Genomic DNA, 72,089 nt, shown 5'->3' with positions numbered 1-72,089 from the left:
GATCAGGTGTGGATTAATATCTGGGTCTTCTCTTCGATTTCATTGGTCCTCCTTTCTGTTCTTATGCAAAAACCAGGCTGTTTTCAGTACTGTAACTCTGTAGTAGAGTTTGAAGTCAGGGATTATGATGCCTCCAGAAGTTATTTTTTATTGTATAGGACTGTTTTGGCTATCATGGATTTTTTGCTTTTCCATATGAAGTTGAGTACCATTCTTTCAAGGTCTGTGAAAAATTTTGCTGGAAATTTGCTGGGAATTGAATTGAACTGTAGATTACTTTTGGTAAGATTGCCATTTTTACTATGTTAATTCTACCTACCCAAGATCATGGGAGATCTTTTCACTTTCTGGTGTCTTTTCCAAGTTCTTTCTTCAAAGATTTAAAGATTTTGTCATACAAGTCTTCCACTTGTTTGGTTAGAGTTACTCTGAGATATTTTTTGCTATTTGTGGCTATTGTGAATGGTGGTGTTTCTCTGATTTCTTTCCCAGCCCATTTATCATCTGTGTAGAGGAGAGCTACTGATTTCTTTGAATTAATCTTGTATCCTGCTACATTACTATAAGTGTTTATGAGCTGTAGAAGTTTCTTGGTAGAATTTTTGGGGTTGCTTATGTTAACTATCATATCACCAGCAAACAGTGAGAGTTTGACTTCTTCTTTTCAAATTTGTATCCTCTTGATCTCCTTTTAGTGTCTTATTGCTCTAGCTAGGACCTCAAGGACTATATTGAATAGGTATGGAGAGAGTGAACAACCTTGTCTTGTTCCTGATTTCAATGGGATCGCTGGGATTTTCTCTCCATTTAGTTTGATGTTGGATGTCAGAATTGGGTCCTAAGGTTCACTGTGGTTGAAGTCTTAAATCTCAGAGCTGAGTGCAAGCTTTGGAGATAGGGAAATACTTAGTAACTCCATAGAGTCAATTAAAAGGTAAGACAGAACTTTACAGAAGGAGAAGAGCTTACACATAAGATGACATAACCATCAGTGCACCAACTAGCAGATCTTGGTGTTTAGACATCTGATGCCATAATATAGAAGCATTCATATTTTGTAAGAAGAACAGGAACCCATGAGGACTGTGGAATTTTAGTGAATTTATTTTATTCATGTTCAGTGTTCTCAAGAGGATCACATAGATGCTTAGTTTTGAAATCCATTTGAAAGTACAGGATTGTATATTGTCACTAAACACCCTTACATGGTATACTATTCTGGGTTGTCTAGTGGAACAGAATATATACATATATTCTATCTCTATCTATCCATCTAACATCTGTCTGTCTTCTGCCTTTTAATACAGCCATTGGCCAAATAGATGAATGGCTCTAAAATAAAGAGACACAAAAGAACTTATGAGAGACAAGGGGAGATCAATGAGATTTGGACCATAAGATTCACTGCAAGGGATTTATTACTGTAGGTACCGATGAAATATATGATTTATTAGAAGGACTCACAAGCTGTGGTCTACTTAATTCAACAATGGCTGTCTACCAATGAAAGTCCAATAATACAATAGTTCAGTCCAAGAGGCTGGATGTCTCATTTGGTTTTCAGTAAATACTAGAATCCTGAAGAAGTAGGCTCTAATGTCAGTGAAGGAATGAGCTTATCAAGGAGAGTGAGAGCCAGCATGAAGAGAGCAGAAGATTCCTTCTTCCACTCCTTTATATAGGCTGCCACCAGAAGATGGGGCCTAAATTAAGGGTGGATCTACCTACTTCAAAAGATCTGACCTAAAGGTGGGTCTTCCCATTTCAAACAATTTAACTAAGAAAAATGGATCACAGGTACCCAGCTGCCTGGAATTTAATTGTAGATGTTGTCAAGTTGATGCCAAGAATAGCCATCACAGATGATCATACTGAAAGCTTTTGTGAAGAATTGCGTGCTTCCTGTGGATGCTTTATATACATGAATATTGATAAAAACTTTCCATACTGACTGGTAAATTTTGGAAAATTGTCTTATATACTTATTGAAAAATTTATTTGCAGCCTTAGACATTAAAATTCAATGTATTAGACACAATATAATTTAAAACTATAAATTTTTGTTAATTTTGAGAATTCATCGTTATATATGATCTACTTTTACCACTTTTTCTCCCCTGACTCTTACCATTGATTCCTTGATTTTGCTGTGGGTTTTGGATGCTGTGTGTATGTATGTGTGTGTGTGTGTGTGTGTGTGTGTGTGTGTCTTTTCTGTTTTCTATTATGGCCTCTTGTAGCTCCGGCTGGCCTCAAAATCACCATGTAGCTAAATATGTTCCTGAACTGAACTCCTGATCTTCCTGCCTCTTCCTCTCAAGTGTTGCTATTCCAGGCATGCACCACCATGCCCAGATGCTGGTTAGATGTTTGAAACTGAGTTATTGGCTTGCCATCCAATTTCTGAGATGAACAATCAATCAATTTTCTAGTGCTTAAATAGGTAGGGCATGGATATTTTTGCAAATGAACAATTCATGAATAAATAATAAATCAGGGATATTTGATAAGGGGATATTAGAATCATCTTTTGAATACCTTCTTTTCATTACAGGTGAAATATCTTAAGCATGTAAAATTTATATTTCTAGAGCTTGGACTCAAATACAAAAGGTTGAATAACCTGTTTGTTAATGACAGTGTGTTGTTGTTTAGTCTTTTCCAGAATCTGGATCTCTCCCTTCTCCCCCAGTTTTCCCTCACTCTGTATTCATGAATCATGTCTTGTAATAAAAGTATAAATGAACTGAACAATGAAGGCCTGTGCTAGTGTGGCTGTGACTTCACTATACATGCAAATTAATTGGAGATATCACAAAATGAAAATTATTACTCCTTATCTAAAATGGGAGAAGTTTCCATAGCTTTATAAACCAGTTAATTCTAATCCTAAGATCCAGGTTTGTTCCTTTGGACCTTCTCTCCAACAATTGTTCTGTGTGTTGGAACTGCCAAGCGTCTCAGAATACTGTATCTTTTTGGCTTGTTATTTTCCTAGTTAGCGCTCTCATATCACTACCTCTTTTCTCTGTGTGATCCTTGCCAAGCAAAATATGCTAAATTACACACGATTTTCAGGGAAAGTAGACAATAAATTGCTACAGTGAAAGGGTTCAGGTTAAATATGTTAATCTTGTGAGCCCTCAAAATGCAAACCACATGAGCCTGTTCATGATTTGTTCATAGATAGAAATTAGTTCGGATAAGTTTCTGGGGAACTCTTAAGTCGTTTTGCAGCTAATACTAATAATACTAAGTGACGTTCCAGGAATAGACATTTTAGAATATAACTGCAAGCGTTCCACAAGGTGGCAGTAAGGCCTTATGTTTAGCATTTTTCCTAACCTTCCCCTTACCAAATACACATCTCAGTAGTTTTAGAACTTTGAATTATACAATAATTTGCAAAGTAAAAGTGAGTCAAACTATAGTAAAGTTATATTTTTCTAACACAAGTTATGTTTATCTTGTCATCAGTTTTCACGTAAGTGTGACATCCTAGAGCCAAAATTGAAAAGCGTATGTTTTTAGGTTTCTCAGTCCGAGTAAATAGAACATCTTTTCATTGAAATATTTTAAAATTGGAATATTTTAAATATTTAAACATTGAAATATTTAAAAACATGACTGTAGTTAAGAATCTTAAACACATTGTCTAAGTCGATCTTGATCATTTGCTTTCACTTAGAAACATTTGAAAAGTCTTACCCTTTTACTAAGAGAAAATATATGTGAATCCATTATTGGATATTTTCCAAACTTAGGACAAATGGTGATGACACCAATACATGCTGTGTTACAAAACTGCAAACACTGAAGAAACTGCATTTCTAAAACATGTTTCCATGCATTTCCTTCTGAGTGAGTCTTAGTGTATCATATAGGCAAGGATTAAGGAAGTTAAAATACATTCACTGGATGACGTTGGATGATTTTATGTAAATATAACAATAATAGGTAGGTCTCCGGCCTCCACGTATGCACTGCAGGTGTACATAGACATCTTGCTTCATAACACACAAGCAGGGACAAAACTGAGACTTGTTTTTATAACATTGCCTTGTGTTATTCACTTAATGGCTTTGGGACGTAGTTTCTTCTGAGAAAAAAAAATATATATATACTATTACACATATATCTTCTATTGTATATTATATCTATATTTATATCTATACAATATAAGATATGTCTTCACATGGTGGCTCGCAAACATCTGTAACTGTACTTTTGCAAGTTCTAACAAATCCTCAGTGGCTATGAGACTCTGTGGGCACCAGGAAAGTCTGTGATGCAGGTAATCTCCCATATAATGTAAGAAAAAATAAAAAAATCATGAGTATACATCTACACCCCAACACATACACACACACACACACACACACACACACACACACACACACACACACTGATTTAACTTCTAACTGCTTCACATTCTCGAGAAAAATTCAATTAAGTGAACGTGAAATGTGAAGGAAGTTCATGATAAACAGAAGTCACAATTATCTATCGTAGGTGACAATATCTTCATACCTTTTAAGGTTTCTTTTGCCCTAAGACGGTCATAGAAAGAATTCATGAGCTGTATTTGCTTTGAAGTGACTTAATGAGTGAGTGGCAAGGTGACTTGCCACATGAACAGTTAGAGTGAGTGGCTGCTTTTTGTACTCTTGAAAAAATGTCATGGGAGTCCTTGCCCTGTAATTACTGTTTCATTGGGCCCTCAAAATAATGAAAGGAAGAGATGACCAAAAGAAAATGATTCTGTTTAACAGACGGTGTGGGTATCTTAGAGTAAGAAGAAGTGTGGATGGAGGTAGTTAATTACTGGTTGTTCCAGTCCATGGCAGTGCCAATGCCCACCCCCCACCGCCACTCAACCTCATTTGTCTTATGTGTCTCCTTTTCTATTTTCTTTTTGCCATACCTTTTCCTTCACCATCCTGGCCTTCATGCCTATGCTGTATAGGATGCTCTACTTCCACACATGCCCCATCAGACCCCCATCCTCCTGTTTCCCTGGGCATACAGAATACTTAGATGTGCATTACTCTATTCTCATCCTTGTGACCATGGGACTGAGGAGGCATTTTACTTTACACATTTCATTCTATCTTCTAGATTCCTGTGGAAGGGAACATTTTGAGATTTAGCTCTTCTCCTGCTTTCTGGTAAATATTTTGACTGGATAAAAACAACCTGGCTTTAGATGACATCACATAAAATCACTATATTGCAAATATTCAGTTGGTAAGTGATATAAATGTTGACTATTTGGGCTTTGCTGCAACAATCAGACTTTGTTCATACACCCTTCACAGACAGTTTCATTTGTGACTCTAGGTTGTTATATCAGAGACAGATATTGTGTGTTTTATTTTATTTGTTGTTATAGAGATTATATAGATCTGTAAAGATGTATCCCTATATTGGACATGAAAGCAGAACTGTGACTTGGGCTAAAAAAGAAGACTAGAAGGATGGAAGAGAAATGGGAAGACTCATGGGATGAGCAAAGAAAATGTGCAGGATGAACTTAAAGCAGCTATCTTTATGAAGTCCAGCCCTATGCACAACGAATATATGCCCGTTAAAAATCACCTTGGGCATATTTTATAGGAAAACTAATACCTTTTTTTTTTCTGAGAATTTGGATTTTTATATTGTTAATCACTAGCAGGTGTGGGCCCAGTCTCAAAACTCCTTGGTTTGTCTTTCAAACTGATACTTATTTAAAAAGGTACCTAGCTTCCTTGCTCATGTTCTCCCTCCTTCTGCTCCTCATTTGGACCTTGGGAGCTCAGTCCAGTGCTCCAATGTTGTCTCTGTCTCTATCTCCATCCATCACCAGATGAGGGTTCTATGGTGATATGCAAGATATTCATTAGTGTAGCTATAGGATAGGGCCAGTTCAGGCACCCTCTCCTCAGCTGCCCAAGGAACAAGCTGGGGACATCTCCTTGGACACCTGGGAACCCCTCTAGAGTCAAGTCTCTTGCCAACACTAATATGGTTCCCTTAATTGAGATATCTACTTTCCTGCTCCCATAACCATCCTTCCTCCATCCAAGCCATCCCATTGCCCCCAAGCTTTCCCCATCCTCCCCTTCTCCCTTATCTCTCCCCCTTTTCCCTTACCCCCACCCCACCCCTACCCCCAAGTTCCCAATTTTTGCCTGGCAATCTTGTCTCCTTCCAATATCCAGGAGGATAACTATATGTTTTTCTTTGGGTTCACCTTCTTATTTAGCGAGGGGCGCGCCCACCTACTGAGATGGTAGGGCTGATCTAATGGGAACTCACCAAGGCCAGCTGGACTGGGACAGATAGAGCATGTGATCAAACCAGTCTCTCTGAATGTCTGAATGACAATGAGGGCTGACTGAGAAGCCAAGAACAATGGCACTGGGTTTTGATTCTACTGCATGTACTGGCTTTGTGGGAACCTAGTCTGTTTGGATGCTCACCTTCCTAGACCAGGATGGAGGGGTGAAGACCTTGGACTTCCCACAGGGCAGGGAACCCTGACTGCTCTTTGGACTGGAGAGAGAGGGAGAGGAGCTGTGGGGGGAGGGGGAGGGAAATGGGAGGAGGAAAGAAGGTGGAAATTTTTAATAAAAAGGAAAAAAATAAAAATAAAAAAATAAAAAGGTACAAGTGAGAATTATCAGGGTCATATCATGGTAGGTCACAAACAACTGTTATTCGGCAACTTAAATCTCTATCAACTGAAGGCATTCCTTAGAGACATGTGCAACAATAAAAATTGCATTTAAACTTGTAAGTTGATCTAGACTTTAGGCAAAATGAAATAAGAAAAAATTTTCCCAAGAATTATGCTGTCTTGTCCTGATAGTTGCTGTGGTCACTTGGCTACCAAGTGTCCTACTTTCAAAGCAGCCTAGCAACTACTTCAACTCTTTTTCTTAGCCCAGTAAAGATTGTCCTTTTCTCTAAACTTTTAAACAGTTGGGCCTAAGAAAGAGCTGTAAAGCAGAAGAAAATGTAGAGATATTATAATCCGACAGAACATTCTCTCATTACATATTGGGGGTAAATCTTTCTAATTCAGTTCTCTTAGAATATTTTCACAATAATGGATTAGAGCTATTTTTGGCAATGTCATGTAGGAACCAAATGGCCTAAGTGTTTGGATCTCAAGATTTATGTCCAATTAGTTCGGTAATTTAAAAAACTGGGTCAGATAAAATATTCAAACAACTATGCTAGGCGACAATTTCCCAAGTATCTTTTAAGGTTGTCTATATAGAAGCATTGCCTGTCTTTGGAAGCTGAGAGCATTTGGGGGTCGTTGGCTTTTACTGTTGCAGCAGCTGGGTTACAGCTCTGGGAGAAAATTGTGTTCAGAGTCGATGGCAAGGGTGAGGTAAGACAGGAAGGAAAGGGAGGCTAGGGAAGCTTGAGGGATAGCACACGAAATAAACCAGCAGTGGAGGAAGAGAATGGAAAACAATTCACGTGCTGCAAAATACAGACATCTCCGGAAGTAGGATGTGCCCAGCAACAGCAAAGGTAGATATTAGATCACAAACCCAGGACAAATAACTGAGGTGCCTAGTCACATAACAAAGTGGAGTCTGCGCACCAGGTTTTTCCCAAATCCCTCAATGCCTACTATTACAGGGTCCTCCTGCCTAGCATACTTTGACCCCAACTCTGAACTCTCCACCCCAGGGACTGGGGTGTCCTTCCCCCAGCTGCTCTTCCCTATACGATATCAGTCATTTTGGCTACTAGTCCTTTTGGTTTGCTGGTCTCCTGGACTCTTATCTCCTGGCCCTCCCCCCTTTTTTCCCACCTCCTCTCATATATCCTGATACTATTTGCCAACTGTGTTGACTTTGAACTCTTCTAGATGCCTCTGTCTCTGCTTTTGCGATTCCTTATATCTAAAATGAAAACCTCAACCCCTTTGAGCAGTTGTGACTTCCTTCCTTCCTTCCTTCCTTCCTTCCTTCCTTCCTTCCTTCCTTCCTTCCTTCCTTCCTTTCTTCCTTCTTCCCTTTCTCTTTTTTCTTTCCTTGCTTCCTTCCTCCCTCCCTCCCTCCCTCCCTCCCTTCTTTCCTTCTTTCCTTTTTTCATTTAGAAGGTAAATTATACATAATAGACTCATACACTTTGTGGGCCTATGGTCATTGAGCCTTAGCCCTTTCTCTGGTTCTAGCTTTCCTATACACTTGGAAGTGCCTTTCTTCCACCACAAAAGATCTTGCCTCTGTTACCATTTTTTTTTGTCTGAGTACAAATCCTTGTTTAGGGATGTATGAACCAGCAAGCACCTTCCATACTCCAATCTCCAACTACAACCCTTGTTATAGTTGCAGTATTGATTGGATTTTGGAAAAAATAGACATATTTGCTCTATTTAGACAAATTTGTAAAACTTATTCATAAATGTCAGGGGTGAACATAAACAATTTGATTCCTGATGATTTTACCATCAATTATAAAGATATATTCTATATAACTTAAGATTTTTTTCAATTATTAATTTGGTAAAGAATAAGTTCATTCACTAACTTAATGCTTCTTGGGAGTTTAACAGTTTCAAGGCATAATTTCCTTCTTGGCAATTCAAAACATTTAATGTGTTTAACTAATGAATAAAAATGAAAAAAAGCAAAAGTAACATTTTTATTAGCACAAATGTCCTATATTTTGTGTGATTTTAATCCAATTTCCTTATTTTATAGGCTCTTAATCTATGGGTTAAATTATTTGCCCAGAAAAGCCTTGTTGTTTTGTCTTAACCAAACATTTAAAACATGCTTATCCCTGCTCTGTTTCTGGCACAGTTTTCTTATTTCATATTGCTGCTAAACCCATGCTGATCCTCGAGACAACTTTACAGTAAGATTTTAAACCCCAGGCTCCAACTGAGACTCCTTATATGAGGCCTCCTTGAATTCTTAAAATAAAATGCATATACACTCATGCACACATACACAAAAATAAAACAAAATATGAAAAAGAAATTGAAGAATTGACCTATTTGACCATTTATTCAGTTTTCAATGATTTCTATTCCAATAAGGACATTTGTGCTTAGTTCAAATCAGTATGTTTACTATTTATTCTATCCTAAAGAAATGATTGATTTTCACTGAAATCCAAAGATCTTCTAGTATAACAACTAAATCTTACATACTATTGATTGTAGCAGAAGGTATTTAACATTCTACAACAGTCTTAACATTACTATATCAGTATTTCTCTACAAATTTGTCTTATATTATAAAGTTTCAAAACCATATAAAGATTTTGAAATTTAACTCAAATCCCATTCCTTAAAATAATTGAGACACATTACCTGCAATATTTCACAGAAAATCTTTCTTCTTTTGAAATAAACTTACAAGATGATTAATTCTTAAGTTAGGATTTCTTTTGAGGGTATTTTTAGAACAATCTTCAAAATACAATATACCGTTCTGCAATAGAATTAGTAGCTAATGGAATATTTTTTGCTCAAAATTACTTAATGTAGGATGTGACTACTGTCTGGAAATGAATGAATTCCAGAGTAATTCTTCTGTTTCTTCTTTCAAAAATTTGCATATAATTCTAAAAACATATTGGAGATCAAAAAAGCTTAGTCAACAAGCAGCCTGTAGCTTAACAATGGTGCATAATGAAACCACTAGATGTTGAAGCAGAAATTGATTAAGCAGCAAAATCACAACTCTTAGAAATTCAGCTAAGTAAATATCCATAGTATATACTAATGGACAAGCAGAAAAATCTGATTTTGTGGTCCACATCATAGTCAGCAGCCAGCCTGTTCCTCATTAAATAGATAAGCATGCCTCTAAGCTTAAATGTCAAGGTTTCACCAACATCCAATACTCTCAACTCAGTACCAGAATTCATTTATGTTTCTCAGGGCTCATTATTTTTATAGTGATATATCTACTCATTTTCTAAGCTCAGTACATGAAAGTGTAAGCTTTCTTATCTGAAACTCCTCAAAGAAGGGGGAGGGAGCCTGTGTCATTCTGATGAGCAACAGTGGGTGTCTTCTTGCATTCTTACGTGACAGAGAATGTGGACACAATTCATCTTCTGCCACTTTACGGCTTTAGAGAATTATTCCTTTGTTTCCTGAGGCATAATTACTTATGTAAAAAGGGATGTAATTTGAGGAATTTAACATAAATACTGGCCAGGCTTTTGCTGCCGGCATTTAGTGTCCTTTTTATTTTTTTTTCAGACATTCTTTTTGATGCTGTCAATATTTACAATGGAACATCACAAGCCTAATTTCAGTTCTGGAAATCATTTTCATGTAAATGTCATTCCCTTGTGCTGCTTGCTGGTGCTTGCAGGCCTGAAAAGCCCCCTCCTTGCCTATTATTCTGAATTCCTCTGAAGTTTAATATCTGTGCTTTCAACCACACACAGTCACTTGGAAGAGTGAGGAGAAGAATGATCTAGTTTTCCAATTGGTCTCAGAAAATCTCTTCTTTGAGACTACTTATATGTGCCAGACATTACCATATTTGTGAGATTACTAACATAGATTGAGTTTTCCACTGCTGACCTTGTAATGTCATACAAAGTTCAAGACTGTTTAAGCTTATGAGACTTTATTCTTTTACTTAATCATTTCATTCCATTCGATATTTATATATGGTCCAGTCCTAGCTCCTTCTACTTATTCTGAGACATGTGACTTAGGCTACTTTGTCCTCCCTTCTTTGCCTTTTCGGTTCCTCTCTAATTTAAGTTTTCTTTCTTGAAAATCAGCTTTAATAATATCCATTCTTAAATAGCTAGCTCTCTGCTTTATTCTGTGTGAAACTTTCCTATAAGACTAAATAATATTGACCTCTTATACAATACAGGTACATAGCTACTTTTCAATAAATATGAAATTCCAGATCCTACTATCTGTAAAGGTTGCTTTAGAACATAAAACACTTGGATAGGGTGCCAAGTTTGGAGGAATGCCATCAAATGTAGAAGGAGCGGCAGGCTGCGTTCCCACCTGGCTCCCGCATGCCTGGCTAGCTTATGCCCCGAAATAATTACATGGAAACTGTATTCTTTTAAGCACTGCCTGGCCCATTAGTTTCAGCCTCTTCTTGGCTAATTCTCACATCTTGCTTTATCTCATATTTAGTAATCTGTGTAGCACCACGAGGTGATCGCTTACCAGGAGAGATCTTAACCTGTGTCTATCTTGGAGAGGAGAGGCATGGAGAATGCCTCACTCCCTTCTTCCTCTCAGAATTCAGTTCTGTCTACTCCACCCATCTGAAGGCTGGCTTATCAAAGGCCAAGGCAGTTTCTTTATTAACCAATGAAAGTAACACATAGACAGATGACCCTCTTCCATCAATCAAAGGATAGATAAAACAAGAAAAACAAGTAGCAAAAGGTTTTATTTAGGAGAAAAAAGAAAGAAAGAAAAAAAGGAAGGAAGGAAGACAGAAAGATGAAAGAAAGAAAGGAAGAAAGAAAGAAAGAAAGAGAGAAAGAAAGAAAGAAAGAAAGAAAGGAAGGAAGAAAAGGCTTATATCTTGCAAGTGAACAGGGGTCTCAAGAAACATGACTCTTGATAGCTCTTTTTTAGTGTTTTTCATCAGTTTATGTAGGGGTAGAAGTGCAGGAACTGGGCAGATTTTATCCTAATTCCTGATTACCCTTGACTCTTGTTATGTAGGTTAGGATGTTTTACAAGCAGAATTTAGAGTTAGGGGTGCTCATTTGGGAGGAAATACAGGACTACATCTTCTTTCTGGCATTTCTGGCTCAAGAACCAAGACATGCTGGAAGTGCAGCTTTGGGAGTTTCTCACATTAACTGCTTGCTAAGATTTTACCTCCTGTTGTCCTCATGGGCGAGTACTATGGGCCACATATTAACCACAGTTGCAGTCTTGTGGCATGGGACCTCCTTATACCTTTGTGTCAAAACTCAACACTGTCAGATATATACTGCTAAATAGAGAATTTCATCCGTGTTATCAGTTTGGGGATAAAATAAACAGAGACAGGAACTAAAGAGTAGAGACAAGCAATCTAATTTCTTTGTACTGTCTTATGATGGGTTGGTAATTCTCCCCTCTTCTCTGTGGTATTTTCATGTCTTTCAGTTATATCTTTATGGAGAGTGTGCTTGTGAATGCAATTGCACCATCATGCCAAGGTGTACATGTGGCGGTGAGAACCCAACACTGTGGAATTGGTTTACTCCATCTACTTTTGGACTGAGATCATGTCAATGGACTTTTGCAGCAAGTGACTTTTACCCATCAAGCCATCTTTCTGGCCCCTTAACGATTATATTAAAATTAACAGTAGGTCCATGATTCTCATATTCCTCATACTGGATTTTAGAAATTCTTTTACTCTAATAACTCACAACTGGCTGTAACTCCAGTTCCAGGGGATCTGCTGCCCTCTTCTGGTCTCCACAGGTACCACACGTACATGATCCACAGAATATGATGTAGGTAAAACACACACATGTTCATAAAGATATGAGTAAATAAATCTTTTAAAACGTCAGTGACTACTTTCAGCTGGATATTCATGTTCTAATGTAAATTATTTATTATATATCAATTGTTTTACACTAAGTGTTTTGAAAACCAAAAAGACAACTCTAGCTTCAGTAGCTAAGAAAAATGTCCTTGAATCAGATACATCCTAAAATAATTTCATTTAGGTGGTGCCAATATAAGTGGGTATACTTCTAAGTTTGCCTTCATACACCATGCTCTTTTCAGTTCTTATAGTAGATTCATGTAGAATCCTTGTGCATTACCTTTAGTGATAGGGATTTATGCTGCAGGATGCAGTACATGTCATGGCAACCAGCATTCAAAGTGGGATGGGGAAGAACTGTTACTCTCCTGCTTGATTTGCAGGCTTGCTTCCTCACAGAACTGCATTGACCTATCTGTCATTATACCTTTCTCTAAGGATCAACTGCAGGACTGGTCTTTTGTTCACTATTGTTTGCACTAGAGACCTATTTGCTGGGAAAATACCTATGCTTGAATTTTACATATTTATAGACATAATTACAAATATTCCTATTTCTCAGAGCTGTTGCCTCAGTTTCTACAGATAGGAATACAAGATGACAGGAGCTTGGCTTGTTATTAATCAGCTCTTACAGTAGTAGAAGAGTGTGTTGTGCTATCCTTCAAGCTTCCATTTCTCTGAAATTTTAAATTGGGCTTTGCCTTACTGATTTACAGATACAAAATGGCAGGTGGTAGCTACAGACTGGCCTGTCTTAACTATTATGCTCTTACAGAAAGCAGAATCCGATGCTATCTATACACACACCAATTTTAAGAAATCTACAAGTCAACAATATTACTGAGAACCACTATCTTATCTTTCAGAAAAGAAGGAATACGTATTTTTCCCTCTAAACTGAATGATTAGTGCTTTGGTACAACATCAACCTTAATTACTGTTTCAATATTGATTTATATGAGACAGACATTCCTTATTATTTCTAGAGTCCAAATGAACTTTATGCTCATTGTTCCTATTTTATGCCAATCAACAACAATCCAATCAACCAACAAAACAAACAAACAAAATCCTCCCAAAGAACAATAAATTGTCTGAATCATGTAATATATAATTTAGCTGATTTGTAAGCTACATATACTTTATTGCTTTCCTGCTCTAGGAATTATAATTTTATGAATTATTCTTAATTTAAGAACTGGAAATTTTTATCTAAGATGATGCCATCTAAAAATACAGTGGATATTAGTTCATTAACAGAGAGCAGAGAACTATAATATATAGAGTCTATTACACAATATGCATTAATACAATATTTAACCCTTAATACACAGGCAACCGATACATTTAGATTAAAGATTTGATTGTGCAATATCCTATTCAAGTCAGAACAAGTAGACCTTGATATGGTGGCAAAACTTTTGCTCCAGACTCTGAAGCCGTGTGTGTGTGTGTGTGTGTGTGTGTGTGTGTGTATGTAATGGGGAAGGATGGACTTTTTTAGAGTGGACCAAACAGACGATAAATCTGCCTCCTAAGAACTCCACAGAGCCATATATCTTTGTTTAAAATTTAGATATTTTGAAACAGAGTTTTTCTTTCTGGATATAAACAAATTTAGTTACTAACTACTAAAGAGAGGACCTCTCCTCTTCAGTAGATCTCCATTGTCTATTGACACAAATTTTCAACTCTATTCTAAAACAAGACTGTAAACATATTTAACAAGGTGATGTAATTTAGAGACTAGATGACTAGCCATTATATCTTAAAGACTTTAGCTTTACACTTACCTTTTCAGAAGACTTGCTTTGTATATATTCACGAGCATATCAGGGTGTGTTAAATTTATATGAAGACCTGTTCTTTCTTAGAATTTTACAGTGCCACCTTAGAAATTATTCTATATATCATGATTACATTCTGGTTTGCTGTTCCTGAGGTGTAATGCTACTCCCATTTCAACTACATGGTTTTATTTAACCTATACAGTATTTATATAAGTTCTGATTTTTAAGGCTTACCATAGATATTTTGAGTTAGTAGCTTAAAGGTATAATGCAAGAGTCTTTATTTTTATGTAAAACTAACTCTAATAAATCTGATGGAAGTGGTTCACGCACTACAATTAAAGAGATGCTCCCATTGATTGCGATTATATGAATAGATGGCCGATGAAGAGAAGAGATTTCTGCACGCAAAACTGGGAGATTTAGTCATGAGGTGAGTTCGAGGCAAGGAATTCTTGAGCTTGGACTGAAGAAATCCAAATCGTTATTACAAATGGCTACCAGGACTAGATCACTGCCACATCTGTTACAGATACTTTCTTGTCTTTTGGTTCAGATTTTATGCTCTGCTGCCCTCGTGGATGATGTTCTGCATTTTGGATGAGATTTACACCTTTAATGGCAACATTCAAACTATTCATTTGTTTTTCAGAATCCCTGTGGCAGGATTAGAGTACACCTTATCCTGGTATTTATTAGTTAAGCACACTTAGCAAGAGAGTGAGAGTGGTTCCCAGGTAGCGAATTGTATCTTGGATTGAAAACATTGACAAGTTTCTTGGCAATGCGAGAAGGCTCAAGATTTGAATTTGTCACCTTCCTTACATGTGCCTCAAATTGCATATCAATTTTTATCTTGCCTTAATCTCCCCCTTTATCTATTTATTCTTTGATCTCAAACTGTAAAAGTACCTTGAGAAAGAAGAGGACCTTTCAAAGTGCTTTTAAATTTCTTCCAGTTTTTAAAATGAATTTAAAAAGCTCCTCAGATGTATCTTACAAAGTAAAGAATAATTCCAAAAGTATTAAAGAAGTTGTGTTTTCTTCTGTGGTATAAAGCCCAGTTTCTAACTAGTAAGATAGGTAACAGAATTTAACAGGGAGAGAAGAAATATGTGAAAATGCACCTTTCTTCCCTGTAACATAACATGTTTAGAGTTCCGTTGCACAGTTATTTCTTGGAAGGGTTTTGAGCTTCCATTCACTTTCCATTTATTGATTACTCTATAACTGGCCTAATTACTCCTGATGGTCATAATCATTCTTAAGGTACAGTAGGAAGAGTTTTTAGGTAGAAATCATTTTTTATACTAAGATTTAGTTTCTTTCCGTAAGTTGTAGGAATGTCTTTATTGTCAGTGTTATATCAATGGTAGCGATATTTTATTACAGAAATTAGCACATATAATTGTTCACTGAATATCACAGCAACCTATAACATTAGGAAACAACAACCCACAGTATAATCAATAATATTAGCAAAGAATATCTCCCCAGAATTCCTTCCCTGAATCTTGGATGTGTTATTCCCAAATCCATGGGTCCCCACAAAAGCCAACAAAGGAGACCCATATGTAAAAGCAAAGAGCCTTTATATTAATCAAGTTTGCAAACTCGATCTCTCTGCATGTCCAACGTATTGGAATATCCAGAGAACCCCGAGCTCAATAAGAATTAGGATTTTATAGTAGTAAAGGTGGGGGTGAGGGGTCTCTGAGGTTCAGGACTCCTGATTGGTTGACTTTTGTCTAGGGGTGTCCTGGGGTACTTGGAATGCCAGGAATTTCCTTTGAATGGTCTGCTCTTGGGTGGGGGTCCCATAATCTTGGCCTGTCAGGCATTGTCTAAGAGTGAACTATTGACACTCCATTTAAATTTATCGATGGCCAGAGTCCCAGTTGATAATGGTTGGAGGAAGTAAAGCACTTCCTTTCTGCCCAGACTAAGATTATCATGCTGGCCCTCACAGATGAATGATTTTAATTCAGGCAGAATTGAGTGCCTGGGATTCAAGGAACGAGTTCCATTAGCACCCCATTATTAAGAAGTAATAACTGAAGATGATTTAAAGGAGGTGGAAGAAAAGAGATACTTTTATATTTTTTCCTTTGTTAATATGAGACTTTAGTATTAATCAGAATCAAATAAAATTTCAGTAAAAATCATGTCCTCAATGAGCCTTTCATAACTGCATGACCTTGAATCTATGTCCTGTCTATCAGTTTGTTTTACATGTAATATTGTCCATTTGGATCTTTCCTTATTTCTATTAATATTAAGAAATGCCACATTTTGTGGTTGCAAATTAAAACATCTTTTTAGGGTGATAAAGTGAAACTACCATTCTGATGATGTAGTTTGATCAAATTCACAGTTTTGGCACTATCTCCAACTGTGTTTCAGTTCTAGAACATCTATCCAGCATGAAAACTCTAGAGAACTTGACATCAGTAATTGTTCCTTGAGTTGCTTCTGATAACATAGTAGGATTACGTATTAGCAGTGAAATGAGGTGTCATTTACCTGCCAGGCTCACCTTACGTTCCACCGAGAGTCTCATCTGAATGTAAATGAATACACAGGTTTTTTGATGAGCTTTTTTCCTTGAGGTTGTTTCCAGAGAATAAAAAATCTTGTTAGAATTATTCTGGGCATTGATTCAAAGTGTGAAAGGCTAAAAATATTGCCAACATACTAATTCATACAATATAATAGCAGAAAAATTAATTACACGCACCTTATATCAATGCCCTGTGAGCAGAAAGACATTTGAAAAGCCTAAAAATATTTTCTGTATTATCAGTAAAAATCCCAGGATGGTAAGAACTAGGTTCATTTTCTTGTAAATAGTTAAAATTCCATTTTGTCATTACTTTTGATATTGAAAGGTAGTAGTAAATAGGCATCAGCAGTTCTGGAAACGGATTGAATGGTTTATTCCATCTCACTCACACCTCAAGACCTCAAAGGTCTTTGTCTGCCTACTTCTATTCAAGTATCGAAGCTTCTACATATCCTTCTCATTTTGTCTACAAGGAAACTGAATTCTAGGACCTGGGATTTCTGTCTAGGTCATTTCATTTACCTGAGACAAAGTTAAAATAGAATTGGCACCTGTCAAATCTGTGTTTTGGGATTGCTAAGGACTGTGAGTTGGAATGGATATTTCAGAGACAGAGAAATTTAAGATAAAGGTGATTGAAAGTTTGGAGGATTCGGATGTCTGCTGATCTTTTCATTGAAATTACTGTTCTTTGTAACTTTTTCCTTCCTGACAATACGTGAGTTTCCCTTCTGTTGTGTAATGACTAGTTTTCATTCAACTTGATACAAACTAGAGTAGTCGGAGAGAAGGGAACATTAATAGGGGAAATGCCTCCATAACCTCTAAGCAAGTCTGCAGGGAATTTTCTTAATTAGTGATTCAGTCCATTTGGGTGGTGTCATTATTTGATGGTTGTCTTGGATGCCATAAGAAAGCAGAGTGAGCAATCCATTTAGAACAAGTCTGTAAGAAGCATCCCACCATGGCCTCTGCATTAGGTCCTGCCTCCAAGCCCCTTCCTTGTTTGAGTTCCTGTCTTAACTTCCCTCATTGGAAGATGTAAAAGATGTATAGTGAAATAAACCCTCTCCTCCTGAAGGTTTTTTTTTTTTTTTTTTTTTTTGTCATGGTATTTCATCACAGCAATAGAAACCTTCACTAAGACAGAAATTGGTACCAGGTTTGGGGGTATTGCTGTGACAAATTAGATAATGGTTTTTTTTGACGGACTTAATTATGATAAAAATATCCACTAAAGCTACCATTTGTTGAATTTTGTGGACACTGATATTTTTATATCTTAATAGACCCAGATTAAATATTTGGCATGGATTGTCTTAATTTATCATAATGATCCTAGGACACAGACATCTGGTTTGAATACAGTTTGTCTCCTTTGAAACTCAAGTTGAAATTGTATCCCTGTTGTGAGGGATGAAGATGTGAAGTCTGATGGAGGAGGCTAGGGCTGATCGCTTATCTCCTTAAGAGTAGGTCCTCTGTAAAAGCCAGCTTGGTCAGAATCTACATGCATTTCATGACTGCACTTCAAGCCGTTCTCTCATCACGGCCATTTCAAAATGTGGCACCGTGACATTGGACTACAACCACCAGCTAAAATAAACTTCTCTTATTAATAACTTAGACAGTTGAAACTTTATTTTTAGGAATAGAAATGGACTAAGGCACAATTATTTCAACCAAGAGACAATGCTCAGAGATATAAAGGATCTTGCTAACACAGCTGCTTGTGAACATATGCCTATTTGAATCCTAGAGCAGCTCTTGGTCCTCTCTGCTGTACAGGGTTCCACATGACAGCCTTTTCAGTGTTCCTCCCAGCACCGCCGGAGCTTGTGGTTTATTGACTTTGCTTGTTTCTCAATATTCCTTGAGTTGCAAAGTGCTACTTATTATTAAGACACCTATCGCCCTTCTTTCTCTTGCAGAGGCATGGATGATGGTAGATGGGCTACCCACTATGGTGGTTAGTCAATCAGAGTGGATGAACAAGACCATGGTCCTTGAACCAACTGTTTTCTTCACAGGCCATTGCGCCTTCGAAGGAAGTCATCATGTATCATACATTTGTCTCACTTTTAAATGCTATATATATATATACTTTATTTATATATATATATATATATATATATATATGAAAAAGTTATGAAACTTCTTGAACAATCCCTCAATATTATTGAAAAAATTTGATATTTTAAGGTAAAATATAAATCCTGCTGATCCCACTATTCGAGTTGTCTTTAGAGAGTAATGTGGAAAAATTTGAGAAGATTTAGATATATAAAGTATTTTTCTGCTGCAGATCTATCATCATGAGGTTCATAAATTTCTCTCTCTCCCCATTCACTCTCACTTTGATTTAATTAATAGAGATTTTCTAATAATTATGTGCTCTAAAATTTATGTGCTCAGAATTGTTTGTAGTGATAATTGTGCTGTATTAGATGAGTACATCAAAATTGTAAAGATGAATATATTTATTCATGTTTATATAATAGTGAGTGGCAGAGTCAGAATTTAAATTCGGATCTGTTTGAACATGGAGCCTGCATTTTAGAAGCTGAAATTTAGTTCGGGGGGTCTCCAGAGAACTGAAGCACACAAAGGATCATCCATATGCAAAATGGATGTGTTTGGGTACTATACTTCTTTTACAGAGTTCATTTGAGCAAGTTCCAAGTATTGCTCAGTTCTCTGTGAGACAGATACCGGTGGTTTTCATTTTTAAATTTCTCGTTCTCCAACTTCCTGTAGTTTCTATGTATAGAACCGAGTGCTAATCTGGGAACCATCCTGAAGGGTTTTAGAAAGAATCAACCACATTGAATAAGTTGGATAAGTAAATGTTGAGTCTAGGACACAAACAAACAGTCTAAAAGTCTGTCTGTTTGTTGAACTATGATGATGTAAATGGAAGGTTCTCCCTAGTGTCCCCAAGACATAAAGACCACAAAGCTCTGTGTGCAGGTGGTTGCTCAAAGCTAGAGGTTAGACAGTTTGTAAGGAGTGAGTCATCATGGAAACAGTGTCTCGATGCCTGCAATCTATGGGAGCTTAGTTCCTCTATCTTGGAGTTAGTTTGGATCTTACTGTCTCTTACATATAGACACTGCATATACACACTGTTACAGACTCTTACTGTGTCATATTCCAACTAACTACAGGAGAAAATTCAAAATTATTTGAAATCCTCAGATTATCAGCCTTGACAGCACCTTCACTCTTAGAGATATTTGGCTAGACTTTGCATTTTAAATCTTTGTCAATCACTTATTGCTTTCATTTCTAATTAGTTATTATTACTTTCTAGATGCAAGGGATGCTTTCTACTGAGCAAAGACAAGAAATGCTGGGATACAAGAACATAACCTGGAAAAACAAACAAACAAACAAACAAAAAAGGTAATTAAAGAAGTGTTCTGGAAGAAATAGTCATGAGATAAGGTTACTTGAGATGGAGTAGTCCTCATTATTATGAGAGAAAATGATATTGGAGCTGTCAGGGTTTGCAGATTAACCAGATGAAAAAGCAACACGCCAAACCGGAGCTGAATTTTCCAGTAACAAAATACCCTTTGCTATCCCAGGAAACATACTTATGTTGTTTACAGTTAGCTATCTAAAGGTCATATTAAATTTGCCATTTTGTATTCTTTCTGACAATCTTATCCAGGGCTTATCAAGTGAGAAATAATTTTAAGTCCCTAGTTTGTTTCACCTGTAACTATTTCTTCAGCAATGGCCTTTATACCTATGTAATGGTTCTACTTTGCTGCTCTGAGGTAGATTAGGAAGTGGAAGGGTATGAGTTCCCTCCTAAAAGGATTAAGTGTTGCTGCAGAGACAATTTTCAACTGCCTTTGTCTTCAGAACCTTGGCTGTTTCTTAACAAAATTCAGTACAGCTGTGTTGAAACATAAATACCTATTCACAGAACGGAAAAAGATAAAACAAGACAAGTTCTCTGCTTTGTTTGTAGCTGCTGTAGACCAAGAATTCTCCTTTCCATGATATAAGTTTCAGTATATTCCATGCTGGAGTTGGGTCTTGAATGTCTTTTCTTCTGTTATATACAAATGCTGATTAGAACTCAGTTATGAAATCATTACACCTGATATCTGAGCTCCATATTTATTCACAGTCTGAGCTCAGGAGGACTTGACTGAAGGTACCTGTATCTCACTGGCCCCTGAGATGTCAACACCACTCAAGGAGGTGGAGTCGTAGATGGAGTGTGTGGGAATTATAAATATATACTGGCAATAATGCTAAAAGCCAAGCACCTACAAAAATTTCGGTGGTCAGCACAAAAAGTCACTTAGTGTATGCTACACACCATTTTATAATTAATTAATTCAAAATTTCCACCTCCTCCCCTCCCCTTTCCCCACTCCTCCTCTCTCTTTCTCTCCTCCCCCTCCCCCTCCCTCTCCAGTCCTAAGAGCAGTCAGGGTTCCCTGCCCTGTGGGAAGTCCAAGGTCCTCCACCCTCCATCTAGGTCTAGGAAGGTGAACATCCCAACAGACTAGGTTCCCACAAAGCCAGCCCATGCAGTAAAATCAAAACTCAGTGCCTTTGTCCTTGGATTCTCAGTCAGCCCTCCTTGTCAGTCACACTCAAAGAGTCCGGTTTGATCACATGATCCATCAGTCCCAGTCCAGCTGGCCTTGGTGAGCTCCCATTAGATCAGCCCCACTGTCACAGCAGGTGGATGTACCCCTCGTGGTCCTGAATTCCTTGCTCATGTTCTCCCTCCTTCTGCTCCTCATTTGGACCTTGGGAGCTCAGTCCATTGCTCCAATGTGAGTCTCTGTCTCTATCTCCATCCAACGCCAGATGAAGGTTCTATGGTGATATGCAAGATATTCATCATTGCTACACACCATTTTTTATTACGTTGGCTGTACTTGTTCAGCTACCTGTGATCTGTTGTGATTATCTAAGACAGGGTTATTAAGGTTGCCTTAGTCTCTCACAGGTTATTAAGAAAGATGTGTGTCACCACTGTGGATTTGCCCACAGAAATCTGTCTGGTCTTTATCTTTTATTCTTTATCATCCTATGACTGTCTGGGCATGGTGTCCTAGTGCCACCAGGTGCTGAGGTTGAACAGAAATGCATGGTGCTTTTTTCAAGCTTTCCTATGTCACATCTGCTGATGTTCCATTGACAGAAGGAAGTTATGATATGATTCTAAATCCAAACAAGAGGACAATCAACTCTGCCATTTCATTATGAGTATCTGGCAGAAAGATTCCACCATAACGCTGATACGATACTGTGGTTGGGGAGTGGGCACGAGGGGAGAGAGGAGGCTGAAGATTTCGGAAGGAAATAGACAGTCTTGCCAGTAACAATAGGAGAAAAGAAATCAGTCGCCAAAGTTCTCTCGCTAGCAGTCCTTTTCCCTCAACTGAAGCATGAGAGCAATCTTAAATCAGACTATACCAAGACTAATTTAGCAAGAAAATGTGGTGATCTTTCGGCCAGAATAGATCATTAATTTTAAATAATTCTATAAAAGGATATCTGCTCTTTAAATTCCCACACATCTATCATTCTAACCTTTGAGGTTGCTTCCTCGATTCTATGGTTTTTTCATATTAATAACAAACTCTTAGCTATTGTGCCTCGTCCATGAAAAATTTCAAGTTCTTCTTCACCTCTAGTTCTCATCAGCAGAGAAGTACAAGCCTCAGGTTATGTTGGCTCTAATTCGAGAGAGAAAACTACATCAGAGAAAAAAGTTCTACTTATATAATCTCTGAAATTCTCACTGGATTAGGAATCGTTTTACTTTGACTATGTAACAATGAACCAACTGAAGCATTTTGTTAAATTAGGGGAGGCAAGATCATTGTGTCTAAGATGTAACAGATTCTAGTCTAATTACTCACCGAAAATATGTGTGTGAACTGTGCACAGATTCTAAGCAACTGGATAAGCTGATGAGCCTGCGTCAGAGAGTGTTCTTTACCTACATAGCTTTTGCTCATTCTAATCTAAGTATAAGGATCCCTTCCTGCTTCCTATTGCTGCCTCCTTGTGGAATATGACACTGCATTATTGAAAAAGAAACTAGCTGTGCAAAAAATAAAGGAATCCTAATAGATAGAACATATTTTAGATACGAATTTTCTAGGCAAGTATGCTTAAGGCAGAGAGATTAAAGTTTTTCAAAGATGAAAATTTCTGCCTCTGGGTTTTGGTAGTAAGGAAATTTCTCCCCCATCTTGGGCTTCAAAAACAAGCAAAATGTGTCAACATTATTATGAGGAGTCATGGAAAACAAAAGCACAGATAGTATTAAGTGCTTCAGTGCAGAGCAGTTTAGCTTTTAGTTGAGTCAGAAATGTATAATGTAAAACACAGGTAAAACTTTTTTTTTGACAATTTTCTATTGACAAGAGGGAAATAGCACGTCGACGTGGGAAGTCAGGACAAAGAGAAAGCCAGCAGATGCCGAAAAAATAGTGCAGTGATCAGTCGGATATCTTATGGCCTGTGTTTCATGACCAAAGTGGCATAATTCAGGAGGGCTATTGTTTTAGTTTTTACTTTTGTAAAGTTGCATTTTTATTTAAAAAAATTAAATTGAAAAATAACTACCTCAGTTTTCCCCTTTTGTCTCCTCCCTCTAACCTTTCTCATGTACCCCGTCTTTGGCCTTTCTTCCTCTCCAGGCCTCACGAAAGTCCCTGCTTCCATGTTAGCATGTTGAAGTTCTGTCCTTGTTCAGGTCGAGATTGGGCAGCCACATTGTTGGGTTATCATGTAGGAATCTTCTAGGAGCGATAATCTAGTGACAGATTTTCTGGTACTTCAGGTTTTATGAGCTTTCCACTCCTTCCAAAATGTTCCCCGAGCTCAGGACTTTTGTTGTGCCAATTGGGGCTGAGCACTCATGAGTTGAACTATTCTTTAATGTGTTCAATTCATTTTATTGATTCATTTTAACATGGTCAAACTAATCATGAGCTTAATGACTGTGTGACTACAAAGAATAGGCAGGTAGTAAATTTTTGAATTGAAACATAAAACACTAATTTTACAAATTACAGAGAAGCTAAATGAAAAATAGCAGAAGACCCCCCACTTTTACTTTTGTTTTAAGGTAAGTCATACAATATACAATGCTTTACTTTTCCCACAAATCTGTTTTCAACTACTAAAAGCAAATTTTAATCCACTGAATAAATAAATACTATTTTCTAAACAGAAATTTATAGATTGCCTATAAAATCACCATTATTGAATTATTTATTTTGTATTCATTATAATTTATTTGACTTAAGAACTTAATTTATTCTAATTATGCAAAGAATCTGTGCTAATTGAAAGCACTCAGATATGCATCATGAAATGTAACTTCTTAACTGAAAGTTAATAACAATTGAAAATCACGGTAACACTAATGACACTTTTTAGGGGCAAAGATTTTATTACATATGCCTATTGATTATTGGACACAATCTGTGTTTTAATTCTGCCCACTTTTCATTAGTTATTTGATAATTTCATATGAGCTTTGCCTATATTCACTTCTTCCTCCACCTCCTCTCATATCTTTCCCATTCTTCCCTATCTACCTGCATACCTACCTACCTACCTACCTACCTACTTTGTGTCCTCATTCTTTTTTACGTTTTACTACCCATCAGGTCTAATGTGTGCTACCCATATTTTCCTGCACATGTGGCCATACACTGGAGCATGATCTACCAACAGGAGCAGCATCTTAACGAAAACTAAATCTCCCTTTACCAGCAGCTATCAATTGCTAATAGCTTCTTCAATAATGGTCGAACATGATGTCCACCTCCCCTCACCATGCTGAAGTTTGGACTATTGTAGGCTTGCACAGGACTTCTTTATGCTGTCACAATTCCTGTTAGTTCATCTGTGCACTTTTGGATCTGGAGGACAATATTTCCTTGTCATTATCCACTGCCTCTGTCTCTTAATTTTTGTTGTCCCTACTTCTTCAATGAGCCCTGAGCCTTGGAAGGAGGAGGTGCAGTATATTTGTTCCATTTAGGTCTGAACATTCCAAAGTCTCTTATTGTCAGCATATTGAATAGTCTTGAGCCTCTCTGCTAATCACAATCTACTGCAAATAGAAACTTTTCTGATGAGGCTTGAGATGCATAATTTGCATGTACAATAATAAGTCACTAGGTATCAGTTTATTACTATGCCCATTTAACAGAAACCTTTCTATGTACAAATGAGAAACACAGAGAAATAAATTGGGAAGACAGAACTGTTAACAACGGTGTCCACAAACAAGGAAAGAAAGGCTCACAGGCACACACACACACACACACACACACACACACACACACACACAGCTGCTGCTATCTTGAAATAAATCTAACCAAGGGAGTGAAAGACTTCTACAAAGGCAACTTTAAGACATAGAAGAAATTTCTACCTTTGGTAGAAAGCCTCACTATGTGCATGACTTGGTAAGTAGGAGTGATATTACAAAAATGGTTACCCTACAAAAGTAATCTACTCTTTCAAGTTAATCCTCATCAAAGTTACAATATAATTATTCACAGAAATTATTACTAATAAGCTTACATTTTGTATACAAACACTTTCAGGGCAACCCAAGGATCCTGAACACCATCACCACCAATAAAAATGCTGCTGAAATTGACAGCTTCTCAGAGAAAAAAAATAGTTTTCTTTAAACATATATGGGCATATAGTATGCTACAAATATTTACAAATATTTTGGATATCAATTTCAAAGATTTCTTTCTTAAAAATATACTTGTCTTTCAAGATTGCAGTTATATAAATTTGGCAGAATTATTTAAGAATCTTTAATAACAGATCTTCAAGGCAGTTTTTAAGTTAATAAAATCTAATTAACAGATTTTAATAAAAATAAATTTTATTTAACTCTATACAATTACATCATTTTCCTCCTACCCTTTCTGTGATCCAACTTACCTTTCTCTCCCTCAAATTTTTTTAATTTAATAATTATTGTCTCAGTACACATATATTTGCAAATAAATCTACAAGTACACACTGCTGAGTCTGTTTGGTGCTGCTTATATGCATATAATCAACATGTATTTTGTATGACTGAAAACAGTATAGGAAAACCATTTAGGTAGTCATCTCTTTAGAAACGTTATCTATGTTTGATTAGACTTTAATTGTCATTAGTTTTTTGTCTAGGGTTGGAGCCTTATGAGCTTCCCACAATTCATGTGACATGCCAGTTAATGTTACTATTGTTCAGGTCTTTAGGTAGTATAATATTGAGATTTCATGATTATAGTTTTATGTCATATATGGAGGATCTCATCTTGATTCAGACTTCGTGGTTCTTTAACTCTCACAATTTTCTTCCCTATCTTTCACAGTTTTCCCTGAGCCTTATGTGTAGTTGTTGTGTTATAGATTTATCCAATCATACTGAACACAGCACAGTCAGTTGTCTGTATTGGGACCGGTTATGACTATCAATTATGATCCCTATCTGCTGCAAAAAGAAATTATTTAATGAAGAAGTAAGAGTAACGCTTATCTGTGGGTATAAGAATAAACATTTAGAATACAGTTAGGAATTATATTGCCTTAAAAAATTGGCAGTAGTAGATCTCCTCTATGACCCACGAACTCAATTAGGTGGGGTAGTTGACTAGATTTCCAGCATCAGACATGTTTGCCCTCTCTTTGAGAAAGCCTTAAGTACAATTAGTTCCTGCCTAAATATAAATACCACTATTGAATCATTAAGAATCTCTTTCCCTGCTTATTTTTGTTGTGGTTCACAGGCATCATAGTTGTGTAGGATTGTTGATTACTTTTCATCCTTGGCAGATTTTACATCCTTTTTGGTGCTGTATACAAGTCACTCCTCAATAAGGATACTCCTCTGCCAGATCCAGCTTGAAACCTCTGAGTTTGTTGCCCAAAATGTGTGTTGATTTTGGCAATAGGGACTTAATTTCAATTTCTGGGAGCTAACTGGAGACAGCTGCAATAGCCTATATTGTTTGAAACCTCTTTTGGAGTCCTTGACTGTCAACAACTTGAAAGGAACTTTCTCATTTTGGCTCTGAGATTTTTATTAAATAGTCCACAGCTCTTGGAGAGAGCATTATCACCTCAGGCAACCTCTTCCTCACCTTCTCCCTGCCCCTCTTGCTCTCTCCATTTACTTCTCTCTGTATATAAATTAACCTGATCCCCCATGGCTTGTTAATATATCTTCAATCTTATTTATTTCTCCCCACTCCCTCTTCAATGCTGTCCTCACAAACCACTCCCCAATTCAAGCTACCATATTTTTCCCACGTTGATCTTAATATCACTCATTTCCTGTGATTCCTCTGCAAAAAGTCTCTTTTTACTTGTCTGGATGTGAAATGGGAATTTAAAAAAAAAAACTTTGAGATTCAACTTAATCTTAATAAGAATGGCTAAGACAAAACAACCGTGTTGATGAGGACGGGAGAAGGGGAAACCTTCATTCATTATTAGCGGGATTGCGAACTGGCGAAATCAATCTAGAAATCAGTGTTAAGAATTCTTAGCTGTAAAAAAATAACAACATCATGAAATTTACAGGTGAATGCATGGAATTAGAAAAAAAACATCATCCTGAGTGAGGTAACCCAGACCCCCAAAAACAAACATGGTATGTACTCACTCATAAGTGGAAACTAGATGTAAAAATGAAAAATAACTAGACCACAATCCACAGCTCCAGAGAAGCTAGATAACAAAGAAACCCCTGAGAGGAACACATAGATTGCCTTGGGAAGGGGAAGTTGAAAAAAATCTCCTGAGTAAACTGAGGGCAGGGGGTAGTAGATGGAGGGGTTGGGGGATGAGAACATGAAGGAATGGGATGGTTAAGTTGGGGGAGAGATGGACAGGGAGAGCAGTGGAAGAGATATCTTGAGAGAGGGAGCCATTATGGGTTAGGGAGAAACCTGGTGCTAGGGAAATTCTCAAGAATACATTAGGATGATGCCAGGTAAGACTCCTAGCAATAGTGGAAAGGGTGCCTAAACTGGCTTTCTTATGTAATCAGATTGGTAAATACCCTAATTGTCATCATAGAACCTTCATCCAGTAACTGATGGAAGAAGATGCAGACATTCACAGCCAAGCATGAGGCCCAGCTTTTGGAGTCTACTCAAAGAGAGGAGGGAGAGATTTTATGAACCAAGTGGTCAAGATCGTGGTGGGGAAATCCAAAGAGACGGCAGATCCGAGCTTGTGGGACCTCACAGACTCTAGACTGACAGATGGGTGAGAGTTGTGTGGCTTGGTCTGTTTGTGGGACCCCTGGCAGTGGGACCAGAGTTATTCCCTGGTACGTGAGGTGGCTTTTTGGAGCCCATTCCCTATAGTGGGATGCCTTGCTCAGCCTTGATGCAGGAGGAAGGGGCTTGGTCCTGCCTCAACTTGATGTGTCACTCTCCACTTACCCTCTCTGAAGAGTGATCAGTATGTAAAATGAATAAAAATTACTTAAAATTAACATAATAAAATTTTTATTGAATCTGGAAAAAAGAATTCTTAGAGTGCTAAAAGCAGATTTGCTACACCACTGCTTGACATATATCTGAAAGAATCCATATAGGATTTTACAGACATTTGCTCAGCGATGTTCATTGCTGTCCTGTTCACAATTGCTATAAAAGGTAAACAACCTAAGTGTGTTTCACCTGATGAATGGGTAGTGATGAATGTGGTGCGTTATATATAATAGGATACTATTCCGCTGCTGAGAAAATGAAATCTCAAAATTTGAAGTTAAGTGGATAGAACTAGAAAATTTTATATTGACTGAGGTAACCCAGAGCCAGAAACACCAACACCACATCTGTGGTCCCTATCGTCAACTAACCCTTCAGATGTTAAAAAAGATTTTTATTCTATTCTTTTCTCTTTTCCTAATTATATTTGTTAATTGAAAACTATTTTGAAGATTTTGCCTCTCTAATTCTAGTTTCAATGAATTTTTGTAAGTCGTTTTATTGTGGATTTTGTTTTTTAATCTATATTTATAGTTGTATATCTGTTTTGACTCATTAACAAACAGTTCATGGTGTTTACCTTGTTGAACCTTGTTTATATCAGTTGTGATAGAGGATAAGGCCTACGGTTTGAGGTAACAGGTAAGTTTGCCTATACTCCCTTTCATTCCATGTATATGTAATGAAATAGCATGCTTACAAACGTCCTTGTATCTCACAAGTTAAGCCATTCTAATGTGCCTTTGTTTTTTGAAGTGTTATTTTCTTCTTAACATAAATTTATGGTTGTAATTAATAACTTTCATCATGCCTTGTTTTTCCTTCTCTGCCTCCACTTAAAATACAGGGTTTTACTGTCTTTATTATATTCCACTATTCTCTGTGTATAACAAATCGGCTTGGTTTTCCTTCCTGGTAGACTTTATGAGCTTTCAAATCTTCTAACATGGCTACTAATGCATCTGTTAGATTTGGGAGGAAGAGTAGGGCACCTGGGTCTCATATTGCTTTAATTAAGGCCTGTAGAAATTATTGTCATATAATTCCTCTTGTGAGCCTAACCATGAGTCACTGAATTAGGGAACATATAATTATGGACAGAAACAAAGACCTTTACTTTATGGAAACTCCTCAACTTCTAAATAGAAACCATAGGTTCATGTAGTACTGTATCCCAAGCCTGACATAAGAGCATTGCTGTGAGTCTTACAGTTATATGAGTCTTTTGTGGAGCTATAGCAGCCATGAATAGAAAAGCAAATTTCTATCATCTTAAATATTCTTTGAGGCATTCTATAAGGGAGATGGGGAGATGGGGAGAGAAAAGTGAAGAGACTATAAATAGGATCTATTGGCCAGATGATACTTTTGAATATGAAAATGTTCCAGAGAGCTCTTTAAATGAACATTTAAGACTCCAACAGTCAACAGTGTCCATATGGTTGGAGCATTTAGGAAAATTCCCATGTCACAAAGTAACAGAAGCATGTTCAATATTGCTTTTTACACTCAGTGCCAACAATAGTCAAATTAAAATCAACTTTATCACTGAGAGAAACATAGGTTAGATAATATAATTAATGTATAACTAAAATCAGGATATTGAAATAAATACTAGCTTCTAAGCAATATGATATATAAAGAGACAACATAATTCACAATAAAAACTTTGATTTGTTGCTGCATACTCCCCATCCTCTCCACCAGGACAAATTTCATATCTCTCCCTCTCTCAAGACCTTCACCCGGTGTATCTGCTGACCCTCTCCTCCACTTACCCTTACCAAAACACAGTCCAGGTGATATATACAGTGTCCTTGCCCAGTCTGGCCACACTTACCTGCCTCCAGTCAAAGTTTTGACTTCTTCTAGGATCTTCCCAGACCATTCCACAATGCCCAGGTCCCTCCTATGGAACACCCACTCTCTGCATCCAAAGAGATCTTACCCAGCACTTGAAACTTGGGCTAGAACAGGAATCTTGTGCACCAGCTGAATTTCTTCTTTTCACCCAACTTTATTCTATTTACACCATTTCTAATCTCTGGCCCTGCTTGGCTACGTATCACCTCTTCTTTCTCAGCCTGCTCTCTCAAAACAAACAAAAGAGGGGCCGGTGAGGTGGCTCAGAGGTTGAGAGCACTGGTTTCTCTTCCACAGGTCCTAAGCAACCACATGTTGGTTCATGGCCATCTGTGGTGAGATCTGGTCCCCTCTTCTGCCCTTCAGGAATATATACAGGCAGAACACTGTGTACATAATAAATAAATAAATAGACAAATAAATAAATATTTAAGAAGAAGAAAAGCAAACAAATGAAGTTCACATGCCTCGATTTCATCTCAAAAATACAAACAACATCAAAGATCAAGCCAGTATTTTTCTATTCAAAACCTACCTGTTCAGTAGAAATGTCTGCTAATGATAATTACCTTGATTGATCCCAGTACACAGAATTTAAGAGAATAATCATAAACTTCCTTAACGAATTCAAGGAGTTTACAGAAGACACACACACACACACACACACACACACACACACACACACACAAACAAACAACTAAATGAAATCAAGGAGAAAGAATTTAAGCAATTAAATGCTCCAGTGATGCTCAAGAAAATACAAACAGATGCCTGATGGAAATTATAAAGATAATCCAGGGAATGAGAACATAATTTAGTGAAAATACATAGAAACATTGAAGAGGACTTAAGCTGAAATAAAGGTGGAGTTTAAAAATACAATCACCCAAGGTGAATACTCAAAGGAGAACCTTACAAGTAGAATGAATTAAACAGTAGATAGAATATCAAGACTCAAAGATAAAAGAGAGAAACTAGAACAAATAAGCAAAGAATATAGAAAAATATAAAATATAGGAAACATACAGGATATATGGGACACCATAAAAAGGCAAAAACTTCAAATTATAGAAACAGATGAGGGAGAAGAATCACAAGTTCAAAGCAAAGACAAAATTGTCTCAAGATCGTAGAAAAATTCCCCAAACTAAAGAAAGACACACCCATATAGATAAAAGAAACAGCAAGAACACTAAATTGAAATTACCAGAAAAGAAGATCCCCATGACATATTATAATTAAAACACAGCATACATAAGAAAGAAATTTATTTAAAATTGTAAGAGAAAAGAAATGCAAGTCACACACACACACACACACACACACACAAAAAAAAAAAAAAAAAACTGATCAAAGTAAGAGCTGATTTCTCAGTGGAAACATTGAAAGCCAGGAGAACCTGACATAATGCCTTCCAGCCAGCCTACACTAATATCTATGACAGTAGAAGAAAGGACTTTCCATGTTATAAACAGCCCCAAAAATATTATATCCAACAAACCAAACCTAAAGACAGTATAAGAAGCAATATTTCAGGTAATTACTTGCCTAATATGGGCACTCTGAACTCAGGAACTCATCTCTGAAAATACTTTTAATCACTGGGCCATTTCTCTAATCCCCAAATAAAGATTTTTCATTAGTCTTTAGAATTATTCCAACATTATGATATTTCAAATGCATGTTTTCAGAAATATATATAGATATTCTTGAAAATTTGAAAGATACTTTCTGAAGTGGTTACCATATTATATCTCTCAAAATGGGAAAAGGGCAATACATTTTTAAAAATACACAGATACTAAAAATAAAAAATTCTGCTGGACTTGTGATAAATGTAATGCATTTTGTATATTCATCTAAGTGAATCAATAAATTATATGTTAATTAAACATGTGACACTAAAAGTAATAATAAAGTAATACAAACAGAAAAGATATTTTTGACAATATTCTCATAGAGAAGTAAGTATCTATAATTTTTACTTCCTGATTTGTGACAATTATAGTGGAGAAGTTGTAACATCTAAGATTAGGTAATAAAAGATACCACACATATCACCTGATACTTTTGAGTTGCTTACTATAGAAATTCAATCGCGATACTATCTGAGTACACTAATACATGTAAATGTTGTACAAATGTATTCTAAGCCAAAGCCTCTGTTATATCAGGTGATAGACCAATTCTATTACTTCACATTTGATGAGTGAATCTTTGACCAACAACTCGAAAGGAGATCCCTCGTGCCTCTTATTGGGAGTTTTGTGAGATAGGCTAGGCCTCTTTTGGGTAGTATTGTCAAACCAGGTGGGAATTTTTTATTTAAACTATAGATGCATCTGTATTTGCACAGATGTATATGTAGTATGCCTAACTTTATATAAATAAATAATATTATTCTTTATTATTTTTTTCATAATCCTTACTATTATTTTTGCTTTCCCTCTCCTTTTGTGTCAAACTTCCTGTCCCCTAAAAGGTATATAAGACTTTTAAAAGGTGATGACTAGTTTCACTTGTCAACATGATTCAATCTAGAATCACCTCAGTAAAGGCATCCCAATGGGAAATTTTCTAAGTTAGGTTCACTAACTGGAATGTGTGTGAGGGACTTTCTTAGTTGAGTTAAGTAAGGTGGGAAGGCCATTCCTAAATGCATATCGTATTATTTTCATGCCTGAACTCTGGACTGGATGAGAATGAGCGATCCGAGCAGTGGTTTGTGTGCATCAATTAATTATTGCCTGTTGATCACTGTAGATCTGTTGTGTCCAGGTGTTTCAAAATTTTGCCCCTTTGACTTCCTTGTAATGATTGACTCCATGTTGAGATTGTGAGCCAAATAAACTCCTTTTCCTTAAATTACATTTTTATTTTATTAAAGCACCACAAACAGAAATAAGGCATTAGTGGATTATATTGCTAACTTTAGGGAGTGTGGTTGTAATAGAGCAATATATTAATGGAATATGACATGTTGTATAATGATCACTATAATCATATTATGTCTTTATGTGTTTTTTTTTTTTTCTCTTTTGGCTCTTTGCTCTTTGGGGGCCTAACCCCCAGTTCGCAAACAAATCACACATGGAGTCTTATTCTTATGAAATCCCTGCTTTAGCTTGGCTTATTTCTATCCAGCTTTTCTTAACTTAAATTGCCCCATCTACTTTTTGCCTCTGGGCTTTTTTTTTTCTTTTCTTGCTTTTGTACTCTTACTTTCAGTCTGGCTGTGTGGCTTTGATCTTTTCCTCTCTCTTTTTCTCCTTCTATTTATTATCTCTGCCTGCCAGCCCTCCCTATACTTTCTCCTGACTTCTTACTGGCTGTTCACTTTATTAGACCAAACAGGTGTTTCAGACAGGTAAAGTAGCACAGCTTCACAGAGTTAAACAAATGCAATATTAAAGAATGCAACACACCTTTGCATCATCAAACAAATGTTCCACAGCATTTGTGGACATATATAATTTGTATGTCAAGCTTAGAAAATATACTTGAAAGTAACACAACTTATTCAATATGAAATAATAAAACTCAGGGCTTACATTGCTAAAAATAGAAATTAATAATAAAATCAATGAAACAAAGTTCATTCTTTCAAAACGTAACAAGATTAACATAACTTTAGCCAAATAATAAGAGAAAGAGAGAAAGAATTCCAATTTATAAAATTAGAGATTAAAATAGAGACAATAAAATAGATATTAAGCAAATTTGAGTATTATACTTCAACTCTATTTTCCATGAAATTAGAAAAGTTAAAAGAAATGAATGAATTTCTTGATAGGTATGACCAACCAAAGTTAAATCATGGTTAACTATGTAGTTTAAATAGACTCATAAGATTCAATGAAATAAAATAAATAATTCAAAATCTCCTATCTAAAATAATGCCTATGGCAAGATGAATTCTGTGAAAAATTCTGAGACCCCCCCAAAGAACTAACACCAATAATTCTCAGATTAGTCTGTAAAATAAGAACTGAAGGAACATTTTCTTTTTGTTGTTTTTTTAATCTTTATTTATCATATATACAGTGCCCTGACTGCACACTAGAAGAGGGCACCAGATCTCATTATAGATGGTTGTGAGTCACCATGTGGTTGCTGGGAACTGAACTCAAAACCTCTGGAAGAGCAGTCAGTGCTCTTAACCTCTGAGTAATCTCTCCAGCTCCTGAAAGAGCATTTTCAAATAATTTTAATAAAACCAGTATTATTAGCACCAGAGACCCAAGAAAAAAGAAAATAGACTAAAATCTCTTATGAATATACATGAAAACATTTCTGTAGGAAGTACATGCAAACAGAATTCAAAAGCACATAAAAGAGACTATCCACCAACATTAAATTAGCTTCACTGCAGAGGTGGTATAACATGTAAACCTTGTGATGTCTCCTTTGATGCAGAAAAGGCCTTTGGCAAAATATAACATCCCTTCATGATAAAGTTTTAGCGTAACTAAACATGAAGGGGCTCTATCTCTACATAATAAAAGGAATAAATAGTAACTCATAGCTGACATTATTCTAAAATGGAGAGAAACTCAAAGTATTTCAAATAAAATAACAGTGTCTACTCTCTCTGTTTCTTTTCAATGTAGTTTTAAAAATCTTAAGTAAATAAGACAGCTGAAGATTAAGGTTGAACAGAGAAATCAAAACCATTTGGTTTGTAAATGATAAAAACTGATTCATAAAAGACGTGAGTAGGGAAATTCTACAGTTGATAAGTAGATGCAGCAAAGTAATAAGATACAAACTTAACCCACACAGATCATTCTGTGTAAATGACAAGCACACCAAGAAATTAGCAAGGAAAACAGTACAGTTGACTGACAATAACCCCAAATTGTTCTGTTGAGTACCAGCTTCCTCTGAGATTGAAACATTCTATTCTTCCCAGAAAGAAAAACTCAATACAGCTTCAGGAAGTGTCTAGAAACTAACAAGATTTGTTAGGCTCCTCCCTCCCAAGAATAAACAATAAAAACTGAAAGTCATTCTTAGATAAGCCAAGCTACAAAGAAGACTCTCAGACCAGTAAGCTGTACATACCAGTTGTCTGGAAAAAACAGAAACGAACCAAGGTTCCTGTAAGAGGTTTAAAACAACTGAGATACTTGGAAATGACACTTTCCAACCTGTTCATTTACCTGTATTTTCAATGCATCTGTGCAGTACTATGTGTTCTTGATCTCTAGGTTTTGTGAACTGCTACCCATGCTGAGGTGAGCTTTGGTGATACAACAGTCTTTGAGTCATTTTTCCTTGCATAAGTAATCCTGATAAAACTCATTGGTTCACCTAATTGGACTGTGTTATCTTTACTTTGGTCTGTTATGGGCTTCCTATCTAGACTGAGTAGATGTGTATGCTGCATCTCCCCAGGAAAAAGTTTTGTCATATAATACTATCTTAGAATAACTCTAAAGAAGTGAAAGACTTGTATAACAAAAACTTTAATATGTGAAAGCAAGCTGTTTAGCTTTTATAATGTTTTTTGTATATAACAGCAATTAATAAAAAAGAGGGTATAAATGTTATAAATAAAAAAGAGGCTATAAAAAAGAGCAGGATGCTCATGATCTCCCTCCTTTTGCTCCTCATCAGGACCTTGGGAGCTTTGTCAGTTTGGTTGCTCACCTTCCTGGACTTAGGGGGAGCTGGGAGGACCTTGGACTTAACATAGTGAAGGGAACCCTGATGGCTCTTTGTCTTGGAGAGGGGTGGAGTGGGGGTATGGGTGGAAGGGAGGGGAGGGAAGGGGGAGGAGGAGGGGAGGAGATGGAAATCTTTAATAAAAAAAATGAGAAAAAAATAAAAAAAAGAGCAGGATGAGGTACATAAGGGTGTGAAGGGAAAAAGAGAATGTTAATTATAATTAAATATATATATATAATATGTATATATAAAATCAGATGTATGTATAAAAAAGATGCATCTATTGTATAATCTGAAAAGATAACAGAAATAATTTTTGAAAAATCCCTTTAAGGTATCAAAGAAGAAACTGAAGATGTTATAAAAAATGGAAAAAAATCTCCATGCTCATGCATTGTTAGAATTAATATTGTGAATATTTACATCATACCAAAAGCCATTGGCTGATTCAGTGCTGTTTTGTTTTGTGTTTTTTCCCTTTTCTTTTCCTTCCTTCCCTCTGCCCTCTTTAACTCTTTCCTTTCCTCCCTCCCTCCCTTCCTACAAGCTGGAGTTATGTGGGAAGAGGAAGCCTTAACTGGGGAATTATCTGTCAGATTGGCCTTGGTTTAAATTTTTGAAGCATTTTCTTTGCTGATGATTGATATAGAAGGACCCGGCCTGCTATTGTTTGTGGCATCTAAGCCAGGAGGTCTCCAGGTGTTTAAGACAGCAATCCGAGCAATCCAGCCTATAACAGCATGGTTCTATTCAACTCTGCTCCATAGTTCTACTTCACTTCCTGCTTTAACTTCCCTTCCTGATGGACTGTAAGCTGTGAGATGAAATAAACCCTTTCTTCCTCAAGATGCTTTGGATCAATATCTTCATCAGAGCAAGAGAAAGCAATGTTTTTCCTCTATGAAATGAAGACATGCTCTTCTAAATCTTCCATTCTCTTAATGTGGCATATCACATTTATTGAGCAATTCACACGTCATCCTAGTGTAAAATCTTTGTACTACACAGCTGAATCTGCTTTGTAGAATTTTGTTGAGGAAACATAATCCGATGTTATGTGTGTAATCAACTGTTCTCACGGTGTCTTGATCTTAGTTTGGTATCAGAGTGAGCCCATCCAGCCTTAGAATTTTTTTTGTGGCAGTGCCTCACGTTGTTTTATTGCTACACTACCCTTCAAATCTACTAGTATTTACTTTTCACATTTATTTGTTCTGATACCTTTTTATTTAAATATTCTGATTCAATTGACCAATGATTATATATGTCCTATAATACTTCTTGCGTCTGCACTTGCCTTAAAATTCACCTTTTTCTGAAATGATATGTTTACCCATTGACTTTTTGGCTGTCATTTGTGTGCACTATCACTCTGTGTTGTCCCACTTCCATTTCACGTGTAGTCTCTAAAAGTAAGGTACTTTGCGGAAGAAAGATTTTGTTTTTCTTTGATAGATTCCTATGTGTTTTAGTTGGATAATTTAGTCCATTCCTACTAAAATAACCACTTTTTTAGTGTTTACTATTTGCTAGCCACTTTCTGCTTTGGAGTCTGTTGATTCTGCTCTTTTCTTGGTGGCATTATTATTGTCTTCATGTTGCTAGAATGTGATTCTTCTTACTTTTTTTTAAGATAATTTCTCTGTAGCTACTATGAAATGTAGACATTTAAACAAAACACTTAGCAGTTGTAGGAGTCTGTTTTAAACTCAAAAGGGCTTCGATTGTTTATGAAAACAACATTTTGGGATTGGAGAGACAACTCAGCAACTAAGAACACTGAGTGCAGACAGTGGGCAGATTCTAGTCCTGGCATTCACAGTGTGGCTCAGGATCATAACCATTTATAACTCCACTAATGCTAATGCTCTCATTTACCTTCTTGGGCACTTAATGCCCATGAGGTACATGTAGGCAAAATACCCATAAATGTAAAAAAAAAAAGAAAAAAGAAAAAGTTAAAACATATTTTACTTGCATCCCAAACTTTGTTTCTGAGGCTTCAATTCATATCTTTGTTTGGTGCATGCGTTAGCCAACTTCAGTATATAGAGTTGCTTTTGATTTTTAAAATAATTTTGTTTGATGACTACAAATGATTCGTGTACTGCCTTTATGGTATTGCTTCTCTGTGTTCAGTTATGTGTTTATCTTTACCAATGAATATCCTCCTACTTCTCGCCACCTTGTTGCTCTTCAGCTTCCCGTTGTGCAGTCTAAACAACTCCCTTTAAAAATATTTGTGAGATAGGTGGACTGGTTCGAGCACTGAGTTTTAATTTTGAAAACTGTATACTTTGCCATTAGTAATAGTTCTATAAAATGAGATTGTTTTGGAAGTTCTTAAAGTCACCAGGAACTGTTTTCCTAGTTTCATTTACTTTTTCTGTCTTTTTTTTTTTTTTTTTTTTTTTTTTTCTGATGGAGAAGGTTTGGACTAGGAAACTTCTGTTAAACCTAAGTTGTATAAGTCTTGGTGAAAGCGAAATGGACAGCTAAACCTGTTTTTTTTCTTTCTACTCCTTTCTATATTGCTGCTCTTCTATTTTGTGTTCTCCAGAATGCTGGACATTATAGTTGGGCTGTGGCCATCTTACAAAAGTTAAAAGTTGGTTGTCAGTTTTGCTTTTCATTGTTTACGTGGTTAGAGGCTGATAATGGTACGGTCTACTGTGCTACTGTCACGTTCTGGATTTCTGATATTTCCTAAAAATGAAAGGAGATCAAGGCAGGATCTTATGAAACACCTGTTACTAGCACTTTAGTGCCTGGTATTCAATTTCACACTTGCCATGCCGGAATTTGCCAGGTTAAGGGAACCTTCCACCCAGAAGTGTGAGAGAAGAAAAACAATAAAAGCTACAATTGTGGTCAGTTACAAGTTTCACTGCAAAACGGGGTTCAGGAAAGAAACAAAAAAAGCACACTTTATATTTTATTTGTGATACAGACATACAATAAGTATAAATAATAGAAAGTATTGTAATACTATAAAATAAGGAAGCTTGAATATTGTTTTCTGAGAATTATATACGTTTATGTATAATTTTTGTAAATATATTTTAAAATAGGATTATAAGATTCCATGAATTTGAAAATTGTTCCTCAGGAGTTGGCATAAGTTCTTCCACAGACTCTTATGTATGTAAAATATAATTTGAGGATTATTGACAGGTATCTCTTGGTAGAACTTGTATTTTATGTTCTTGGTGTTACAGCTTCAGATGGCCAGTAATAATACAAATACATTATATTGGTTGACATAGACAATAGTTATTGAATATGTTTCTGTGTAAATGGAATACCCAGATTGTTGATGAGAAATATAATTTGAGGTACTTTCTTGTGCTATGCAATATCAGACTGTTTGAAATTTAGGACGTAGACAATCTGCATGTTACCTACCAAGTTAATACTCATAATTCTGACTTTCTAAGTATTTTAATGTAAGCATTCTGAGCCATTTATGTGCTTGGATTTGATTTGAACAAATCAGGTTTTGAATTAAAATTTTAGTAGACAATAACAACAACAAAAATAGACCACACGTCTTTTCACACACTGTTAATGCATTATTCGTTCTGTATAATCCTTTTATTTTTGTTCATGTAACAAGTGATGGGACCTTATAATGACTGTAAAATTTGATAAAGAAAAATACATTATTCTGGTAAAGATAAAAGGTTTTTATTTTTAACTTTTAATTGCTTTTATTTTTTTAGATTATAATAGATACACCATATTCCTCTTCTCTTTCTTCCCTACAAACCCTCCCATATACCTACCATTTCTCTTTTTCAAATTCATGAACCTTTTCCTTCAATATTTGTTCTTACAAACTTACAAGTGTATGGGTCTAAACACAATGTCTTAAACACTTACTTATGACATGCTCAGTCCATATACTGTTACTTGTATGTATTTTGTGAGGACTGACCATTTAGTATTGAATAGAAAAAGGTTTTTTAAAAAGTAAATTCTTGTAGATTCCTAGAAGGTATTAGAGCCTAGTTCTTGTTAGCTATTCTACTTGTGATCTCTGTAATTAGAAGACAAAACCACATGTAGAATCAAATAACTGCATAGCACAGAGTCTCTGAACACATACAGTCATATCAAAAAGATTACCTGTAGGTTCTAATCCATTGTTGTTTCTAAATAGGATCTTATGATGTATCCCAGTCTGACCTAGAATATGGGATCCTCTTGTATCAGCCCCTCTGATTGCTAGGATTGCTAAGATAGGGGTAGGAAATAAAGCATGTCCTAGATCCTAATTCCTAAGAGACATCAAACTGAGCTATCTGCAGTAGATTTGTGTAGTGTCTGCTACAGTTTCACCAAGGTCTCTGTACAGAATTTAGAAGATATTCTATAAATGTTAGATCAATGCATGTTCATGTAGAATACCTTTGAAATCATAGAATGACATGAGTTGGTTTCTTAAGTTTGCACCTTTTTGACTATTGGCAGGGTATTTAACAAATGTTTGTTGGAGCTGATTTACCTATAAAATACATAAAATGACTTTATATACTTGATTCATTTATGTTGAAAATTAAGAAAATTTACACAAAGTCTTCACCACAGTATTTGATTCACGGCTACACTGTGATTAATAATTATGGCCTTGTTTTTCATGAATGGACATTGATCATCTGTCTTGAGTCCCATGTATGCTATCACTATAACATCTATATGATATTTATTATGCTAATGCTCATCTTTGTTAGACAAGAAGTCTGTTGATACTGACATGAACACACTGTTATGAAAAAACCACAATTATTTCCAAAAATTTACAACCATAAGCTTCAAGGATCACTGAGAATATTAAATCAGAAATTATTTTTTCATGTCTCCTAATAGTATAGTAGCTTCAGTGTTTGACAAAAGTGAAATAAAAACATTTTGTATTAAGTTCCAATGGGGAATAAGTTTATAAGTGAATGTCTAAGCTAATTTGACTTATTAACTCAAATATTTTTAAACAGGGGAGAGATTGGATTCTCTCATGACAATTTTCCCAGTTATTGCTGAAATCAGTTTTATAAATTCAGTCTGTCACCATTTTAGTATTTAGCATAATACATTTGCTCGACTTTTATCGATGGAGATAATTATGGCTCAAAATGTCACTTCTATTACTCAAAATTTTGTGTGTTCTTATGTTATGCCCTCAGGCATCCAGTCTGCTAAGTAGAAGAGAAATCCTGAGACATTGTTATCTTCTATCAGCTTAGGATTTGTAGATTTTTAATTGTTAAAGCAATTATAGAACCTTCTGTTTAAGCAGATTTTGTTATGTGAACAAATCTAAAGCTATCAGTCAGTGACATATTGTAAATAGTGTGTGTGTGTGTGTGTGTGTGTGTGTGTTTATGTGTTATTTATAGGTGTCTTCTACTTTCACATCTTTACATGGCTGAAACTTTTGTAATTTTTGTTGTTTGCTAAGTACACTGTGCTTTGCTCTCTTCAATTATTCAGCAGTCTGATATGTCTTTGCTAGCATTCTCTGCAGGCTAATCATCAAGTTGTCTTCCAGGACTGGTTTCAAGAAAAGACTTCAAGAAGATTATATCAAATGACTTCAAGAAGATTATATCATCTATGATAAGCAGAGTTTCATGTTATGATGACTAAGGTTTTATTTGATGGAACCCGTGGTACAATGTTAACTATTATCTGAAAGTTAGAAGTATAAGTACACTACTGAATTAGTCAAAATTTCTTTTAGTAGCCTAACAGCTAGTCCATTCAATAAAAGGTGTACATGAAAAACGTTCATCAATACTATCATTTCATCCACACTTCTGAGCACAGGAGAGCCTAGTCTTCATCTTTAGTGGTGGGCTGCTTCCTTCTTCATCATGGATTTTAATAAATGGTAGGTAATATCTAGTTTTTCTATCTCAGGTGAAAAGTTTGATAAACTGGATTTTTAGAGTATATCTCATTTCTTACTTGCTTGGATACTTCTTTTTAAGCTCAATGGTCTTTTTAATTTATTTGTTTTAATAGCAAATATATATATATATTTATGCACCATATATATATATATATATATATATATATATATATATATATATATATATATATATATATATAGTGACTCCCAGTCACTATAAGGTCTAAAACTTCCAAGTGTGGTTCTTTTGTTTTCTACATATTGATGCCATTGACTATAAATGACTCATCTATCCTAGATTTTATTATGTGACTCAGTTTCTTTTTCTACTCTTAGCTACAAGAAATCCATTTTGTTTTACCTTTCCTGGATACAGCTAATATTTAAAAATCTCTAGGTCTAATATTTTAAAAAAAACATGTCTTTGCTGACATAGGTTTCCTATAAATTTTTCTTAACCAGACTTCCATATCAAAATGCACCCTTCCAAAAAACTACATTAGTTCATTTTAGCCCGATCTACGAAACTCATTAGTCACCAGGAAGTCTAGAACATAGAATTATTATTTCCTTCATTGACAATAGATTTTCCTCACTATCCTGATTACCATTTCCCTTTCCTCCATTCCTCCCACTTCCTCCTCATATCCTCTCCCGTGGGGATCCACTCCCTTTCTTTCTCTCGTTATAGAAAGAAAAGCAGGTTTCTGTGGGATAATAATAAAAGATAGCATAATAAGATAAAGCAAAATCTATCACATTGTAGTTGGAAGAGACCAACAGAAGGAAAAGAACAGAAGAAAAGGCACAAGCGTCAGCGATTCACTCATTCAGACACTCGGGCATCCGAGAGAAACACTAACCTGCAAGCCATAACATACACACAGAGAAACCGGGGCAGAACCATGAAGGCCCTGTGCGTGCTGCTTCAGTCTCTGTGAGTTTATATGGGCTTTGCTCAAGTTGACAGACAGGGCCTCATTTGCTTGGTGTCCTCCATCCCTTCTGACTCTAATACCTTTTTTTGCCTCCACTTCCTCAGGATTCCCTGAGCCCCGAGGGGAGGGATTTTTTAAAGATATCTATTGAAGGATGAGTGCTCCAAGGTCTCACCCTCTGCATGATGTCTGACTGTGGGGCTCTGTGTTTGTTTCCATGTGCTAGAGGAGAAAGCTCTTCTGATGATGATGGAGAAAGGCACTGATCTATGATTATAGCAGAGTGGAGTATTGAAGTTTTTCAGTATTATTGTGTGGGTATCAATATGCAAAATGAACTGTAGTAGTGCTTCTTTTACAAACTTGGGTGCCCTTGTGTTTGGTGCATAAATGTTAAGATCCTCAATGTCCTCTTGGTGGATTTTTTCCTTTGATGAGTATGCAGTGTCCTTCCGTATCTTTTCTTATTAGTTTTGCTTTAAAATCTACTTTGTCAGATATTATAATTTCTACACTAGCTTGCTTCTTTTGTCGCTTTGTTTGGAACACATTTTTCCATCTTTTTACCTTGAGGTGTTATCCATCCTTGATGTTAAGATGTTTTGTGGATGCAGCAGATGATAGTATATTTGCATCCATTCTTTTAGCTTGTGTCGTTTTCTTATGTTTTATCCATAGTGGGATGCTCTGAGCCTGCTGTGGCTCCGGTGAAGAGCATGTCCATTTATTTGTTTGTTTGTTTATTTATTATCTATCTATCTATCTATCTATCTATCTATCTATCTATCTATCTATCTATCTATCTATCTATCTATCTATCTATCCTGTCTGTCTATCTATCATCTATCTATCTATCTATCTATCTATCTATCTATCTATCTATCTATCTATCTATCTATCTATCTATCTATCTATCTATCTATCTATCTATCTATCTAGTCTGTCTATCTATCTATCTATCTATCTATCTATCTATCTATCTATCTATCTATCTATCTATCTAGTCTGTCTGTCTATCTATCATCTATCTATCTACCTATCTACCTATCTACCTATCTATCTTATGTTATGTTATGTATACAACATTCTGCCTCCATGTATGCCCGCATGCCAGAAGAGGGCACCAGACCTCTTTACAGATGGTTGTGAGCCACCATGTGGTTGCTGGGAATTGAACTCAGGACCTTTGGAAGAGCAGGCAGTGCTCTTAACCTCTGAGCCATCTCTCCAGCCCCGAGCATGTCCTTTTGTCCTGTGGTTTTGATTGTGTTTTACTATGGTGTCCAGGGTTCCAGGATCAGGAAGACAGTTATTCTACATGCTGACATCTGGTCTTGTCTATGTTGGGTGGGTGTTTTGCTCCTTGGTTTCCATTTCTTTTCTTATTCTTAGGCAAGAGTGGTGGCTGTGTGATGCCTGGTAGGAAATACTTCTGTACTTCTGATTGGTGTGGACCCTGGAGGGTCCAGGTAAAACGTGCTTTGGGTGTTGGAAGCTGACATTAAGAATGGGTACCAACTGGGGATTCTGAGTGTGTCCACAGGAGTGAGGAAAGCAGAGAGTTCTATAAGAATTTGATTTAGTCCTCCTAGGAAATGGGTGAGAATATTAAGAGGGGCCACAGCAGATATGCCACAGAACTGGGGATGATACTGGCAGATTGAATTACAAGAAGCATAGGGAGAGGTGAAGACCTGAAGTCAGTTTATCTGCTATCCTGGCAGGAATCTAGAGTTTTTTCATTATCCAACAAAAATATGATAGATAAATAAATAATGTGATTTGAATCCACAGTTATAGTATATTTTTAACTTTTCGAAATTGTATAGTGATTATTCATGCTTATCTGACTTGATCTCTCTTTTTTAAGAGTATATGTAAAGAATGATGGCTATTTATTTCAAAAGATAAGTAGGTTCTTTGATTAGGAGGATTCTGCTTTTGTAAAATGATTTATTATTAATTTATGTGTCATTGTCTTCCCTACATGTACATTCATGTACCACATGTGTATAGCCTTGTGGAGGTCAGAAGACGATGTTGGATTGCCTAGAACAAGAGCTACAGAGAGTTGTGAGCTGCCATGCGAGTTCTGAGAACTAATCACAGGTCTTCTACAACAGAAGGCATTGCTCTTAATCACTGAAGCATCTCTCCAGCCCCTTGAAAGAATTATTTATATTGTAGCAAGATTGGATGCCATCCTAAAAATGATATATGGACAGATTTGAATGTAGCAGGTAATATGACCCAGTGTAAACAATGCCACTATGAAGAGGAATCGAAAGAAGCAAAGATCAAATGGAATAGCCATCAATATAAAAGTGAGTGACAGGGGACAGAGACTCATAAAAACACCTCCATTTGCATCTCAGCAGAGTGTGGTGATAGGCTCTGCACCGCCCTTAAAGCTATCAAAAGGAGAAAGGGAGTTGAGGCTTGAATGGCAGCATTTTTGAAAGATGTTTCAGGTTGCTCCAGCAGAAGATACTTGAGTTTGAAATGTAGTTAAATCCCAGGAAGGACTTGGTTGACTCAGGGATCTTGAGATTATGTGCAACCCAGAAAAGCATGTAAAGTAAAAGGAGATTAGGATGAAACCTCAAGAAAAAGCTGCACATAAGGGACAATCTGATGAAAGAAATGCCAAAGAAAATAGAAGGAATGCCACAATATAGTTATTTCAAGTTTATTAAGATAATCAGTGTCTGGGAGAGAAGATGGCTCAGTAAATTAAAGTGTTTGTTGTCAAACCGGACACCAGAGGACTCATACATGGGAAGGAGAGAAATTACTCCAGTAAGCTGACCTCCTCTGTCCTCCACATACATGTATGTCCCCCACCCCAAATAACTAGTAGAAATTTTAAGAAAAAGAAAAGAAAAGGAAGAACAATGTCAAATGTAACTAGGACCTTAAAAGATGTGCAAATTTAGTTGGACAAGGTTGCAGCCCAGTGGTGATGTGCAGAGGGAGCAGAATTATGGCCTGGTGGGAGCAGATGCCAGGCAGGCAGGCTAAGGAGAGGTAAGGCTGAAGAAGAAGTGCTCACTCCTCTCTGAAATGTTGTTTATGCAGGAAGAGATGGGTTGGCAGAAAAGGAAGTGACAGGATTTTAAAAGAAAATTATTTGACAGTAATTACATATTCTGCTGTTTAAAATTGAGATTGGAGCTCTGCATGCAGAAAAAGAAAGATAACAGGTGAAGAGAATTTTGAGAGACACAGAGAAGACCTGGGATGCAGAGGCAGGATGACACATTTGACTCCTTCCTGATTTCATATGAGCATCACATATAATATATCACACTTTCATAAGCCCCTAGTGGAGACATTCTGGGATACAGCATTCACCATCTGACAGTGTCAGTACTGAATGGGGCAGAGTGGAGTGCTTGACAGCTCATTTGAGGATCTGGAGAAAGCTCCTGACGATGGTGTTGCATAAGGAGAATTTTCATTCTTAATGTTTACAATCTTTTACAAACTGGCTGGCCTGACAATTCCCAGATGTTGTTTCTTGTTTTTATAATTAAAGCTAGATGCATGATTCTACTAAAAAAAAATAGGTATGCTAATTATTTTTTGTATAAATTGTGAAGAAAATGATTTACTTTTGTGTTTGAAATTTACTTTTAAAAAGGTATTTATTTTCTTTCCTGGGTTGTTTCTTTGTTTCAGATACTGCAGGTGTATGAGATTAAAATAAATTAATTTTTATGATTTTATCAAGCTAGAAATGTGGGTTTTAAAGGATGTTTTATTTGTAAAACAATTTCTTGTAAAGCTGGTGTAATTGGGATTTCTCATTCTTCCATCAGTCCCTCCACTTAATATTATTTACCTATGACTGTGGATGTCTAGTTTTCTCATTGGAATGGAAAAGCATGTAGGAAAAGTAAATAAACCCTTGAGGATTTTCCTCAGTGTTTAAAGTTGAACAACTTAGTTTCTCTATGATTGCTTTCCATTGCCAGTGATTTTTTTCAGTTATTTTGCTTATTACCAAAATACCACTTGGTCATTTCTGCTTTGTAAATTTTATTTTTTCTTCCATGTGCATATATTTACCATATATTTACTTGCATCTGTGTTCATGTCTTTGTGTGTGTACACACATATGTGAGGTCAATGAGTGCAGAAGTTGATGTCAGGTGGTTTCTTCTTTGTCTCCATTTAGTCTGTTTAGCACTGGGAATACAGAGATGCTCTGTCACTCGCAACTTTTTATACAGGTACTGGGAATTAGAAGCCAGGTCCTCATGTCTGGGCAACAGGAACTTTACCAGTTGAGGCATCTCCCTTTCCCGTACTTCCGCTTTAAAATTTCTGTGCTTCTCTTTCTCTGTTGTCATCCCTTATATTTTCAGATTCTTGTTCTCATTCTTTTTAGGCCACAGCTCTTAGCTACCTGTCATCAGGCTTTGCAGTCATTTAGTGTTCCCTGAGATCTTTCTCTCTTGAAAGTTTTATCTAAGCTTTCCGTTGGGACATTCCAGCAGTCATACCACATTCTTGGACTTTCTCTACTAACATTGGGGATGAGGAGGCTGGTGGGGAATCATTTAGTTTTAGAGCCAGGATATTATCGCTCAAATGTGAAAGAAGTGGGATCTGTAACCAGCAGACAGAGCTGGAATTATGAGAGGTCCCTAAGGTGGATTGGTGCCCATTGCTGTCTACGCTGTGCCTTTTTCTTTCTGTGGCCGGCGAAGCCATGAGTACCGCAAGGATCTGGAAAGAAAACAATGGTAGAAAGACAAACAAGACTCTGCAATCACTTCAAGAATGAACCATTATTCATTTATTTTTTTTTCACTGCTGATTGATTAGCTGGTTACTAGAGATAGCACTGCAAGCAGGTCTTGAACAAACAGTATTTTTTTTGGTCTCTTTTATCTGAGTTATTTCAGCACCTTCCTGCTCATGTGACCTTTATGTGACCTTTCCACCCATTAATACATTTCTTCTAAGCTTTATACATAAGACCTGCAGTTTTTCATAGTCATGGGGCCACATCTGGGTCAGGGTTTGTACATGAGAAAGGGACTTTAGATCACTTTTACCCCAACATCTCTCCTGTTCGGATTTTGCAACATCATGGTGATATAAAGTCTTGTCTTGGAGAATCAGTCTTCTCTTCTTTGGATACAGACACAGCCTACTAGAGAAAATAAAAGTATAATAGCAATTAATATTAAATGTATTAAGATTTAAGTAGCTTGCTCTTGTAAAATTGTAAAAGGATTGAGACATTGGAATGCACTTTTACATTAAAAACTTGTTGGCCAGATACTAGTGACAAATAAAAATATTCTAGTGGGTATGTGTCTTAATGCAGTTTTCCATAATCAATAATATTGATGTGATGAAAACAAATTCTGCCTAGATATTTCTTCATCAACGTCCATACTTGAATTTATAGATACAAATGTAATTATGATTATAATGACAATTAACTTTCAATTGATATTTAATTAACATTTGTTTTTTAATCCAATCAATGCTATCCTTAAGGGCATATAGGGTATTTAGTATTTCTGAAAATTCTGTGTATGGTTTTTTCTTGAGCTATTTCTATCCTTGAAACATTTTTTTAACTAGCTCATGGAAAAATTGAACTGTTTGTGCTTCCTGTTTGAGAGTCAACGTGAAGAGTCCAAGACTAAGAATATAGAAATGTAGATTCCAGAAATAGAAATATAGAAATAAAGTTGAAACCTGAAAGAATGACAGCAGACTGTCAGCAGTTTTCTCAGAGGGTAAGGGATTAACTATTAACAGTGGCTTGTTTACAAGAAATAGTTAGATCTTCAAGACTGAAGTAGCCCTTACTTCAGCTAAGTAAGGGTCAGCTCTGCAAACCGAGAGTTAGCCTTCAGATAATTCACTGGCCACCAGTGATCATCCATAGAAATGAGCTGAGTTAACCTTTAGAGAGTGTGATACATGTGACTTTCTGGTTATGCATTGTCCCAACATTAGGGGGAATGCAGAGCTTCGGTAAACAACATCAGCGAGTGCCAGGGAAAAGCAAAGACCTAAAATACAAACATTAGTTTAACTAAAAAACTCTGTTATTGAAAACTGTAAAAAAAAAAAAAGCAATTTGTATTTGAATTTTACCTTAAGGTTGTAAAAATTCCTTTTTTTCTTGCCTAATGTTTGATGCTTCTTTCTATAAAAAGTGGGAATCAAAAACCATCCTTTGCCACAATCTTACAAGTCCCTCTCTGGCTGTGGTCTCAGCTAGCTAATAAGCTTTTTGTGCTCCATGGAAATTTATTTGTTTTATTTTGTTTTCTGGAATAAAGTTTGCTTTTGGTTTACCTGACTTCAGTGGCCTGTCCCCATTTTTGCATGACCTCTGTGGACCCAACAAATGTTCCTACCATAGTAGCAGTTATGATTCTGAAAGCATTCAGTTGCCCGCTATCAATGATCCTATAACCCTTAGTTCTAGTTTTCATTAATATCAATAATTTACCCAATAGAGCATTTATATTTTTAAAGACCATTTTTCTTTTGTTTTTACAGGAATGGATATGAAGGAGGGTTGTTTTATTATCATAAAAATAGAGTTGAAGGTATTAATAAACTGAGTTCTGTGACAGAAATCACACAAAATAAAGTACAGGGTGTCAGGGTATTGAAAAATAGTTTGGTAAGTTAGATAAGAATTAAAAGAGTCATGCAGTCTAAACATGGTTAAAATGCAGGAAAGTGTCCTGAATTGGTTACTAGGTTGTTGGTGCCAGTGTTTTCTATGGAGTTACAAATCTTGTTAGAATCCAGAGAAAGCCTACAGGATTATAAACCCAAGTTATGAGGGGAACAGGACCCAGATGTTGGTTAGGCCTTTGAGAGGGTTTACATAAAATTAGGAGTGTAGAGAAAACTTTTTGTTTCTTATGATATTTTTCTTTTATAGATATCAGGGAGAAATTTTAAAATGTAATAAGTTCCAAGCTACTTTTGAGCACTTAATTCCCTATTCCCTTTTTCGTTTATGTATTTGAATTATAAGAAAATTTAAATATGACTTGCCCTTGGAATTTATAGGAAATTCCATGAGAGACATAAATTTCCTGACTTTGCAAAGAGAGATGTAAATTTTAGATGAACAGGACTATTGCTTGTTTTAATTTCCTTTGAGATACTCATGATTGGGAAAGCAGTTAATAAATGTCTGCAAACAGCTAGAGGCCACTTACGTATTCGAGCTGAACCTGAAAAAGAACTTTAAATGTTACCAATAGAAATAGTAACACATTTTAAATGGCCAAAGACGGTTTAATTGTTTGAGCTTGAATTTATTCTAATTTTAATTGTTTTGGTAAAACTTGAGTAGCTCAACTGTTACTGATTTCTATTGAAGTTTACCATCAATGTGTTGAACTTTCACTTTTGCAGATTTAGTAGTTCATGCCTCACTCTCAGTCTCATCTATCAATCACTTTCAATCACTAAGACCCTAAGAACGTGTATAAATCTTTTATTTTTCCTTTCCATTTTTGAAACATCCTGTAGCAGCAGGCTCCTTGTTCATTCCAGCTGCCCAGAACCAACACAATCACGCAGAAACTATATTAATTAAATCACTGCTTGGTCCATTAGTTCTAGTTTCTTATTGGCTAACTTTTACATACTAATTTAGCCCATCCCCATTAAGCTGTGTATCGCCACGTGGTTGTGGCATACAGGCTAAAGTTCCCAAGGTCTGTCTCTGGTGGGCTACATGGCTTCTCTCTGACTCTGTCTCCTTTCTCCCAGTATTTAGTTCTGTCTTTCCTACCTACTTAAGTTCTGCCCTGCTCTAGGTCCAAAGCAGTTTTTATTCATTAATGATAAGCACAACATACAGAGGGGAATCCCACATCAACATCCAAATGTCTAAATCTTTAGCACAGCTTATGTAAACTTTTACCTTTCCTTTCCATCTGGGAAGACCCAGCCATTTTAACTTTCATAACAATCTGTATAAACTTTTTATCTTTTTTTCCCATCTGGACATATTTTAAATGTCATTTTATCAAAAATATTTCCATTTGTATATTCAATTAACCTTTTTATTTACTGTTTTATTTCTTAGTACCATAAAAAAATAGGTACTGGATTATTTATAGTAGCCACCACAAAAGCAACTCTTTCTTTAATCAGCATTGGAGTATAAACAAAGAGTAAAAAGCAGTTTTCAAATCATTGACAAAAGCATGGTAGCTTTTGAGTTTGCTTCTTTATTGAATACTATTTGTGAGTTTATCTATATTACTAGAAAGTTTATTATCTCTCAGCAAGGTCTAAAATTTCCATTTGAAACATCTAGATATTCAGTCAGAATTTGTATTTTCATAACTCAGTGAAGAAGTGAGTTGTGGCAATCTCCTGATTAATTGTGTTTTATGGCATGTTGGAGAAGATTAACAAAGTCCATAGAGATTTTTTTCTGTAGTAGAAAAAAAACCTTAGAGTATGTTTTAAGATCAGGGACCTTTATTATTTGTTTACTTTTTAAGCCCTGATGAAAGTGTCTGTGAGCCTCTGTCCATTTGTTCAATTGAGGGCTGGGTAATTCGGCCTTAGTTTTGACATTTTCTTATTTAAGAGACTCGGGCAATTCAACTTTCCTTAAAGCTCTCAAATTTGTATCAGCGGCAAGTCTAATACCCTAAATGAACCTGTAAGCCCCACCTGCCCAAGGACCAGGTAACTTCCTGTGATGCTGGGAGTTGTAGTTGTAGTTCTTAAAAAAATAACAACAAAGCCTCATGGGAAAGTATGGTGGCCTATGAATTTTGTTCAAACTGGGGCCACTTAGTTGGGATATTTCCAGGTAGTGATCCTGACCAATGTCCATCTTGGTTAGTATTTAATATTTTAAGAAAGCTTGCTTCAAATTTGACTCAAACTGCTGGAACTGTTTTTTCCTCTGGTAAATCTCAAGATTAACACAGCAGCATGCTCATTCTTTTCATCTGTACTTATTGCAAAGCCAGACTGTTTTTAAGGTGAGAGCAAACTTTTGAGTTATGAATAGACTGGCCAGGCTGCCTGAGGGAGGAGTGGTGGAGGCCTGTTCGGTGCTATAGCAGCAGGTGATAAGGCCTGGGGCAAGGAAGTGTGCATACTTGGTGTGCTGAGATATGAGAAAGCTTACAAGCCTGTTATAAGGAAGACAGTTTGAAATCTCTAGGCACTCCTGTGAAGTCGGTTTTAAGTCTCTTTAGAACAATCTCATTTTAGTCTCTTTTTCTTTGTAGTTTGAAAATAATAAAATACTTCCCCTCTTCCTCCTCCTCCTTCTCATCTTGGTTGCTTTCTTCTGGACTAAGGGCTTTCTTTATAAAGGATTTCTGAGGAAGGACAAAAAAATTTTCTGCCAGTTTGCTGATTTCTGGGGTGACTTCAATTTGTCTTCCTGGGACTACAAGGCAGCAGGGACAGCACTCCAGATACTAAAGATTTTTACAGGAATTGGTTCACCTTACTCGTATTTTAATTTTATACTTTTTCCCTTATATTCTACTAATTCTCACATTCTAATGTTCCCTTATCTGGAAAAGATTGAGGTCAACTATAGTATCTGTATATTGATCCAAATCATCTTTATAAATTTCATTTCCCTTTATCTCTATATACGATTAGGTAGAGGATATGTTTCCAAACACTTTCAGAATTTACTAGGCAATATGTGTCCCCACACTTATATACTCTGCCTAAACCTAAACTACTTTCTCCCAATGTTGTTTATATATTGTTCAGGAAGCCACTAGAGATAGCACTGGAAGCAGAGCTTCAGCAAACAATAATTTTTTTTGTCTCCCTTATCTGACTTCTTCCTTCTGCATGTCCCTGACCTTGTGGCTTCATTTTGCCATGAAAGACATTATGCTAGAATTTTTGTGTATCTGTGTATCTGCAGTTTTTTCTTTGTTCTTTCTTTTTTCTTTTTATTTCCTTTTTGTTTTGGAGCATCAGACCACATCTAGGTGAGGGTTTGTGTTTGGAGAAAGAACTGAAACCCATCGGAACCCCTAAGACACATCACTTTGTCTAGAAGTCCATTGTAGGACGGAGCCCATGTAAAATGCATCACTTTCTCAGGGGCCATGAAACTCCCCTAGCATGCTGCTTTCAGAGGATAGATTGTGTTCCTTTCTCTCTAATTCTTTCTAACCACAGTTACCAAAGTAAAGGTTTCAAAGTTCAAATATGTAACCAGTAATGTAGATCTGGCCTCCAGGTGTACCTTAGCACACTTAATTGTTGTTTTCTTTCTCAAAGTACTAAATTAGATACAAAATAATTAAGTAGAAGATTTCACATAAAGGATTCATTTCTTGTTCTTTCTTTACATTGGAATGCCCGAAAACATGACGCACAAGACTTTGAACATGATCAGTCAGGTCGGTAGAGAATCTGCTTCCTTTAGACAGGAAACGGACTCCAATTGGCCTTGCTCCTAGTATTTTTGTGTTGCCTACTTGGATACTGCATCCTGCATGTGATTTCCTTTTCAAACCATGGGATACAATTGGTAATATGAAGAGTGCAGTGTCTGTCAGGAGAAGAAGCATCTAGGACTTAAGCTTTGTAAGCTGTGTTTTGTACAGATCCTCAAAATATTCAAATTTTGACCTCAAAAGAGATGCTCCAAATGAACCCCTCACGTATCCATGGAATGTTTGCTTATGACATTTGCATCATTGCAGCTTTCTAGGAAAGATTTCAAATCACCAGGACTTGGTCATTCTGGCTTCTCCTTCTTTTTTTCTTATCTTAGGCAACTAATGGTGGCAAAACTTTGGAAGTTACATTTGTAAGCACAGTTCAGAAGAATGATGCTGAATCTGTATGTGTTTAAGTCTAGGATTCCAGATCATTCTGTGACTGCTCCCTGAACAGGATGGAATAAGGCCATTTGAACTTCTTCAATATGAATATATCATGGTCAACTATTTAGGTTTGGTAAATCCAGGGAACCTAGAAGAAAACCCATTACCATTTCAGTAAGTCCGCATAATTTTTAACCACATCTTAGATATTTATCTTTATTTTCACAGATAATGTAGGTTTCATTCCTCCCCAGAGAAAGTTCGTTTTTGCAGCTGAAGAAGACCATTATACAAAGCCCCCACTTAAGATAATGCAGATAACAATTGACTCTGTGATGCCTATTCCTGATTGACACATCTACATCATAATTCCTACATAGAAGGCTTAGGGAAAATTATGAAGGAAGGAACAGAAAGATTATTATTGGAGCTAGATGGTCATGACAAGAGGTATACTGGCAGATATTGCTTTCTATATATGGCAGGGAGGCAGCATCCAGGAAATTTCAGTAATATAGTTGCCCGAACAACATCTAAACAATGGCAACATCAGTTGACATGCCAAAGTGAACAGGGAATTTATCACAAGGCTTCATCTCTAAAAGAAGAGCTAATGGCAATCCATGCTTTCTGAGAGAAAGACACTCAGTCTTTTTCATGGATGAATCTCCTGATAGATTAGCTCTTCTCCAGAGGTCAACTCTAAACGTACATGAGCAATACTAAATGAACTCAGCAGGTTACATTTTTAAAATTGATATACATATGTTTATATCTATGTAATAATTATAATTAAAAATAAGAACCATGGATTTGAGAAAGAGTGGAAGAGACATGGAAGGAATTGGAGGAGAGTGAATGATGCAATTATAGTACTCAAAACTGAAAATCTCAAAAAATAAATAAAAGTTTAAAAAGATTGCTGAGAACAGGCTTTATCTCATCCCACATCACAGATTGATGATTGACAAACCTGAAATCCAGGCTCTCTTTAATTCTTCTGATCCATTTATTTTTATTGTAATGGAAAGGCCTAAGCAATAAGGAAGTAGGCCACATTTAATGTTCATCTGAAAATGAATCTAGGGGGCTTGTGCTGGTTGGTTTCTGTCAACTTAACACAAACGTGAACATGACTGAGAAGAGGAAACCTTACTCGAGGAAGTCCCTCCATATGACTGGTCTACAGGCAAATCTGTCGAACATTTTCTTGATAAATGATTGCCCATTGTGAGTGGTTCCATCCCTCAGCAAGCAGTTCTAGGATGTTTAAGGAAGCAAGCTGAGCAAGTCAATATGAGCAAGGTAGCAAGCTATATCCCTTCATGGTCTTTGCTTCAGGTCTTGCCTCTAGGCTTTTTTAGTTCTTGCCCTGACTTCTCTCAGTGGTGAGTGTTAGCTGGGAGAGCATGATGAAATAAACCCTTTCCTCCCCAAATTGCTTTTGGTCAAAGTGTTTTATTGCAGCAATAGAAATGTAAGTAAGACAGTGTTTGATAACTAATGGGGGAACAATGCTGTGCAGCAGTCTCTCCAAGCATGACACTATATAGAGCTATTTTATGTGCCCAATAACTGCTGTGCAGTTAAGTGTCTGCTGAATCACTTATAGTTTTCAAGAGCCACATTTGAAAAAAACCATTTCCATTCAGAAACTGCAAAAATCAATTCTCCTGTAGAAATGGAAAAGAAAAAAAAAACAATTGAAAAGAACAATGCAGGGGTGAGACATTTCACTTTAGAAGCAGAATATGATTGCCTAACTTATTTTTATTTTATGCCCTCGAATATTCATGTACAAATTGTCAGTTCTGCTCTGTAGTTTTCCAAATAAACTTATTTATCCTTTATTTGCTATTAGATCTTAAAGAATAGAGTTGTATTTTCAAATGTTATAAATTTAGCTGCCATCAGAGATACTAGTTTTCATACATTCAGTAAAGAGAATCAGAACCTCAGGGTGATCACAATAATGTATAGATGGCCCTGCTTTCTGGAAATAAAGGCATCCTTTGTGGCTTTTCCATGGAAAGAGTCTCTGTCCAACTCTTATTATTGTATTTGACTTGTTATGCTGCTTGCTCAACCTTGTTCTTTTTTTATTACACAGGATTAATAATTGTTGAACAAACATGACTTTTCAAAATACAGTGCCTCAAAACCCAGATCATCACAGTCATGCTGAGGGATTCCAGGGGCTCACAGGAGCCCTGACTGCAGAGCCAGACAGCTGTGGTTTGTTTTAAGCCTGTCACTTGGTAGATTGGACTGTGATGTAAAATTACTTTTTTTCAACAAGAAAATGGTGATAACAACAGTACTGACTCCACTGGGCTATATGATTTAAATAAGGTTTTATGTAAAGAACTTGACAGATAATCAACTATTGTTATTATTACACAAAGCAAGTGATTTTGGGCTTGTGTTTCCCGACTCACTTATGCAGAATTTAGCTCTTTCTCATCCCTTATTTCTTATTCTGAATTCCTTTGGTGTAAGTGTGCATATGTTGTGCAAGTATGTGTGTGCTTATCACATCACTTTTTTTCTTTTTTGCTCTTCCTTTTAATTTTTAAAAAATTATTTGCTCACAGAAGAAGCAAGTAGTTTGGTGTGTACCTCAGCGATAGAGCACTTGTCTAGCATGCAAAAGCAATGACAGCTATTGTTCATAATATTCCATGATTGTGTGAGACTCTATAGAGTTCAACATTTCGTACTCATAGTTTCAGAAGCAAACAAAACATTGTACCTGTCTAGGACTAATGGTAGTTGTGGATTCCTACATGCTGACAGAGCTACATGTGCCATCTCTAAACAATGACAGATGATCTCTTCACATTTAGGTGGTGAGTGTCATTTTACATTACACTAACACTCTTTCTATGATGTTAACATACTTAACAAAACAGGTCCCTTTAAGAGAAAATAGTTAGATATCACCTAGAGTTAATCAGTTAAGTTTGAAGAGAAAGCAAACAAACAATTTACTTTCTAATTTCCACCGTTGTTGTAATATAGAAATCCTTTGTAGGATGACTCATCATGAGCACTATGTGCTATATGCGCTAAAAGCAAACCTTATATTTTATAGCTACCATTGGAGATCTTATTACGATATGAAATATAGTCCATAGCGTCATCTGAATATACCCTGTTAAATATAATTGCTACATGTGTTGTTCTTTCATTATCTTCTTTCTGAAGTTAGTCTATAACTGGGCATCGTACAATGCATTCAAAACCCAACACTGAAACGCAAATGCGACAGTAAACTAAATACTGTACCTCTACTGCATTAGATGTCCCAGAAATCAAGATGATGAAGAATAAGAGAATAAATGAAAGAGTATATGTTGCAGTAAGCAAAAACCTAGACCTGGGGATTTCCTGAGACTGAAAAAAGCTTAAGCATATGAATAGAAAATAAAGAGACAAATTCTATATTCTCTATTGCATTGCAAAAGAAAATAGAATTCCTGTGTATGCCAAAGCAAGGCTCACCAATGACAGAAGGATAATACTAAGTCTTGAATTTATTGGAATCAAGATATTTTAATACAAAATTTCAGGTCAATTTGTTTGTCTACTCACCCAAAATGCAAAAAGGAGCCCAGAGGAACACAAAGTTTCTCTACTCTGCAGTCCCTTTGTTTCTATTCATTTTCCTAGTTTCCTTTTCTTTTTGAGCAAAAGATTTCCTGTACATCAATGGCCTTTGAACACAAGGTCCAATGACGTGAACACAAGCTGTCCCTGATAAAGGAAGGCACACTTATTGGAGAACTGTGCGCTCTGAGTAAAGAAATGGGAGCTTTCCATTCTGAGAAGAAGTTTCCTAAAAGGGCAATGGCTGCTTTTGAACCCAATGACAAATCTGCCTTTTAAATACCCCAAAAGTCATGTAATAATTGAGAGTGAATTTTTTTTTCCTCTTTTCTTTCAAGCAGTAACTTCTGCAGGGTGAATCAGACACTTAAATTAACTGAGCAGAACACAGACGTAAACACCCCTAAGGCAGAAAGTGACTTTTGCTTTGACTTTCCAAATTCCATGTCCCTGGTGACATATACACCCCAAAGTCATTACAACTTGTAGGAACATTACTAAGTTTACAAGGCCTTAAAATTCCAGCTCTATCCTACCTTGTTGAATTTAATTCCCTGTTCTTCAAGTTATTTCCTGCAATAGAAGTGTATTTTTTGCTTATAGGTTTTTACTTTATGTGGAAGGAAATTTCTGTTTCTGTACACACTGCTGATTCTGCTGCTTGCCCAGAAGCATCCAGAGCACCCAATAATCCAAACTGCCTTGTGTGTCCATAGAAACATGTTTCCTATCTTGTTGCTCTTGCAAATTTCACCTAATATAGTATTTGCATGCTCATATTTCTGTCTCTTACATGTTTGCACCTAGATTGATAATGTAAATCTTATTTATTTTTGTTTTCTTTAGAATTCTTTAGAGTTTTGATAAAAATATTTGATATGAGGTTGTTATTGAATCACTAGACCTGTGATGGGGTACAGATCACTATTGTAATATTTGCCTATAGGTTTCTGGGTTTGATCCTGACCACAACAAAAATAAGTAAATCAATAAGTAAACTCCACTGAGTTAGATGCATTCTACTTCCATCTTTGAAAAATGGATTTCACAAGCACTTATTAGTTGATGTGATGGATAAATACCTGTATGTCCTCAATACACATACAGATAACCATACTATATACTCATGTTGTTGAATCTAAAATTATTCCTCCATATGATTTTAACAATTTGGTGCCTAGCTAGTAGTGTTATTTTAAAGGCAGTTGAGATTCCAGAGGAAGTTGAGATTTCAGAATGACGGCCTAACTGGAGACATCCCACTGAAGGCTGTATACTTCACTTGGTTACGTCTGTGGTCTGAGCTTTCAGGTAAGCTTGCCATAATGACATAGCTGCCCTGATTAACCATGGTGGGCTAAAATCTTTGCGATCATGAGCCAAAACAATGCTTCTCCTCTGTCCACTATTTTGTCGCAATACTAAGAAAAGTAATACTGAAACCATGAAGCATAAATAAGAACCAATTTGTAAATATCTGTGCTTTCACATGCCCACTGTGGAGTTGAAAGTTTTCTCTTTCCTTTGTATTTTGATGTTTTATTCTAAAAAACAATATTTTAGAATCCTAATGAGACATTCTACGAATGAGGAGTATGAATGGAATTTTATCTCAGTAGTTAACCATAGTTTCTTTAAGAGGTTTAACTTACAAATGTGCTGGTCAAAACTCTCACATAATTAGTTGAAGAAATTTATTTCCATGTGATATAATCATTCTTGCATGTATTCTTTTATCCTTAGGGGACCTATTCCTGGCCTTTGCAAGACTTACTCGGGTTATAGTAATGAACTTTGAGCTTCAGGGTTCTTTCATTTGCTGATGATACAAATTCAGGTCAATGAGCAAAAGCCAAGAAAAAAAGAGGTCAGCTGGATTCATGGCCTCAACCAGTTCTTTCGCTCAACTTTTTGCTCTAGTTTTTTTCAAGGTTGGTTTTATTCAAAGAACTGTTTCCATATAAGATGGTAATTGTTGCAATAGTTATATTAGATTACAGGAACAATTTCTGAAAAGGACAAGACAGTGCTATAGAACACAGTAAAAGACTTACCTTGGATGTTTGTTTCATTATTTGTGTCTCCACTAAGGAGTAAGTTAGTATAGTCTTTGGCACACTTTTTTATGCACCCGTTCTTATGTTGGACACCAACTGGAACTTGTACCACAAGGATATTGTGATGTTAGAATGCCAGTCATGGAAGAACTGAAGAGGATCCTATGTAGGTAAACAGCAATGTATTTCTACTTTTAAAACAAATTTTGGGATTATTCTTGACTCTTTCTAGCGTGCCAGTTTTCTTTCACTTAAAGTTTTGCTTAAGGCTTGTTTAAGATAGACTTGGCGTGGTCATGAGGATAGAAACTGGGACTTGCCAAGGTTCTTCATACTTTCCAAAGTGATTTCATTCTAATCCCAAGCAGAAGATTTCCATGTCAGTTTTAAAACTGACCTGTGGACCAAATGTATATAAATCATGTCTCAGTGAATGAACCCTACCAACACAATTTCAAAAACTGGTGATTTGCTGTAGGAAGTTCTACAGCCAGTAGTTAGCTGCCCACTGGGGTGTGGCCTTTTATACTATTTATGCCGAGGTAGAGCATGCATCTGGCCTCTGCAGGATTCAGTTTCTGATCTCTGTTCCAGCAGAGGATTCTGACTTGTGAGTCTACTCCTAAATAAATAACTGTTTATTTCTCAATTCTGAGCTTGTGTGGGATTTCAGGTGGTTCACAACCTTTTAAGCTCCAGCTCCATGGAATCTGTTGCCATGTTCTGGACAGCTTGGGCACTGAGCTCACAAGCAGTACACAAGCATACTTATAAGCAAAACAGTCATTCACATAAAATTAATCAATTAAAAAATATTAAAAAATAACTTTTTCTGGCAAAACAGTTATTTTGTTTGGCTGAATCATATTGCATACTATGAATAGATAAGATTTTAAACTTTACTCAGCGCTTGATGGATGTTTGGGATCTTTTTACATTTTTGTGTTTCTGTGCAACAATATTATGAAGACTGACTCATAAACTTTTGCTTTTTTATTCATTTTAAGCTCTTTGATCATGATTATGTATCCCTGTATGTACATTTGATGAGAATTTATATTTAACATAGCAATTATGTTTAGTACTTATAAGATGGCCTAGTGTCTTCCTCAAGATGGAAAGTGAAATTGTTGGTTTGAGATACATTTTGTTCATTGTAAACATTTCCACCATTAACTTTTCTCTCTTTTATATGTTACATGTTATTTTCTTCAGTCTCTAAGTTCCTTCTAAAAATATGCTTTGTATATTTTCTTTGACACATTGCCTAAGGTGTGTAGCACAATTTCTTCATTTTAAAATATCTTCAAGTTTTGTTCTGCCAATGACTTAAGCCTTAAGTTGTTTTTCATTACTGAAAATGGTGAATTAAAACTAAATACTACTGAAAACCTATTTATTTTTTCTCCAGTGTTATTTCTTTATTCATTTATTTTGGAACTCTTTAATCAATCTCTATCAATATCTTTTAGCTTGTAAGAGTTTTTGCCTTAGCATCTATTTTATCTATATTGTTATAGCTATCCCAAGAATATTTTATTATCTCTTCCACAGATTATTTTTTATTCTTTTTTTTTGGTTTTTTTTTTCGAGACGGGGTTTCCCTGTAGTTTCTAGAGCCTGTCCTGGAACTAGCTCTTGTAGACCAGGCTGGCCTCGAACTCACAGAGATCCGCCTGCCTCTGCCTCCCGAGTGCTGGGATTAAAGGCGTGCGCCACCACCGCCCTGCTCAGATTATTTTTTATAGTCTTTTGATTTTAACCTCATTTTGTTCGTGTGTCTGAAGTCAGTATCATAAAATTAATAACAGTCACATCACATTTATTTTTTCTATCAGGGTAATATCTGAAGTAATTAATTATAGAAAAGAAAGGACATGATATTTGTATTTGTTACTTGTCTTATCTGATGATAAAATGCCATGGCAAGATGCAGCTTAAGAGAAAATTTATTCTGACTTATATTTCTAGAGGATGAGTCCATCATATTGGGAGGCAAGAAAGGAGATGGCAGGAACAGGAGGCTGAGACATTATATCTTCAATTACACATAGAAGGTGAAGAGAATGAATTGGAAATGGGGTGAGGCTATATGTCCTCAAATCCTTCCCCCAGTGATATACTTCATCCAGTAATACTCCACATCCTAAAAGCTCCACAATCTCCCCAAACATCTGGAGACTTAGTGTTCAGATACATGAGGCTGTGGGGAACACTTCTCATGCAGGGCACTCAGAAAACAATTATATTATCTATTTTTATTAACTTTTATATGAGCTCTTTACAAATATCATGAATATCTGATAAAATTATAAAGATAAAAATTATTACAGTTTGTAGTTTAAAAGATTGTAGTTCAAAATTTGTACCTCTGTCTCTGTGTGTTTCTGGTAGGGGCAGATAGCAGTGATGGGAAATGTGTATCAGGGTCATGAAGCAAAATAAAAAAGATATATTTTTCTTGTTATTCTAATTTCCATTCTGAATAACTACTCTAACTATATAGAACTTCAGAGAGATGTTTATTCTTTAGGACTAGTTAATTTTAGTGTGTGACTTTGCTTTTGATACTCTTTTTTATTTTTTTATTAAATTATATAATTTTACAAATTTTCACCTCCTCCCCTCCTCCCATATCCCCTCCACTCCCCTCCATCTCCCCTCCCCCTCCCTCTCCAGTCCAAGGAGCAGTCAGGTTTTCCTGCCCTGTGGGATGTCTAAGTTCCTTCCCCATTCATCCAGGTCTAGGAAGGTGAGGATCCAAACAGACTAGATTTCCACAAAGCCAGTACATACAGTAGAATCAAAACCCAGTGCCATTGTCCTTGGCTTCTCAGTCAGCATTCCTTGTCAGCCACGTTCAGAGAGTCCGGTTTGATCACATGCTCCATCAGTTCCAGTCCAGTTGGCCTTGGTGAGCTCCCATTAGATCAGTCCCATTGTCTCGGTGAATGGGCGCACCCTTCATGGTCCTGACTTTCTTGTTCATGTTCTCCCTCCTTCTGCTCCTCATTTGGACCTTGGGATCTCAGTCCAGTGCTCCAGTGTGGGTCTCTGACTCTATCTCCATCCAGCGCCAGATGAAGGTTCTATGGTGATATGCAAGATAAACATCAGTGTGGCTATAGTAAAGGGCCAGTTCAGGCCCCTTCTCCTCAGGTGCTCAAGCAGCAAACTGGGGGCATCTCCTTGGACACCTGGGAACCCCTCTAGAGTCCAATCTCTTGCCTATCTTCAAATGGCTCCCTTAAGTAAGATATATACTTCCCTGAATCCATATCCACTCTTCCTCAATCCCAACTGTCCCATTCCGTGAGCTCTTCCCTTCCTCCCCTTCTCACATTTCCCTCCCCATCTCCCCTTACTCCCATCCTACCCCCACCACCAAGTTCTCAATTTTTGCTTGGCAATCTTGTCTACTTCCAGTATCCAGAAGGATAACCAGATGTTTTTCTTTGGGTTCACCTTCCTATCTAGCTTCTCTAGGATTCTGAAATATAGGCTCAATTCTATGGCTAGAATCCACTTATGAGTGAGTACATACCATATTCTTCTTTTTGGGTCTGGGTTACCTCACTCAGAATGGTGTTTTCTATTTCCATCCATTTGCATGCAAAATTCAAGATATGATCATTGTTTTTTACTGCTGAGTAGTACTCTAATGCATATATATTCCACACTGTCTTTATCCATTCTTCCATTAAGGGGCATCTAGGTTGTTTCCAGGATCTGGCTATTACAAATAATGCTGCTATGAACATAGTTGAACAAATGCTTTTGTAGTATGATAGGGCATCTCTTGGGTATATTCCCAGGAGTGGTATTGCTGGATCCTGGGGTAGGTTGATCCCGAATTTCCTAAGAAACTGCCACACTGATTTCCAAAGTGGTTGCACAAGTTTGCATTCCCACCAGCAATGGATTAGTGTTCCCCTTACTCCACATCCTCTCCAGCAAAGGCTATCATTAGTGTTTTTGATTTTAGCCATTCTGACAGGTGTAAGATGGTATCTCAAAGTTGTTTTGCTTTGCATTTCCCTGATAACTAAGGAGGTTGAGCATGACCTTAAGTGTCTTTTGGCCATTTGAACTTCTTCAGTTGAGAATTCTCTGTTCAGATCAGTACCCCATTTTTTAATTGGGTTATTTCTTTTTAAATAATAAATCTTTAAATGAAAAGTGTATGTGGCCAATATTATTGAGAAATAGGGAAATGAATGCTAAACCTGCTACCCTGTTGTGAAATCTGACGGCATGTTGAGGATATTGTCAAATATTATGAAAGGTACAATGTTTAGAGTCAGTATTTACTGTAAACCCTGAGTTGTAAAGGTCATGTATTCCGTCAATTTTCCATTATCTTGACAAAATCAAATTGTCAAGGTAAATCTAACTTTATCATAGCATTTCTCCTAAACTTTCTTATAACTAAAATGCACATGTGCCTTGTGTGTTCTGCTTTCTATACTTCTCAGGTACCAAAATTTCTTACAAACTTTTTGTCTGCATTTAGTTAGAGCTTTTTTAAGTAAACAAAAATTAGTTGGCCTTTGATTATTTCACTATGTGTAAGTTCCAGTTCTTCAAGTTTTTTTCTAATAGTTGTTAGCTTACCTCATTTCACATATTCAACAAATAATTTTAGTAATAGAAAAAGGAACTTAAATATAAAATGTCCATACCAAATAATATTTAGTAATAATAGGATTGTTGATCAGAGGCTGTTTGTTGTTCCCAGCAGTTCAGACCCAAAATAATCACACAGAAACCTGTATTAATTACAATACTGTGTAGGAAGGAGGAAGCCGCTTCTTTGTTTCTGGCCACTAAACCCTAAATAATCACACATGGCTTCTCTCTGACTCTACCTCCTTTGATCAATTACTAATTGGAAGTGTGTTGAATGCCTCAGAATTCCATGAGAAACATCATGTCAATAGCAAAGGTTTAAAGAGTTTTCTATTACATGGAAACAAGCCAAGGGGATTATAAAGAGATGCCATACTTGCTCTTTCTACAACCAAATACTGCTAACTACAGGGACTAACCCAAATGGTATTCAAAAGAATGAAATCAGGCAGATGATTGTGTTCCACTTTACAAAATTTGGAAAATTAAAACATGTACACCACACCCTTAACACTTATTTAGAGTCATTGGTTAATAGAAAGGTCTTCTGAATAAATTGGCCATTGTATTTCAAGGATGTGTTGACTTCACAATGGAAGCCAGGAGATGTTCTACATTGGGGAAGGGATTTTGCTCTGTTTCAACAGGAGAAGAAAAACTATGGATATCATCAAAATTAATAAAGATTTGCTTTGAAAAAGAGAAATCTCCTGAGAAATGGCAGTTCATCCACAATGGTGACAACCATACAGGTGGTAAGGAAACCATATAGGGTTGAGGCAGGGTTCTGCTTTTGTCTACAGGAAAATACACATCTTCAAAAATTCAGGAGACCCTGGATGTTTGGATGCTGACAGAAGAAACATAACTACCCATTAAGGATCATCAATTAAAAGGAGTATGACTTGTAAGGACAGGTGATCAAAACATATACATTTAAATATATATTTATGAATATATAGAGCTAGCTTTGGAGTTGAACAATGGATCTATCCTTCTCTAACTCCAAGCATGTTGTTAAAATAAAAATTCAGAGTTTCTGTCTCATGTCAAGATCCATCGGGTTTGGGACAGAACGAAGAAAGAATTTGGAAAAAAATTACTTTTCTTTATACCTATTTTTGTCTCTATCGTACTTTACATTGAATATATGTGTCTGTATAAATCTATATAAATAATTTTTAAGTTTTTCATAATGAACAATAAATTTTCCTGCAGTAATTTTTGAAGTTTCTAGGGAGAAGATGGGTCTCCAGAACCACAACTCTACCTGGTTGATATGACATCATGATGCTGATAACGCTATTATAAGACCCGTTTTGAGTACCAGGTGCTTAAGATGGTTCCAACTCGGTTAGCTGAAATGGTGCTCTTTTTTTTTTTTTTTTTTTTTTTTTTTTTTTTTTTTTTTACAATGTTCTGGCCAGAACTCTAAATAGGTACTTCAGAAAAACCCTACCGAGTACCCAGAGACTATTTGCAATTGTATACACAGTAATCTCGCAAGTTAACCGTCATTTTACTTTCACTGGATCCCATAGAAAGAAAACCACCCCCGTGACAGCTGGAAGTGATTCTAGAAGATTATGTCCCCTCTCCCATCAAAGTTTGTCCTCATCATTTAAGGGTTAAGGACATCATTTTAGGGTTTGATTATAATTGGTATAGGCCTGGGGGTTGGGGAAAATTATGTAGGATCAGAAATATCTTTGAAAAAAAGAGAGAGAAAATTGGATGGGATAGTAGATTAGTGTGAGCTTCCTCACACTAATAATAATAGTGAGTAATGAAGTGAATTCTTGTGAGCTATTATTTATAGGCAATTTACATTGGTATAGATTTTTGCATATTTATACAAACTTAAATTATATTGAATATGTTCCTTTTGTCAATAATATTTGTATATCTAGGCAAAGTTATTTTGTCATATTGTATGCATGCATGCTTCTATGTCTGCTGTGCCCTGCCATTGACTCAAGCCAGCTTTCTTTATTAACTAATTGTATCCACAGCATATAGAGGGGGATACCACATAATACTGTCTGTGCATTAGCTTAAGTGTATTTCTAGCTAGCTTTTATATCCTAAATTATCTCCATTAATCTGTGTATTACCACGAGTTCATGGCTTACTGGAAAGTTTGTGGTGCATGTCTCCTGTGGGTGGCTACTTGGCTTCTCATTGACTCTAGCTTTTTTTCTCCCATCATTCAGTTTAGATTTCCTGCCTAGCTCTATTCTGCTAAGCTCCTGGCCAAAACAGCTTTTTTCATTAACCAATAAAAGCAACACATATACAGAAGAACTTCCCACACCATAGGATTACTAGATAAAAATGACTATATCTAAATTTCATGGCCTTCTTTCTCAGTATGGAACACCCTAATTCCCAGAACTGCTGGAGAAGCACCTGAGACATTTTGTAAGAGATCTGTATTAATGTTTGATGATCTTGATGAAGGCTTGAACCAGCTTTTCACATCCTCTTCCTTTGGATTGGGGGGGTGGGTTGGAGAATTGAAAGTTTAAAAACCTTTCTTTATTGGAGTCTACATCCAAAAATAACCATTGCATAAAAGCACATTTTCTTAGAAGGGCAGCTTTTAGGAATTTTTGTTGTTGCGATTGTACATTGAAGCTACATTTTGTGTTTTCCCCCTTTAAATGGAGCACAAAAGCAGATGCAGATAAGATTGTCTTTTTCATGCCAGTGTTTTCTTTTCCTGGTAAAATCTCAGTCATATTTATAGCTGAGCACCTTTCTGTATTGCCTTATTTTTTTAATGACTCATTTCCTCTGTTCCCATACAGAGGGATAACAATTTTCTTCTTGGTGGTCTTCACTTCACTAAGAGCATACATGAAAATGGATTTGCTTTTCTTTAGATAGGAAACATATTTTCTCCTTTCTTTTGTGCTTCGGTGTCTCTGTTTTCCATAGAAGTGCTTTTGCTTTTTTCTCAGAGACAGTGAGGAAGAAAACAAACACTCCTGTTTTTTTTTTTTGTTTGTTTTTTATTCTGTTCATCCAAAATCAAGTCCACTTTCCTTTCTTACTAGGTAACAAGGTAAAGTCAATGCAGATAAACTGACTGAGGGGAACACTACTCCCTAAAACATTAAATAGGAACATTAGAAGTACTGAAATATGTATTTCACTTTATCCATAATCTGAGGCAAAATAATTTCCCAGAGTTCTGGGAACACGTATTGACCTCCACATCCATGTGTACTTTTAATTAAAAATATGTATATAAATATTTGAAAGAGTTGTACTACTAATATCAAGATTTGAACATATTTATGAGTTGTTGTAAAATTATAACTGAGTCCAAGTAGCATTAAGTATACATAAAAGATGTTAAATATATGCCAAAGAATCCTTGTTATTCTGAATTGATTTTGACTTTAAAAATCATGAGATTTTTAATAAATCATAGATTAATTTTTAAAACTGCTTTAAAATTGAATGGAGAAGATTTTATTTGATAGGAGAAATAAAGACACTTAATTGTATTTTATTGGTGTTCTCAGTTATGGTTTTAAGTATAATCATTATAACATCAGCAAAGTCTGTAAAAAATGTAGAATAACACAAAATTTTATCAGCATACTTTGGAGCTTACAGAAATAAAATGACAGATTCAAAACATGTAGCCTTAAGCTAAATTCTGAAAGCAAAATACAAAATTTAATAGTGGGTTTTTTTGATGACTAATTACACTAATAATTAATCTAGAGCCTTTTGAAGTTTTGCACGAAAAAATTGGGACACTACTCAGAAAATTACTAGATTTTGAATGAAGACTAGTCATAACATGACACACTTTTGGAACCTGATAAAGAAGTGGCTTTTCTCACCAATTCACTTTAATGCATTCTTTCATAGAGCTATTTTACATTCTGGCACCAGAAAAGAATAATTTTTCCAAACCAAACGTTTTGATGGACAACTTTACTCTCTGAAAATAAGTTGAATAAAAGAGCTTATTGTCCTCAGGGCCCACATTTTACCCTATACTGCTAGTCCCATAACCAAATAATCTAGGGCAACAGATAACATCATGACAATGACAGCAAAATCAAAAGACATTACAGAGACAATTGTGGATAAATCTGTAAACATGAAAGTGTATGTTCTGCAGCACTTGACAAACTTCACAGGGAATTATATACCTGAGTAAGGAGGCCAAATTAGGTGGTACAGCTAAGCCACAAGAGGTTGCAGAATTTTGTTGCGTTTGTTTCTCCAGTTAGTGGTGGCCAAAAATCTATGTAGCAGGTCTAAGTTATGAAAAAGACCACATTATATGACTTTCTAACATAGCAGGTTCAAAGATAATAAGCAATTTGAGTAGGTAAGGATTCTATATAGAGTCTTTGGAAAACACCCACAGGAGATTCACAGCTTAGAGTCCTCGAGGTTGAAGGACCTGCTGTTATGTCTTAGTACCACCACTGGTATCCTACCAGGATTTAGCAGAGAATAATTTTTAAGCCAAGAAATATAAGTCAAATTTGTGGTCTGATTTTTCCATTCTGGGTTGATACCACTTGCTGTAAGTTTGGGTGTGTTCAGAAACCTATATTATTAAACTTAAAAGGTGTATAAAAACTAAAATCAGGGAAGTCTTCAAGATATGAATAATTTTATTGATGGTACCACTGAAAAGTAGATAGCTGTGGAATGACAGACATCTTTTAGAGTGACTCCTGAAGGACAGGACAAAAGAGCATTCTCCAGCATGTAAAACCTAACATCATGCATTGGCTGTCCATGTATGCCATTCAAGTTGATGTGTAGATTTTCAAGAAAAGACTGTTGCTAGTTATCATCTTGGCATTATCAGGAGATCATGATTTTGGAAACAAGAGATAGAAAGTCGAATGACTTTTCTCATGCATTGATTTCCTTTCTTATTGTAGTAGCTCCGTAAATGTTGGTTTGGAAATTTAAACCCTTAATGCTGGGTTGTGTAACTTCAGGGACTACGATTGAGCTGGAAAGTGAGACTGCTATCTTGCCAAGTTGAGATTTTTCTGTCACTGAACTAAGTTAGAAAGAGAGACCATTTTTTATAATAGAATTGTTTAACGTATTAACAAAAGTACATTGGACAAAGAGAACAAAGTCTGAAACATAGAGATGTCCATAGGGTATTTCTTATTACTTCCATAATTCCAGATAATAAAGTTCAACGATAACTTGCAGAAGTTTAATGAAGAAACAACTAGGAAACCAGTGGGTGCATGATTGCAAACTCAAACATCTATTGAAATAAAAATTTCAAGATCTTGGAACATAAACAATTTAGGGTAAATAGCAATTACAGAGGAAAAATGAAGTGATGTGTATAATTTTTCTTTGTGACCACTAATTGAGATAAAGAACATAATCCTTTGTGCATTTATTTTTTGCTTCTTCTGTGTTTTTATTGGTATATGTAGAATAATTTTCATTTTAGGACTTTTTGTTGTTTTGTTTGTAATTTATAAGCTCACTTTTTATACTTTTCTTGGAAAGTTCCTTAAAAATAAATGATTTCTTCATAACTGGTTCTTGTACTTTAAATAGATCCATCATAATGGGCTCCCATAGTGCAGATAGCTTCTTCAGGATATGAATGCACTGCACACCATGATCATCATGTCCATTAATAAACATATTTTCAGGACGTGGTACAATCATTCTCCCAAAGATAGCTTCCATGCTCTTGATAGAAAATGAACTTCTTTGTCAAAAATCAGGTGTTTGTAGGTGTATGGATTGATATCTGGGTCTTTGATATGATTCCAATAGACCTCCTGTCTATTTTTATGCCAATACCAGGCTGTTTTCATTACTGTAGTTCTATAGAAGAGTTTGAAATCAGGAATATGATGCCTCCAGAAGTTCTTTTATTGTACAGGATTGCTTTGGCTCTCCTGAGTTTTTTGATTTTATTATATGAAGTTGAGTATTGTTCTTTTGAGGTCTGTGAAGAAATTTATTGGGATTTTGATGGGCATTGCATTGAATCTGTTGATTGGTTTTGGTAAGATTGCTGTTATTTTTACTATGTCTATTGTACCTATCCAAGAGCATGGGAGATTTTTCCATTTTCTGGTGTCTTCTTTAATTTTTTTCTTCAAAGATTTGAAGTTCTTGTATACAGGTCTTTCACCTGTTTGGTTAGAGTTACCCCAAGATATTTTATGTTATTTTTTAGCTATTGAGAAGGGTAATGTTTCTCTGATATCTTTCCCAGCCCATTTATCATCTGTATAAAGCAGGACCTCCAATTCCTAAAACAGCTGATTTTTGACAAAGAAGTTAAAAATATAAAATGGAAAAAAAGCATATTCAACAAACGATGCTGGTGCAACTGGTGCAACATGTAGAAGAATGCAAATAGATCCATTTCTATCACCATGCACAAAACTCAAGTCCAAATAGATCAAAGAACTCAACATAAAGCCAGCCACACTGAACCTGAAAGAAGAGAAAGTGGGAAGTATACTTGAATGCATTGGCACAGGGAACCACTTCCTAATTATAACCACAGCAGCACAGACACTGAGAGAAACAATTAATTAATGGGACCTCCTGAAATTTAAAAGCTTCTATAAAGCAAAGGACACAGTCAACAAGACAAAATGGCAGCCTACAGAGTTGGCAATGATCTTTACCAACCCCACATCTGACAGAGGATTGAACTCCAAAATATATAAAGAAATCAAGAATTTTAACATCAAAAGAACAAATAATCTAATTTAAAAAAATAGGGTACTGACCTAAACAGAGAACTCTCAAGAGACGGATCACAAATAGTTGGAAGACACCTAGGAAAACTCGCAATGTTCTTAGTCATCAGAGAAACGCAAATCAAAACAACTCTGAGATTCCATCACCATACACCTGCCAGAATGGCCAAGATCAAAAACACAGAAGACAGCTTATGCCTGAGAAGAGTGGATGTGGGCTAAAAGGAAAACTCTTACATTGTTGGTGGATGTTGTAGGGAGGCCACTTGTTTGTTTTCTGGCTGCCTGGCAGCTCAAACCTGAAATGATTACACAAAAACTATGTTATTTAAAACACTACTTGGTCCATTAGTTCTAGGTTCTTATTGGCTAACACTTATCTTAAACTAACCTATTTCTACTAATCTGTGTATCTCCATGTGGCTGAGGCTTACTGGGTAAAGTTTCCAGCGGTTGTCTCTGGTGGGGCTACATGACTTTTCTCTGACTCTGCCTCCTTTCTTCCAGCATTCAGTTTAGTTTTCCCCACCTAACTCTATTCCCTGCACAGGCCCCAAACCATTTCTTTATTAACCAATAGTATTTACAGCATACAGAGGGGAATCCCATATCACCCCCCTTTTCTTTTTTAATAAAAAGGAAGGTTTTAACTTTAGTGTAGTAAAATACATATAACAAAACAGATATCAAGTAAGAATTATATCTACTTTATCTCTTATCATAACTAAGAAAAACTATAACTATAAATTCTTCAACTCAAAGACTCCAGAAGGATATAATATTGCCTAAGTAAACAAGAAGTGCATTGTAAGCAACTTCCAAAACACTAGAAATAACAGAGACATTTCGCAGCCTGGACAGTCACCCAAAGTTCTTCTGTACTGTTGGCACATCCATATTCAGCCTACAGGTCTATAGTATCTAGCAAACTTTTCCATGAAGCAGGAAATTTCCAAAGACAGTTCCGCCTGTATTGGCAGTTTGTCAGTCACTTTTTTCTGTGTCCTTCAGAATGTCTGGAAGACTCTTTCACGAAGCAGGAACATTGAGGGACCATCTCATCTTCTTTAAGCAACTTCAGCTTATGTGAAGTTATGTGGTTCTGGAATGCTCAGTCCATCAAACAGTCCAGGCAAAAACAATTTCTTGCCTAAATAGCTAACCAACTCCATAAGGACCCTCTTTGATGCTTATCTTCCTCTTGAAATATTTGGTGCTGCCAGGAGCAGCTATGTCTCATTGTCATGAAAAGTCCTAAGTTATTGAAACATTTTAATTGTCATATTCTGTAGTCTTTGAAGATCTGAAGAATGCCTATCTATCTGAAATAAATCTCTGTACATCTAGAATATCTAACATAACTACAAGCTTGACTATTATAGATGATTATTTATTAACCTATATTTCTTAATTATACATTACATTTTTAAATGAGCTGGACAAACACAAT

Source organism: Arvicola amphibius, chromosome 7, assembly GCF_903992535.2.
Source record: "Arvicola amphibius chromosome 7, mArvAmp1.2, whole genome shotgun sequence".
NCBI lineage: Eukaryota > Metazoa > Chordata > Mammalia > Rodentia > Cricetidae > Arvicola > Arvicola amphibius.
Note: the sequence above shows the minus strand (reverse complement) of the source record.